General features: G+C 40.8%; 1 pseudogene; it reads left to right on the forward strand.

Annotated features, from left to right (window-relative positions):
* Positions 1–21,638: 21,638 nt before the first annotated feature.
* LOC149247856 (major pollen allergen Lol p 11-like) lies at positions 21,639–28,597 on the forward strand (annotated as a pseudogene).
* The last annotated feature ends 43,492 nt before the right edge of the window (positions 28,598–72,089 follow it).

Here is a 72,089-nt window from a genome sequence, read left to right on the forward strand (position 1 = left end):
AATAGAAAGTTTCAGTATTAATAGATCGTGGATATGCTCTAAGTTATTTTTTCATGGTAATGTGACATTGTTATTATTTTAAATATAATTTTACGGGTTGAATTTGTGTGAATGATGTGGGTACTTCGTTGATTGTCTAGTTTGATATTTTGATTAAGGGATCATATCCACAAGGAGTCAGTGAGTTGGTCAAAAGTATGATCCCCTTTTTATGCTTCTACATCAATACAACTCCATTGGTTGATTTATATGAATGACAAATGTTGGATACATTGGTTAAGGACCCATACCTGGAGGGAGTTGGCCTTGAGTTTGATCCACCTATTGTACCTATGCATTGTTACAATTCAACATACAACTCGATGTCTAAATTTCAACAAATGACACAGCTACCTTGTCAAATGCCTTGAACTAGGATTTTGGTTAAAAGGAACTATATCTTTAGCACTTAGTAATAATTTCATAGTCTTCATGCATCATTACAGCTACACATATAGCACCTAGCTTGAATTTCGAGTATAAATGTGGGTACCTTAGAAAAAGTTATAGTTTGGGATTTTAGTTAAGGAACCTTATCCTTTAGTAGTTGGTCTTACATTTTATCACTTGACAATGTTAGTGCATTGTTACAACTCCACATACAACTCCAAGAGTTATTTTAGTACAAATGATGTGGCTACCTTGCTAAATAGTATAGTTCGATAGTTTGGCTAAGAACCCATATCCATAAGTAGTTGCTCTTTAGTTTGATCACCCCCATGGTTCTTGTGCATCTCTATAAATTCAAATACAACAACATTGGCTAAATTTATATCAATGATATGGGACGCTTGTATGAATGTTTCAATGGTTAATGACCCTCATCCATGAGAAACGTTGGAGTTCAATCCCCTCATGGTACATATACATCACTAAAATACAGTATGCAACTCCGTCGGTTGAGTGTGAACTAATGACAAGGATACCTTGCTATATGCTTTATGACGCAGGAGCATCCATCTTAGGGAAGGACATGGCGAGTGTTTGTCTTGTTCAAAACTATTTAAGTTTCATTAGTTTTTTTTATTTCTAGGAATGGTTGTCTCGGCCAATGAAAATGGTTGCTTACATAATTGTTTTCTTTCTTTTAGTTTTGTTTAGAATTTGTTTTAATTTACAAAGCAAGAAAAGACAGTTATTCAGGAACTCTCTTAATGTAACCATAGTATTCAACAGCTGGAAGTTCTACTAACTGCCAAGTGTTTTCCTACAAAACAGAAGGACAAAGCAATAGATGTAATATTTTTTTTTGCCATCATAGAAGAAATATAGAGAAAACACAGAAATATTTTCTGAATACAAAGACATCTGAAACCATTCATGCTATAGTCCTAAATACATTCCTATTTATACTGTTGAAATTATTTATCTTTTCCCATCAACAAAGCTAAAAATACACAGGTGAACAACAAGCATAAAAATGAGGAGAGTTGTCGAACAAACCATAGTGCCAACAAAACAAAGATACGAAGGGGCCAAGAAAGCTATTGTTACAGAACTCAAATACATTCCAAATTTCCATTGCAGAATGTAAACAAATGAATTTCTAGTAAAAATAAAATCATAAATATATATATATATATCTATATATATATATATATATATATATATATATATATATATATATATATATATATCTGTGTGCATGTGTGTGTGTGTGTGTGTGTCAAGAAGTCGAAACATTACAGCACATTGGTCAAGGACCAGCAAACAGTGTCAAAATAACCAGATTACAAAACCCTCGCAAGGCCATTACAGGGCCATTTAAATACATGTATAGGTTATAAACAACAAAGTTGCACGCATATGGTGAAGCCACAGGCGCATTTCCTAGAACCACATAAATCAAGCCCGACTATAACCAAAACTCATAAAACCCTATGAACAGTAAACCCTCGAACAAGTAACAAACAGATATCAAGGGATGAACCTACCTGTTTTAGGTGTCGGATACTGGTGCTAGGCCATCACCCACCTACACAGGCCACCCAACAGGCCATTGGAAATTAGCACGGAGGAAGTCACAACCATAGCAACAAAAAACAACCTGTATAGAGAGCGGAGCTGTGGAAACTTACCGGGGCAGATTCAAGCTTGAGCAAACCACTAGTGGAGTCAGAGAGCCGAAGGTCGCAACTACAGAGTTTCCCATTGTTACAAAGGAGCAGAGACCGTCAGCACCTGAATGAAGTGCAGTAAAGAGAAATAGCAGAAAAGGAGAGCATACTTCCGGGAAACTGTTGAAAGAAAAATGGAAGCGGAGTGAACCCATAGCTGTAACCTGTAGAAAAGACAACAAAACCATTAACCTATGAAGACAGTGCATAGAGAAGAAACGAATGACCTAAAACTAAAACTGTGAAAACAAGCAGAGCCGAGTAGAAGTCGATAGAGGGAACTGATACTGAGGGTTTCACACCCCGTAACCAGCATAGAACGAGCACAGAACGAGCGAGGCATCGCTCACAAGCAGAGACCCACATCATACAATAGACTAGGCACAACCAAAATGAAAACGAAGATAATGATAGAGTAAACACTCACACAATAGACCCCGTAACCTCACCGACAGCATAGCAGCACAGTAAAAACAAACAACGCCAAATGAAATGAACAGGTAGTGTTTCAAGGCATAGAAGGACTGGGAAGGAGTAGAGCCCGAGACCTGGACACATGTCCTCCTCTCCACGGGCCAACAATACACCACATTAAAGTCAAACAACCACCATATAATAAAACAAATCAATCAACGCATATATCATTAACCATCATAGTTAACACTTAGCCGAAGGTTGTAGGGGTTGGTCCCATCAATTTTGGTATCAAAGCAGGAACAATTAACTGATAAAATGGAAGTTGGAAGAAGAGGTCATGGTAGAGCTATTCAGAGAGTAGTAGATGAGGGGTTGAGGGAAGAGATTAGGATCCTGAATGCCCATTTGGCGGCAGTAGAAGCAGGAAGAAGAAGGGATCCAGAAGTAGGAGATGACAGTAAGGAGGAGGTTGTAGTTACCATAGATGGATCAGATGAAAAAGGACCTGAGGTCAAATTGTTAAGGTCAGTCTTAATGGCTAGCTGGCATCCAAAGCCAGAAATTCCGAATTATGATGGCAGTTAGTCCACAGAACTGCTGTTGGACGGGATTAGTGAGCTGGACAAGTATTTTGAATGTGAGGAGGTCAATGAAGATAGGAGAGTTAAATTCGTTGCTACTAAGCTGAAAGGACACGCAACCTTATGCTGAGACAGTGTCCAAGCAGAGAGTGTTGAAAAATTTGCAACAAGAAATGTTAAATTTAGAATGTGCTAAAAGTAGACTTGCTAAAAATAGCATGTCTAAAAATAGAAGTTTGACCAGTGAGGTCATTGGGCACATTGGGTGAGAGGTGAAACTGCTAAAAATAGAAAGTTCTAAAACTAGCATTTCTGGGTCCCTTCTTATTTATAGCAGCCCCTAGTCTATCTATAGGAAGTAAAATTAATTTTGGTCTTAACAACAGTTAGAAATATTAATTAATTAATTCAGTTAAGTTAATTAGTTAAGGAAATTCGAATTTGAAGTCTTTGTGAGCATGCACAGGAGTTGTCCCACTGATTGAGGAATTTATCCTTAATTTCCTCCACTGATTGAGGGAATAAGTATGAGTTCTATAACGAGAGAATTAGTTTACTTAGTTCGAACTACTCAAGTCCAGTTAGATTATTTTAACAAGTTGTTAAAATAATAAGCTATAGTTTGTTAATGCTTGCATGCATGTGACAACTATTATTTTAGATAACTGAGAATTCACTCATGGATAACAGTTGCATGTTAGTTCTGTCAGAGACCCAATTGAGATCAGATGAGGGACAGTGTACTATCAAATGCTTGGATATTTTTAGTAAGTATTCCTTGCATGGAGAAGGATCTATTATAGGAGATTGGAGGAATTGTGGCCTATATATTGAGGCCTAGGTAGTCCATGATTTTCATCTTCTGATTGTGGATCATCAGAGTACAAAGAGAGCAGGATAGCTATTGAGCTGATTCTTTTTGTATGTTGAAGAGGATTTCCACTTGATTGATAATATAGTGTTGGGGTTTTATGTTGGTGCTTTCCCCAATGATATATTCTATGTTATGTGTGATTGATTTCTCTTGATTAGTTATGCATGTTTCTACTTGACGTTGCTCATGAATTCCATTATGCTTCTGCCCAATGTTTTGTAGAAGTAGAACAATTATTATGCTTTAGGACATTGCATATATCGGTTTGTTCTACAGGTGAAATTTGTACATGGTATCAGAGCACAGGTGATCAAGCAAGAACAATATACTGAGAGGAGATTTCAAAGTTTTGAGTTTTGGGCCGAGATTTTGCAGAGTAGATCTAAAAATTTTTGTACAAATTTTTTAGAAATAAATAGCATATTTGGATTCCTTGCGAAAAATACCGAAAATCACAAAAAAAAAAAAAAAAAAACCGCTGAATGAGAGTTTGGATGAGGGAGATATCACTGATTTAAAATCAACTCCTTTTCTAGAAAATTTCATGATGGCGAGAAAGTGGAAATAAATTGGTGTGCTAGCCAAGAACCTATATGCACTTGAAGTACAAGATGCATGCAAAGCCTTGAGGAGCAAGGCAAAGGTTAGAAACTTGGTGGTTGAGAGAGAGAGTAAATTACCTCTCAACATGCAGAGCTAGAAGAAGTCTCAGAAAATTGTGGAAGAGCCATGATTGGTGCAGCAGCTTCAGGAGGTTGTGGAGAAGCCATAATAGGGGAATCTGAGAGGAGATCAAGTAGAGACATCTACTCATGCAGAGACCTTCATTAGGGGAAAACTTTGAGGCAGGTGGGCAGAGGGATCACATGCAGCCATACCTCCAAGTAGGCGGTGGAGTGATGTGGAGTGATCTTCCCCTGGAGGAGGGGCAGGATCCTTGAGGTACCCAATCTCTTAGATGAGACCTTGCTACAGGAGCCCCGATGTGGAGTAGCAGGAACTGACTGATTCGACAGAGACAGATGCGGGTGGAGTAGTAGAGAGAGTGACAATGCAGGGAATCCCAAGATAGTGCATAGCTAGCAGGCTGGAGCAATGCGAGAGGCACAAGTGTTTTGCACAGTGCTAGGTGGCATAGAGAGGTATGCAATGGTGCGAGATGCATGGAGATGTTGTAGTAGCGCAGATGTCAAAGAGGGATCACTTGTCAGCAACAGGAAGAGCTTCAGCATCAGAGTATGTTCCTAGTCCAACAGAGTGGTTAGATGGGAGTGTTTTGTTCCAAGTGTTATTAGATCAAGTGGACTGGGTAGATGTGTTTCATGCAGAACATTCCAAAGTTACAGGATCAGGTTCAAGAGAAAGCCTTTCTTGTTGAGAGGGAGTGTTGAAATATGTGCAACAAGAAATGTTAAATTTAGAATGTGCTAATAATAGACCTACTAAAAATAACAGTTTGGCCAGTGAGGTCATTGGCCACATTGGGTGAGAGGTGAAACTGCTAAAACTAAAAAGTTCTAAAAATAGCATTTCTGGGTCCCTTCCTATTTATAATAGTCCCTAGTCTATTTATAGGAAGTAAAATTAATCTTGGTCTTAACAACAATTGGAAATATTAATTAACTAATTCATTTGAGTTAATTAGTAAAGGAAATTCGAATTTGAAGTCTTTGTGAGAATGCCCATTAGTTGTCCCACTGATTGAGGGAATAAGTATGAGTTCTATAATGAGAGAATCAGTTGACTTAGTTCTAACTACTCAAGTCGAGTTAGATTATTTTAACAAGTTGTTAAAATAATAAGATATAGTTTGTTAATGCTTGCATGCATGTGACAACTATTAATTTAGATAATTGAGAATTCACTCATGGATAACTGTTGCATGTCAGTTCTGTCAGAGACCCAGTTGAGATCAGATGAGGGACAATGTACTATCAGATGCTTGGATATTTCTAGTAAGTATTCCTTGCATGGAGAAGGATCTATTATAGGAGATTGGAGGACTTGTGGCCTATATATTGAGGCCTAGGTTGTCCATGATTTTCATCTTCTGATTGAAGATCATCAGAGTATAGAGAGAGAAGGATAGCTATTGAGATGATTCTTTTTGTATGTTGAAGAGGATTTCCACTTGATTGATAATACAGTGTTGGGGTTTTATGCTGATGCTTTCCCCAGTGATATATTCTATGTTATGTGTGATTGATTTCTCTTGATCAGTTATGCATGTTTCTACTTGATGTTGCTCATGAATTAAATTATGCTTCCGCTTAATGTTTTGTAGAAGTAGAACAAGTATTATGCTTTAGGACATTGCATATATCGGTTTGTTCTACGGGTGCAATTTCTACAGAGAGGAGAAGAATGAATAAGTTAGCAATTAAAAAGTGGACCAGAATGGTCGCCAGGATGAAGGGCTAGTTTCTGCCCAAAGATTACTAGATTGCTCTACATCGACAGGTACAAAATTTGAAACAGAGAGGAATGACGGTGAAAGAATATACCGAAGAATTTTATCTAGTGAACTTGAGAGTTGGTTATACTGAAGACACCCCAGAAAAAACAACAAGATTTGTGAATGGCCTAAGGCTAGAAATATTGGACGAAATAAGTATTCTTTCTCCGAAAACCATAGAAGAAGCATACCAGAGTGCCTTAAAGGTGGAAGAAAAGATCACAAGAAAGCAGAATTCCAGGAGAGGATGAGGAGCAGGCAGAGGAAAAGGACAATCCTTTGGCAGAGGAAGGACTGCCAATAACAGTGAAGAGGGCAGTAGTTCAAAAACCTCAGGGACAGCAGAAAAGGAGGGCAGCACTAAAGGAGGAAGGCCATACTAGAGAGGAAGGGGAAATGGCAGAGGAAGAGGAGCTGCCTACCAGTGCTACAAGTGCCGCAAGTGGGGGCACAGATCCTTTGAGTGTCCTAAAGGGGAACAGGATGGTCAAAGAGGAGCATATGTTTCTCAGACAGAAGAAGCAGAAGCACTGCCTCAGGAGGTAGAAAATGCTCTAGAGACAGGAGAGTTTTTAGTATTGAATAAGGTCTTGCTAAAACCAGCAAAAGAAACAACTGAACAAACCCAAAGAAAGGCATTATTTCGGACTGTGTGCAAGTCACATGGCAAATGTTGCAAACTAATTATAGACAGTGGAAGCACTGATAATCAAGTTGCAACAGAGATGGTGGAGAAATTGGATTTAAAGAAACTGAAGCATCCAACTCTCTATAAGTTGTCGTGGTTACATAAGGGTCACCAACTGCTTGTTGATGAGTAGTGTGAGGTGGAATTCCATATCGACAAATATAGGGACAAAGTTATTTGTGACATCATGCCCATGGATGTGTGTCATATTCTTCTAGGTAGACTATGGCAGTATGACCAAAAAGTTGTTCATGATGGGAAGATAAACTGTTACAAGTTTGTTAAGGATGGGATTAAGCATATGCTAGTGCCCATCAAGGAGGAGGAAACAACAGAGACTAGTGGAAGAAAAGTATTATTAGTGGGTGGAAAACAAATTTTAAAACAGATTGAAGATGGTGAAGTGAAATATGCTATTATAAGGAGACCAAGAACAATGCTATTACACACTGAAATTTCTGATTTACCTGTAGGAATCCAGGAAGTGTTGCAGGAATTTAACGACATTGTGGTGGATGATTTACCAGATAAATTGCCACCAAAGTGGAGTATCATTCATCACATAGATTTCATTCTTGGAGCTAGTTTATCGAACAAAGCTACTTACTAGATGAGCCCCAAAGACAATGAAGAGATTAGGAAACAGGTATAGGAATTGTTGGCTAAGGGACTGATTCGAGAGAGCTTGAGCCCATGTGCAGTTCCGACAGTTCTTTCTCCCAAGAAAGGAGGCGAATGGCGGATGTGCACGGATTTTCAAGCAATCAACAAGATTACGATTAGGTACAGGTTTCCATTGCCATGAATGAATGATATGATGGACTGTTTGAGTGGGGCAACATATTTTTTGAAGATAGATCTGAAGAGTTGATATCACCAGATTAGAATCCAGGAAGGGGATGAATGGAAAATAGATTTCAAAACTAATGAAGGGTTGTATGAATGGCTGGTGATGCCATTTGGGTTAAGTAACACACCTAGCACTTTTATACGCCTGATGAATGAAATGTTGAAGGAGTTCATTGGGAAATTTGTGATTTTGTATCTTGACGATATATTGATTTTCAGCAAAACCAGGGAGGAACATTTTCGACATGTTCGATATGTTCTGGAAAAGTTGCAGCAAAACAAGTTGCTGATAAATCTAAAGAAATGCACTTTCTTTCAGAAGGAGTTGGTCTATTTGGGTTTCATGATTGCAGAGAATGAGCTGAAAATGGACCCAGAAAAAGTTGCAGCTATACTTAGCTGGCCATCCCCTAAGAGTTTGTCCAAAGTTTGAAGTTTTCATGGGTTGGCAATTTTTTATCGTAAGTTTATAAGGGATTTTAGTGGAATCTGTGCACCTATGTTGGATACAATCAAGAAGGCAAGTCAACCTTTTTAGTGGATTGAAGCTATGGAAAAGAGTTTCCAAATATTTAAAAAGAAGATCACTGAGAGGCCAATTTTGAGGTTGCCTGACTTCAACAAACTTTTTCAAGTTCGTTGTGATGCCAGCAGTACAGCCACTGGGGCCATACTTAGCCAAGAAGACAAACCTGTTGCTTATTTTAGTGAAAAGTCGAATGAAAACAGGTAGAAGTACTCGTCTTATGACAAGGATTTCTATGTTTTCATCCAAGCAATGAAGCATTGGAGGCACTATTTGCTGGGTAATGAGTCTATTTTATTTTCTGACAATTTTTCATTGCAGTACGTTATGCAGCAGCATAAGCTGAACCACAAGCATGCAAAGTGGGTTGAATACTTATAGAGTGACATGTTTGTGTTGAAACATACTAGTGGACAGGCCAACAAGGTAGCAGTTGCATTGAGCAGGAGGATTTGGCTCTTGCAGGAGAGCATGATACAAGTGCTGGGTTTTGAACACCTGAAAGAATTGTATTAGATAGATGCAGATTTTAAGGAGGCTTATGAAGCTTGCCAAAACCCTTTGATCAGGAATAATAGTCCATGGTTGGACTATAACCTATAGGAGAAGTTGTTGTTTAAGAGAGGACAGCTATGTATTTCCGACTATTCGACAAGGGAGAACATCATCCGGGAGAAACACAATGGAGGTCTTGCCAAACATTTTGTCATTGATAAGACCTTAGATCAACACAATCACTTTTATTATTGGCCAAGGATGCGAAGGGATGTGCAACTATTTGTAACCAGGTGTAAAGTTTGTCAGTTGGCAAAAGTACACAGTCAGAATCTGGGACTCTACAAACCACTGCCTATTCTAGGTAGACCTGGGACTCAGTCAGCTTGGACTTTGTCTTGGGTTTGCCAAGAACACAACATGGTCACGACTCTGTGATGGTGGTAGTGGACTGGTTCTCAAAAATGGCACATTTCATTCCTTGTAAGAAAACCAGTGATGCCACTCATATAGCACACTTGTTTTTCACAGAGATTTTCAGGTTGCAGGGCTTACCTATGTCCATTGTCTCTGACAGGGATGTGAAATTCACAGGAAATTTCTAGTGCACCCTTGTTATAGAAATTTTTGTGCCCTACAACTCCAAGAATGAAATGTCCATAAACCAAGGGTTCCTAAGTCCCTAAAAGTGTTGTTCTAACCCCTAAAAGAACAAGGTCAACAGATTACAGCTTCTCCCGGAAGTTCTCCACCAGAAACTGCTTAGAATTGGTCAAAACAGGATCATTGCAGCTGCTCCACTGGCTAGGTGCGTTGCATCTCACCCAAATGCACTGTGAGGGTGCATTGCATTTCAAAACTCCCTTTTGTAGGGTGCGATGGGCGAGAAATGACAAATGGCAGTGTCATTCCATGAGGTGGAGAGGCAATGGAAGCTTCCAAAATCTTCTCCTGTGACACTTGCCTCACTGAATTCGACCAAGGATGAGTAAGAGGCCCTCAGTCTCCAAGTGGAAGCAAGAACTGACAGAGAGAAGACACTAATAAAATCACAAGCTGACTCATCCTCCTTACAGATATCTATATATGGATCCCTCATCACAGAGATCCAGAGGCTGGAATTTTGCATATTGTAAGGAATTGTTGTTGGTTTCTAGAGACAAACATCAGATTGTTGGGTGATTTATGCTTTGTTTGAGGTGAAGAGGAGCTTCTTTGCTGGGAGGTTGATTCTGGGTCAGAACCATTGGTTGTAACTCCTCCTGGATCTTTTATTCTTTATCAATAAAAACTATTTGAGTTCTCCTCCATGCTTTTGTATCATTGATTCTTGTTACATTTGTATGGTTAACTTAAATCTGATCCTAAGTTGTTTATGAATATAGATCCATGTCTTTGTATAGTGCTCTTCTTCTGTGATCTTACAGGTACTTTGTGAAGCTGGGCATGCAAGGGAGCAGGTAGCTGGAGACTATAAAAGAAGAGAGGGATTGGATGAAAGGATTAGCGCAAGACACAGGTTGGTTCTTTCTATTCCTCTCTATCTATAATTCATAAAGGAAATACAAAAGTATTTTTTCTCTGTTTGTTTGTAAGGTAGCTGTCACACCTTAGTGGTATAGAGCAGTTCTAAATAGACACTTTTCCCTGTAACAAAATGGCGACTCCGCTGGGGAGTGTCTAATTAGTTTTTTTGTGTATCATTCTTTGTTGTTTGTTTCATAAACTGATAAGTAGCTTTCGAACTGCATTTGCCATAACAAATGCAAAGTAGATAACTGTTGCTTCAATCAATTCACTGGATCTGTTTATGATTTAAACAGCTGATTCACAAACTATCTGATTACCCTTGTGATAGCTCTTAGATACTCCTTAGATCTACCCCTGATTGTTGCATTACTGATTGCTTTTTACTCAGCCAAAAGCCAAGGACAGAACTGCAAACTATGACCCGAAACCTGGACAGAGTCTCGTTTCTGGCCCACCGCAGGTACTGTTCAGAGATCCTGAATTTTAGCGCACTTCCCGAAGGGGCAACCTGCGCTGCATTTCAAATTCTCTGTGTTACAGGTGTGCTAATCAGACTAGCTCTGTGCATCTGTGGTTCCTGTGCTTCATTCTTTCCAGTTCTATCCCTGAATTTTGCTGCCTGTGATCAGTATATGTCTGTTTGAAACCTCTTTTCCTTGTTGTTATTCTGCCTCCTTTGTAAAAAAGAACTGTAGATGTTTTTGTGTGTTTGTTGAGTCATTTACATTTTTCCTTTGCAAAAGTAGCATAGTCGTACTGTCGTCCTTTGATTTGAATCTGCCGCAAGTGTCGATTTCAATCATAGGAGAAAGTTTGATTGTTGTTGATGGTCGATTATCCTGTTACTATTGCCTTTGGTATGAATTTGTAATTTTCTAGTGCCAAGAACAAGTGCTCATTTCAAAATCGTAAGGTGTCGTAATCATCTCTGTTTTTGATTTCGAAAAAGAGCTTGTTTGTATTTGTCGCTTGAAAAGAAATTCAGATTTGTACATCAGCTTTCTTTTTAGCATCAATACTAAGAAATTCGAAAACAAATACATGCATGTGCATTTGCATATAGACAGTCTATTTGGCTTGATTTAGGAAAGTGCATTTACAGTGTGCTCTTTGCTCTTTGTGAAAATATTTTGTCTTTCTTTTCCCCTAGTGGCTAGGATTTTCATTGCACAAAAGAGATAAACGTTTGTTTATCATCTTTAGATTGCATTTTAGGAATTACATCTACATCTCGTGGTGAACCCGAAAGGAAAACTTCATAAACAAGATCAACATAAAATAAATTCAATGAATCTAACAATGCTTTGGAACTTAACACACAACATTTAGAGGTCTAGGCTAGAGACGTATTCCGGTGTCGTAAAGCCTGGTAACTGTTGTCCTCACTGATGGTTGGGTGATTCCTCCACTTTGAGACGATAAGTGCCAGTACGGACTTGTGCTCCCACGTACCGTCGAGTATATTTTGGGAGACCCCTATAGGCTTAAATCATTTATCCATAGGAAGTCGTGTCTGCCGCCCTATCGATCGCAATGCACTGAACACAACATTCGGGAAGATTGACTGCCATAACATAAAAAGTATTTTGCAGTTTTGCGATTGGTTTGGTACTCCCTCTACCTAGATCTCCAGAGAAGTCCCTTTCGTTCCTTTTTAGACTCCTTCACGGAAAATGTCCATCTGAGCACTTGTCACTTCAGGCTCATTAAAAATCGAAGGAGACTAGAGTCATCTTTTGTTTTTTCTAGACTCTTAAAAACTGAAAAAACAAGTTGTGTCAAAGCGTCTAAAAATTTATTTTAAACGGAATATTCATTACCCCTTTCCTACGTTGGTCTTGGGTTGAGAAAATGGATTCCACCAACCAAGGAATTCCCCTTGGAGGAAATCCTAGTCCCTTCTCCTCTTGGGGAGATGTTGGTGCACCCCATATGGCCACATTGTCGCTTCCAGGACTGACAATTGGTTTGCCTGTATGGCTCTTCTCAACCTCTGTCGTTCAGAACACCACTATTCCTGAACAATCGAATCAACAATTAGAGGAGTCCAGAGTTACCCACCAACCTTCTACTTCCTCTAATTATTCCTCTCCTCCTTCGTGTTCGCTTGATGGGGCTGGTAAAGCCAAAAGTCAAGTTCCTAAGGAGAAGAAGGAAAGGAAGAAGAAAGAGAAGAAGAAGAAGGAGCCGAAAGCGAATGGGGGCAAACAAGTGTCGTCTAACGAAAATCCACACACTGCACCAACCAGGCCTAAATCGCCATGTGTCATTTGCAAAGGAGACCACTTTCACAGAGATTGTCCTTGCATCCCTTGGATCTTAAGGGACTGGTCTCCTCGTTTGCACAACCCAGTGTCGTCAACCTCTGATGATCATGTTGAAAACACACTGTCAACTAGTGAAAGTGAAGCCCAAGGACAAAAAGGAAAATATAGATTTCCTTGTAAACTGTGCGAAGGCGATCATGCCATCCACCGTTGTCCCTTCTTAGACGAAGCTAAAAGAGTTTTGGATGATCGTCTGGTTTCACCGTTACGACTTCCTCCTGGATATAAAAAACTCTTGCTCAGTCCGTCACTAGTTGAAAATTCGGCTGACCCGCTCAGGTGGTCGGCCGATGCATCTGTCATTGAAGATGAACCATATGAATCCATACCAGACGAAAGTCAAAAGGTCGAGGCGGTAGTTGACCCGGTCTTGCCTTCAGAGGTTCCATCTTTAGATGATACAATCACTGAAGAGAACAAGGATGACACCGTCCAAATTCTTTTCATAAGCACAGACTCCAACGGACATGGGGACAATTTACCCATTCCTCTACCGCAGGAAGGAAGTTCGTCAGAGTCATACCTGGCCGTCTATTCGGTCCCACCTCCAAGCAACCTAGTTGTCTCCTTTGACTGGAATCAACTAGGCAGACCCCGTTTACCAGCTAGTGTACCATTCCGAAATATTGTTCAAATATATAGAATGGTTATGGCTGGTACCATCATAGATGAGGGGGCTTCTGTGAGTATCCTTTCCTCAACTGCTTGGAAAGCGCTTGGTTCGCCATCACTTTTGCCTGAGATGAGAAATATAAAAGGCTTTGATAAAGGAACCAGTCGACCGTTAGGGATCCTTCCCGATGTGCCCATAACATTGAGAGGGAAAACCGTTCACATGAATGTAATGGTAGCTCAAGGACCCCTGGATTACAATCTACTCCTTGGACGAGACTATATTTATTGCATGGGAGCTATTGTCTCCTCACTCTTTAGAGTAATGTGTTTTCCGCACGAAGGAAGAGTGGTCAAGCTCGTGGACCAGCTTTCATTTCCTAGATCATACAGAGCAAATAGTCATATACCATCCCTGAATGGTCTTTTCACGCAAGAAATGTCTCAATCTCCAGTCCGTCCTCCCGATGAGCGGGAGTGATTCGGAGGGATATGACTGAAACCCAGGGGGCATGCACCCTAGTCTGCCTCGGCAGGAAAACTTCGGGTATAGGGTAGGTTTCCGTGGGAGAATATGACTAGTCTGTACCCCCGTCTGTGATTGGAAGAGGGGGTTATTCTAGAACAAGATTCTCTTGTCAAAATTATGTGAGTTGGTGGGCATCACCGAAGAATTGTTTTGTTTACGGCGTAAATAGAACAATCTTTGGTAACCTGTAAGAGGTAGGCCTCTCTCGGTAAAACAAATGTTTTAACGGACTAAAGAAGTGGTAACCTTGAAACTCTATTTTATACCTGGGGGCATGCAAACCTTTTGGAGTGCAAACAAAGAGCGATCATTTATCTGTTTTTTGGATTGGTCATTTCCTAACTTGCATAAAGAAAGGATGTGGGGAAAAACTCTAAAAGTTGTCGTTTTTATATGGGACATTCTTATCACAAGACTGGATTAATCGAGCAGTTTTAGCACATAGTTCAAGCTCGTTAAAAAATAAACATAAGACATGAGCAAATGTTTCCACCGGCGTTTAAGCTCATTAAAAAATGAACTATTCCTCAGTAAATAACCATCGTGAATGTAGTACTTCAGCCGTTAAAGCCTTGGTCATGTTTGCACCGTCACCTCCACTTTTCATTGGCCGATCATTCACCTCCATTTGATTGTTTACCCATTTTGAGGAACAGCTGCGAAGAGTGATTTCACTAGCCATCCTTGTGACACTACCGTGATTGGAAAATTCCAAACCTTACCTGGAATCAGCTGCTACCCGTTTTATCACTCGTTCCTCAAAAGACGAGTCTCCCTTAAGCTCTTTTCAACTGACTTGTAAAATATGAAAAGATTGTCGAGCCATTGGCCTCTCCAGCTCGTTAAAGGGACAAGAAGTGCTATCCCTCCTCTAGATTTTAATCTTTTTGGACCTCAGGGATTATTACACAAAAAGATCGAGCGCTTTTTTTGTTCGGCTCGTTAAAACTATCGAAAATTCATCCCTTCTGTATTGTTTTATACTTTTTCGGACTTAAGGGATTAGATGACGAAAAAGGAATTTTGGAGTTACCTTTACGTTCCTTTTCAGACTCTCTAAAATTGAAAAGGACCGAGTTATCTTTGTTGTTAAACTTGTTAAAAATATTAATAGCGACAAACTTGTCTTTAGACGAGAACGAGTTTCACTATCGCTAGGCTCGTTAAAACATAGCGATGGGTTTGCCTGAAGGGAAAATTATAGAACAAGCATATGTTATCCTCCTCAAGCTTCACAAAAATAAAGAGGTACTGGTCAGCAATGACTAGGGAAAAATTGGGAAGAAAACTCAAAGAAACTTTGTTGGTACCAACTCGCTCTTGAACATGACACTTCCACTCCGTGTCCGAGTCGGGTTGGGTTGTTTCATTCACCGGTCACATCACCATGGTCACGCCATACCATCCACATTTGGGATTAATGCTACCAATCCATCACATCAGTGTCGCCGATATGTTCAAGAGAAGTCATCCAGAGAAGTCACCTGTGTCTCACCCACTACCATACATTATACTCCATTCTTTCATGACTGCCACCCTGAACCTTATATCACCAGATCGTTTTCACCTCCATCAAAATCATTTGCTCCGTTCTGTGTCATTGATGTGGGATTCATTAAGGCCCTCCTGTGATGGATCACTTCTTGTCGACATCAGCTCATTATCCAAGAAGTTGATCTAGGAACACCCCATTCAGTACTTTGAAGCTTGCATGCCTCAATGGCAAGTTTCTCACTTCCGGCGACAGGTTTACATCAATGGCCTTCGACCGAAAGATTTTGCGTGGTGTTCAACGCCAAGTCCTTTATTCACACCACATGAATTGTACTGCAGTACCTTGAGGGTCATTATCATTATCGGCGATTCCTCTCGCGCTTGTTAACAGTTTACATCATTGACTGATAATCAAGCGATGTCTTTCCATGTTCGACTTTAGAACATTTCTCACATGGATCGACTTGTACTTCGAGTGAAGATTGGATGAGATTGAAGACCCCGAATCTAGTTTCATCCATCCAGGCTGCGATATATATTTAGGGGAATAAAGACATTAAATGTATAGCATTGCAGCACAGATAATCATCCTACCAAAAGGATGATGGCTCTATCAGAATCATCAGTCTACACTCAGACGATTGTCTCTCCTATGTACATCAGAATGAATTTATAAAGCTGAGCATGGGAATGCCCACCTCAGCTAGATCATGAAAATAGTATGAAGATAATGTATTGTATTGTATCTTATTACAGGTCTCCTCCCAGCATTGAAAGAACTTCGGATCCTCATAATAAAGCATTTCACCCGACACCAAAAGGTTAACGGCCTCATACTTTAGGGGGCAACCGTTATAGACATTTTTGTGCCCTACAACTCCAAGCATGAAATGTCCATAAACCAAGGGCTCCTAAGTCCCTAAAAGTGTTGTTCTAACCCCTAAAAGAACAAGTTCAACAGATTACATCTTCTCTCAGAAGTTCTCCACCAGGCACTACTCAGAATTGGTCAAAACAGGATCATTGCAGTTGCTCCACTGGCTAGGTGCGTTGCATCTCACCCAAATGCACTGTGAGGGTGCGTTTCATTTCAAAACTCCCTTCTGTAGGGTGCGATGGGAGAGAAATGACAAATGGCAGTGTCATTCCGCGAGGTGGAGAGGCAATGGAAGCTTCCAGAATCTTCTCCTGTGACACTTGCCTCACTGAATTCGACCAAGGATGAGTAAGAGGCCCTCAGTCTCCAAGTGGAAGCAATAACTGACAGAGAGAAGACACTAATCAAATCACAAGCTGACTCATCCTCCTTACAGATATCTATATATGGATCCCTCATCCCAGAGATCCAGAGGCTGGAATTTTGCATATTGTAAGGAATTGCTGTTGGTTTCTAGAGACAAACATCAGATTGTTGGGTGATTTATGCTTTGTTTTAGGTGAAGAGGGGCTTCTTTGCTGGGAGGTTGATGCTGGGTCGGAACCACTGGTTGTAACTCCTCTTGGATCTTTTCTTGTTTATCAATAAAAACTATTTGAGTTCTCCTCCATGCTTTTGTATCATTGATGCTTGTTACATTTGTATGGTTAACTTAAATCTAATCCTAAGCTGTTTATGAATATAGATCCATGTCTTTGTATAGTGGTCTTCTTCTGTGATCTTACAGGTACTTTGTGAAGCTGGGCATGCAAAGGAGGCTGGAGACTATCAAAGAAGAGAGGGATTGGATCAAAGGATTAGCGAAAGACACAGGTTGGTTCTTTCTATTCCTCTCTAACTATAATTCATAAAGGAAATACAAAAGTAGTTTTTCTCTGTTTGTTTCTAAGGCAGATGTCACACCTTAGTGGGATAGAGCAGTTCTAAATAAACACTTTTCCCTGTAACAACCCTGTGGAAGAAGATGGACACACAGTTGAACTTCAACTTCGCTTATCATCCACAAATGGATGGACAAACAGAGGTGGTGAACAGAAGTTTCGGAAATTATAAGGAGTCTAGTGGGAGAAAATTCATGTATGTTGGATCGGGTACTTGTCCAAGTAGAATTCTCTTACAATGACTCACCAAACTGAAGCATAGGAAGCAGTCCTTTTCATATTGTGTACATAATGCAACCCCGAGGAGTGCATGAACTGCAAGACTTGGGACAGCTAGAGAAAAGAAGTGTTGATGGGGAAGACTTTGCAAGGGCAATTAACAACCTACATGAGCAGGTGAAAATGAAATTACAGGACAACAGTCAAAGGTACAAGCAAAAAGCAGATCTGAAGCGACGTGAGGTAAAATTTAATGTTGGAGATCATGTTATATCGCATCTGCATAGGGAAATATTTCCTAAGGGCACATACAATAAGCTGAAATTCAAAAAAATTGGACCTTGTAAAATTCTGCGCAAATTTTCTGCCAATGCTTATGAATTGCAATTACCTCCAGGTATAGGAATATCGCCCATTTTTAATGTGGCAGATTTATTCCCATACACTGCCAGTCTGGAAGAGTATAGTTCAACATAGCCAAAGTGGGACACCCAAGAAGGAATTGGTTCATGGATAAGACAAATGCCTACGGCTCAACCACTTGAAATCGAAAAAATTCTTGACACACAAGTGGCTAGGTGGAATCGGAGAAAGGAGTACCTACAATACTTCGTCAAGTGGAAGAACCGCCCTATTGAGGACAGTTTGTGGCTTAATGCCGAATAGATACAACGTGCAGGGTATTCTATCAAGGAGCTCATGGACTGGAGCCATGATTTTTCACCTACCCCGGGAGTGTGATGCATGAGCATCCAACTCAAGGAAGGACATGGCAGGAGTTTGTCTTGTTCAAAATAGTTTGAGTTTCATTAGTTTTATTATTGTTTAGGAATGGCTATCTCAGCCAATGACAATGGTTTCTTACATAATTGTTTTCTTTCTTTTAGTTTTATTTAGAATTTGTTTTAATTTACAAAGCAAGAAAAGACAGTTATTCAGGAACTATTTTAATGTAACCATATTATTTAACCACTGGCAGTTCTGCTAACTGCCAAGTGTTCTCTACAAAACAGAAGGACAAAGCAATGGATGTAATCTTCTTTTTTTTCCATCATAGAAGAAATATAGAGAAAACACAAAAAACTTTTCTGGATACAAAGACATCTGAAACCATTCATGCTGCAATACTAAATTCATTCCTATTTTATATTGTTGAAATTATTTCTCTTTTCCCATCAACAAAGCTAAAAATACACAAGTGAACAACAAGCATAAAGGCGAGGAGAGCTGTTGGACAAACCATAGTGCCAACAGAACGAAGATACGAAGGGGCCGAGCAAGCTATTGTTACAGAGACAAGCTTCAGGTACCGAAATCAAACACATTCCAAATTTCCATTGCAGAATGTAAACAAATGAATTTCCAGTAAAAATACAATCATAAATATATATATTTGTCAAGAAGTCAAAACATTACAGCGCATTGGTCAAGGACCAGCAAACAATGTCAAAATAACCAGATTACAAAACCCTCGCAAGGTCATTACAGGGCCATTTAAATACATGTATAAGTTATAAACAACAGAGTTGCACACATACGGTGAAGCCACAGGTGCATTGCCGAGAACTGCAGAAATCAAGCCTGACTATAACCATAACTCATAAAACCCCATGAACAATCATCCCTTGAAGAAAAAATAAATAGATATCAAGGGACAACCCTACCTATTTGAGGTGTAGGAGACTGGCACAAGGACCATGAGTAGGCCATCGTCCACCTGCATAGGCCACCCAACAGGGCATTGGAAATTAGCACGAAGGAAGTCACAACCATAGCAACAGAAAACAACCTGAATAGAGAGGGGAGCTGTGGAAACTTACGAGGGCAGCGTCAATCTTGAGCAAGCCACCAGTGGAACCACGGAGCCGGAGGTCGCAACTACAGAGTTTCCCGTTGCTACAGTAGAGCACAGGAAGTCAACTCCTAAATGAAGTGCAGTAAAGAGAAATAGCAGAGAAGGAGAGCATACCTTCAGGAAATTGTTGAAAGGAAACCGGAAGTGGAGCGACCCCATAGTTGCAACCTGTAGCAAAAACACACAACCATTAACTTGTGAAGACAGTGCACGGAGAAGAAACGAATGACCTGAAACTGAAACTGTGAAAACAAGCAGAGCTGAGTAGAAGTCGACAGAGGGAACCGATACCGAGGGTTTCACACCCCGTAACCAGCATAGAACGAGCACAGAACGAGCGAGGCATCGCTCACAAGTAGAGACCCACATCATATAGCAGACCAGGCATAGCCAGAATGAAAACGAAGACAATGACAGAGTAAACCCTCGCACAACAGACCCCGGAACCTCACCAGCAGCATAGCAGCACAGGAAAAACAAACAATGCCAAATGAAATGAACAGCTAGTGTTTCGAGGCATAGAAGGAGCGGGAAGGAGCAGAGCCCAAGACTTGGACACATGTCCTCATCTCCACACACCAACAGTACACCGCATTAAAGTCAACCAACCACCATATAATAAAACAAATCAATCAACGCATATATCATTAACCATCATAGTTAACACTTAGCTGAAGGTCGTAGGGGCTGGTCCCATCACTTTAATTTAGCATTTTTTATCAATATCCACAGTGGCAAGTAGTTGTATTTGAGTTCCATGCCCCTCAGTGGTGCTCATGTTTGCTACTACATTCATGCATACAACTTCGTCGGTTGAATTTCCACTAATGGAATCAATACCTTGTTGAATCCCTTTGTTTAAAATTGTGTTATTTGCTAATATTCGCGTGTATTTTTCTGTAAATTCAATCTAACTCATAGTGCCAATGCATTGTTATAACTCCACAAGTTGAATTTATACAAATGATGTGAGTACATTTTTTAATGTGTTAGACTCAGATTTTGGCTAAAGACGCATATCTACAAGTAGCCAAAATTGAGTTTAATTACCTCATTGAATTTCTGAAAATTCTATATTTGAGATCATGATGAAATACTCCATTGTACAAAGGTTAATTCAATCCATCAAATTATCCAATAGTACCATGGAAACTTTTATTTGGTTACCTTATGTCCTAAATACTTTCACCTTCCTTTTCTCACCATCAATGATCAAATTTGAAGCACATGTTTAATTTAAATTAAAAGGTTAGATCCATCCATCTCTTTATGATGAAAAATTAAAAAAAAAATGTATTTTAATTAATGTGTCAACAAATACACACTTCATTTCCCTAATCATTTCCCTAATGAGAGTGTTAATGGTCTCAATAAGGATGCCTTAGAGTTGAGCCCACCACCCTTAAACATGATAGATATTTATGTTAAGAGGGCATAACTCACCCCCAACATGCAAGAACATGCATGCCACCATATGGCTTATAGGATCCAAAAATATGAGTTTATGGCTCCGAAAAAAGATGTTTATAGCCCAGCTCAAGCGGACCACCCTTAGACATGATGGACATGCAAGGGCATGCATGCCACCATATGACTGGTATGTTCCAAAAATTCAAGTTTATGGCTCAGAAAAAAGATATTTACAGCGAGGCTCACGCAGAGCAGGTAACCATACGACTTGTAAGATCCAAAAATTTATGTTTATGACTCTGAAAAGAGATGTTTATAGCCAGGCTCACGCGGAGCAGGGACACTCTAATCGTTATATCTTACTCGGAAAATATGTTCATAATCACCGGCTTACATGTTCGGGCCAAAACCAATAAACAAATAAATAAATATATATATATATATATATATATATATATATATATATATATATATTATATATATATATATATATATATATATATATATATATATATATATATATATATATATATATATATATATAGATATATATATATATATATATATATATATATATCTATATATCTATATATATATATATATATATATATATATATATATATATATATATATATATATATATATATATATATATTACACCATTCTCTTCGCTCTTCCACACTCAGACTAGGAATCATTCATACATACATATATAGGTGCTTTGTGTTGTTGCTTCTTTCATTCCTAATCCAACCAGTATTTTAATCTTTGTTGCTTCTTTAGGCGAGGTGGGTATCCGAACAATGGCCAAACTATCTGCTCTCTGTGGCTTGATCGCCCTTTTTGCCTTGTTGGGTGTTGCCAATGCTCATGCTAGCCATAACTTTTATGTTACGGGCAAGGTTTACTGCGATAACTGTGCTGCTAGATTCCCCACCATGATTTAACCTGCCATCTCTGGTAAGCCAGCAACCACCCATCTTGCATATTTTTTCAATTTGTTTTGCAGTTTTTGTAGATTGTATTCATTTGGGAACCCATATTTTCTTATTGAAAAGATATGAAATAATAGATCTAGTTTTAAGATCCTCCATGTGGAATGCTATTTGTAATTTTCTGAATAGATCCATTCTTCCCTTTCGCTATTGTTTGGTTTTGATATTTTGAGTATGTGTGCTGCACAGGTGCCACTGTAGCCGTTGAGTGCAAGGATCCTGCGGGTAAGAGATTGTTATATAATGAACAACACACCGACAACGATGGGCTTTTCAGTATCGCTATTAAGGGTGAGCACAAGCACGAAGCGTGTGAGGAATTTATAGTGAGAAGCCCAACCTCATGCAACCTTAAAACTGATAACAGCCGAGGTCTAGTTTACCTAACTCACAACAATGGGATTGTTGAAACTATACTTTCAACTGTCGTACAACAGCATTAAAACAGCAACCGTAAAACTACTCCAGAAAACTGCTGAGCCTTATCGCACCGTCTTTCACAAGTTAGTGGTTTTCCTCTGAGGGGCTCCGATACTGTACACCATTCGACGTGTGTCCACGGTACTTTTTGCAAAACAGCTTTTTATCGGGACGTAACGTTTGTTTTCTTTGGGTAAGCGATATTCGTCTGATTGCAAGGATGGATGATGTCTGTTGATTAAACCAAAGTTAATGTACATGATTGCAGCAAATGAATATTGCGTGAAGTGAATGTTTTTGACCTCCAGTAAAACAATAAGTAAAATTAATTGATGGTCGTAAATGTAGGTAAAAGATTTATGTTATTTTGTATGGGAGTATGGGTGTAGTTTTTTTTACGGAAAAAGTAAAAACATATATGTAAGTTTTTTTTTATTGTTGCATGAGTAATGTAATATGTTTTTTTTTTAGTTGACTATTGTAATGCAAGGAAAAAAAAAGGCACAGCAGTGCGAAACAAAACCAGAGCAGAGGGCGAATGTAATTTTGTTAAAAAAGGGAAATGCAATGTAAACGCAGTAGCGTGAGGGAAATATATGCAGCAGCGCATATGTATTTTTTGTTGATTGAAATGTAATGTGAAGAATGGATATGCAAGAATTTTTTTTATTTTATAGCAACAAATGTAAATGAAAAATTTACACACAGCAGTGTAAATATTTTCAAAAGGAGACAGAGTAATTTTTGTTGAAATGTTCTTGGTGTAATCCCTCAGCCAGAGGAAGAATATTTTTGTAACAACAGTTGTCTTTGATTAATGAATACAAAGCTTTTGTGGGTGTGTGTAATACTCTGTTCTTAGAAAATAATTTGTTTATAGCTTCCCCGTGTTAAGATCCTATGGCAAAAACAGAGCATTGTTCTCTGTTCTGTTATTTTGTTTTGGAATTTACCAGAAAATTCCCAACAGTGGTATCAGAGCTTGTCCAGGGTCTTTGAAGGTGTCAAAGAAGCTAAAGGAAGGTTCTTTTGCTGCAGCAGCCTCTCCAGCAGAGTGAAGACTTAGTCAAGGTATTTCTCAAAGTTTTTTTTTGTGATACTGCTAAAGAAACAGTCAGTTATTTTAAATACACAGTCAAATACTTGAAGCATAGCTGAGAGTGCAAGGATGGCCGGAACCAACACTAGCATGGGTATTTTTAATACTCAGCTCCCATAGTTTAATGGGAAAAACTATGACTATTGGGCAATAACCATGAGAGCCCTGTTTGCTTCTCAAGATTTATGGGAATTAGTTGAGGATGGTTTTGAAGAACAAGGAGATGAAGATGAGTTTAATAGATTAACTCAGGTAGGGAAAGATCTATTGAAGAGAAATAAGAAAAAGGATTCCAAAACCCTCGTATTTTTATATCAAGAAGTGCATGAGAGTGTGTTTCCAAGGATAGCAGAAGCCAAGAGATCCAAAGAAACATGTAAAACTCTCAAGACAACCTATCAAGGCATGGAGAAAGTGAAGACAACAAAACTACAGTTGCTGAGGAGAGATTTTGAGAACCTGTGCATGAAGGAGTCAGATAATATTGACTCATTCTTCACACATGTGATTGGTCTAGTCACACAGATAAGGTCTCATGGAGAAACTCTTGAAGAAAGGAGGATTGTGGAGAAACTGTTGAGGTTCCTACCCTCAAAGTTTGATGTGATTGTCATCACCATAGAATAGACAAAGGATCTCACAAAATTTTCAGTTGATGAACTTCATGCATCACTGATAACACATGAGCAGAGATTGAATAGAAATGAAAACTCATCTCTAGAGTAAGCCTTCAAGACCCAGATGTCTTTTGGAAGAGGAAGAGGTCAAGGCAGAGGGAACACGAGAGGAAGAGGCAGAAGCCAAAATAGAGGTGGAAGGAACAGTCCAGCAAATGCTCAAGGAAGAGGCAGCAATCCAAATCAGAACCAAGGCCAAGGCAACAACCAACAAAGTGGACATCATCATGCTGAAGGACAAAGGTATGAAAAATCCAATGTCCAATGTTATTATTGTAAAAAATATGGGCATTATTCAAATGAATGTAGGAAGAAGCAGCATGATATGAGTAACAGATCAAGTGCAAATATCACTAGAGAAAATATCAGCCAAGATAATGTGTTGTTAGCTTGTAATATGGCTGAAACAAACAGTGATGATATATGGTTTCTAGACTCCGGTTGCAGCAACCATATGACAGGAAACATAGCCCTGTTTTATGCTTTAGATCAAAATGTGAAATCACAAGTCACACTTGGGACTGATAGTAAAATTTATGTTATGGGAAAAGGAGAAGTAAAAATATTGACAAATAAAGGTGAAAAGAAACCATAGCAGATGTCTATTATGTTCCTGGAATGAAGTGTTACCTCTTAAGTATTGGATAGCTTGTTCAAAAGGGATATAATGTTTTCTTTGTGAATGATGTATGCACCATCATGGATAGAGCACCCAGCAAACGATGTATTGCTGAAGTGAAGATGACGAGGAACAGGATGTTCCCTCTCAGAATAAAGGCAGATTTAAAAAATAAAGAAGTAATTGCAACAATTACACAAGAGGCTTTCCAAAGTGAACCAAAGGATGAAAATTGGTTGTGGCACTTGAGATTTGGACATCTAAACTTTGGAGGTCTTAACTTGTTGAGTAGAAAAGGAATGGTAAGAGGATTACCATTGATAGAGAAACTAGACAGCCTTTGTGAAGGTTGTATCTTGGGGAAACAACACAGAGAAAGTTTTCCATCTGGGAAAAGCATAAGGGCAAAAGCACCCTTAGAGATTGTCCACCCAGACTTATGTGGACCGATGCAAACTCCATCACTAGCAAGCAGCCAATATTTTGTAACATTCATTGATGATTTCACCATAAAGACTTGGGTTTATTTCATGAAGAACAAAAGTGAAGTGTTTGAAAAATTTTGAAATTTCAAAGCACTTGTAGAAAACCAAAGCAGGCTGCATATCAAAGTTTTAAGAACTGACAGAGGAGGTGAGTATATCTCCAATGAATTTCTGTGTTTTTTTAGAGAAAAAGGAATCCATAAGCAGTTTACAACTAGGTACACCCCGCAGCAAAATGGAGTTGCTGAAAGGAAGAACAGGACAATCATGGATATGGCAAGGAGTATGTTAAAGGCAAAGAATTTTCCAAATGATTATTGGGGTGAAGTTGTACATTGTGCAGTATATATTTTGAATAGATGCCCAACAAAAGCTGTCATGAATAGAGTGCCAGAAGAAGCATGGACTGGGAGAAAGCAAGGAGTCACCCACATGAAAGTTTTTGGTTGTGTGGCTTATGCACACATTCCAGATCAGCTAAGGAAGAAGTTGGACAGCAAAGGGGAGAAATGTATTTTCATTGGTACAGTGAGGAATCCAAAGCTTACAGGTTGTATATCCCATCTACCAAGAAGATTTTTGTGAGCAGAGATGTTCAATTGTTAAAAATTGAACATAGAGAAAACAATGAATGTTAAAAATTGTTGGTCTCATGATGAAGATGATGAGGAGATGGCTGAAATACATCCCCAAATAGCAGCGCCAACACAAGAACAACAAGGGACACCCTTGAGAAGAAATGAAAGTGCTTCTACAAGCACACCACAAGGAGGAAATTCAAGTGATTCTTCAAGAACTTGTACACCAAATGAAAGAGGTAAAAAATTCAGAAATTTAAGTGACATTTATGATGAAGGTATGAATTCTTTGTTTGCTTTATATTTTCATGTTGATGATCCTATTCATTTCGAAGATGCAATTAAGGATAGGAAATGGATAGAAGCTATGGATGAGGAGATCAATGCCATAGAAAGAAACAAGACATGGGATTTGGTTGAACTACCAAAAGGAAAAGAAGTCATTGGAGTCAAATGGGTTTACAAGACCAAGAGTAATGCTGAAGGCAAAATAGAAAGGCACAAGGCAAGACTACTTGTCAAAGGATATAAGTAGCAGTATGGGATAGACTATGAGGAAACTTTTGCACCGGTTGATAGAATGGAAACCGTGAGAGCAGTGTTGTCCATAGCAGCACAAAACAAGTGGAAAGTTTACCAAATGGATGTGAAGTCAGCATTCCTAAATGGAGTGTTAATGGAGGAGGTTTACATAGAACAACCTCTAGGCTATGAAAAGAAAGGGCAAGAACACAAATTTTGCAGATTGAAGAAAGCTCTTTATGGGCTGAAGCAAGTACCAAGAGCATGTTACAGTAGGATAGATTCCTATGTACTGGAAAATGGATTTGAGAAGTTTGAGGGAGAACCCACCCTCTACATCAAAGAAAAGGGTGGTAAAATATTAATTGTTGTGTTATATGTTGATGATGTTATTTTCACAGGTAATGATGATTACCTTATTGAAAATCTCAAAACAGTCATGAAAGAAGAATTTGAAATGACTGACATGGGTTTGCTGAGATACTTCTTAGGAATAAAAGTAGATCAAAATGAAAATGGGATTTTTATCTCACAAGAAAAATATGTTAATGATGTATTGGAGAGATTCAATATGCAGGACATCAAGGCAGCAATCACTCCCACAGTTATGGTTAAAACTCAGCAAAGAAGACAACAACAAGGATTTTGATCCTAGTTTGTACAAGAGCATAGTTGGCAGCCTAATGTATTTGACTGCAACTAGGCCAGATATAATGTTTGTTGTTAGTTTAATTTCCAAATTCATGGAGAGGCCAAAAGAAGCACATTGGCAGGCAACAAAAAGAATTTTGAGGTATGTTAAAGGTACAAAAAGGTTTGGCATTTTATATACTACTTTAGAATGTTCATATTTAATTCGATACACTGATAGTGATTGGGATAGAAGTGTAGATGATTAGAAAAGCACATCCGGTTATGTTTTTCATATGGGTTCAGGAGCCATTTCATGGGCTTCTAAGAAACAACCTATTGTAGCACTGTCTACAACAGAGGCTGAATATGTGGCAGCTACAATAGCAGCATGTCAAGCAATTTGGATGAGAAGAATGTTAAGGAGCTTAAGCCAAGAGTAGGCAAAAGGAATGGTGATTTTTTGTGGCAATAGCTCAGCTATTGCATTATCAAAGAATTTGGTGTTTCATAAGAGAACGAAACACATTGACATAAGGTTTCATTACATCAGGGAATTGGTAAACAATGGAGAAATTGTTTTAAAACATTGCAGGACTCAGGAACGAGTTGCAGACATTCTGACAAAGCCATTAGACCAAAAAAAAATTGAATTTTTGAGGAAGTGTTTGGGTATGACTGATAACCCAACAGTTGAAATTAAAGGGGAGTGTTGAAATTATACTTTCAACTACCGTACAACAGCATTAAAACAGCGACCATAAAACTACTCTAGAAAATCGTTGAGCCTTATCGCACTGCTTTTCACGAGTTAGTGGTTTTCCTCTGAGGGGCTCTGATACTGTACACCTTTCGACGCGTGTCCACAGTAATTTTTTCAAAACAACTTTTTATCGGGACGTAACGTTCGTTTTCTTTGGGCAAGTGATATTCATCCAATTGCAAGGATGAATAATGTATGTTGATTAAACCAAAGTTAATGTACATGCCTGCAGTATGTAGGTAAAAGATTTATGTTATTTTGTACGAGAGTATGGGTGTAGTTTTTTTTATGGAAAATGTAAAAACATATATGTAAGTTTTTTTTTATTGTTACATAAGTAATGTAATATGTTTTTTTTTTAGTTGACTATTGTAATACAAGGAAAAAAAAGGCATAGCAGTGCGGAACAAAACCAGAGCAGAGGGCGAATGTAATTTTGTTTAAAAAAAGGGAAATGCAATGTAAACGCAGCAGTGTGAGGGAAATATATGCAGCAGCGCATATGTATTTTTGTTGATTGAAATGTAATGTGAAGAATGGATATGTAACAATTTTTTTTATTTTACAGCAGTAAATGTAAATGAAAAATTTACACACAGCAGTGTAAATCTTTTCAAAAGGAGACAGAGTAATTTTTGTTGAAATGTTCTTGGTGTAATCCCTTAGGTAGAGGAAAAATATTTTTGTTACGGCAGTTGCCTTTGATTAATGAATACAAATCTTTTGTGGGTGTGTGTAATACTCTGTTCCCAGAAAACAATTTGTTTATAGCTTCCCTGTGTTAAGATCCTGTGGCAAAAACAAAGCATTGTTCTTTGTTCAGTCATTTTGTTTTGGAATTTACCAGAAAATTCCCAACAGGGATCAATTCGTACGAAAGAAAGATTGGGCCTTTTGCCTTCAGATCTACAACAAACGACCCTCCTTGTCAGGCTCTGTTGGTAGAATATAACATATATAATGACTCTGACTAGCTTTTATTGCCTCCCCATGTGTTTGTGTCAGTTTTCGTGTTTTCATCGCCTCTTTCTGTTGCTGAGTCTTGATACATGGAGTTGTCTAACCAAGCAGAGGAATTGCTCGAATGGTCAAAACTGGTTGGAATCTGGGTAAAAAAATTTCAAAAAATCTTGTAGAGACAATGTTTGAATCATGTTTTTATGGTGAAAATAAATTCAGCGCCATCAAAAATGTATAGGACACCTAAAATTTTTAAGTTTAGCAATTATAACTTGGATTTACAAAACAATTTGCTGGATTTTCTCCAAATATAACCAAAATTTCCATAACTTTCCGGACAATTCCCCTGACTAGTTAGACTATGGCGTTTCTCATGGGTTCTCCTACCTGAGAATCTGTGCCACCAGTGAATATAAATATAAAATGTTTTAGTGCTTAGGTGGACTATTTATCTATTGTGATGGTATTCATGAATACCTGGATTCATTTGTGATGGTATTCATGAATACCTGGATTCGTTTGTGGCTAAGACTGAGAAGTTGGGAATAATTTCAATTTCATATTCTATATATTTATATGTTTCATTGCCTTTGTCTTTGTCTAAAAATGTGAAAGCTTTCTCTCAATTTGTTGCGTTTTGGATTTTCTGTGGTACAATAAACATAAAAGAATAGCAAACAATGCAAGAAATAGCATGTTATAAGACGAATATATACATTATGCATTTCTATCTACTACTTTGCAAACTGCAGAGAAGAGCCCCATATGCATTGAGCTTCTATGTATTGAATCTAATGGTGTCTTATTTTCGCATATCTTTCTCGAAATTTATGCATTTGTGGTCACTGTCACGAATATCAATCACTAATGTGGGAGAGAATCTAAAGTGTGTTCAACGTGGTGGGATCCCTTATTCTTGATTAGATTTTGCAGAAATAGAGATAAGCCATTTTATTTTTTGGAAATAATAATCCCAACCACCGCAATAAACAACCTGAGAGTAGCCATACATGTCAGACACATTTGCAACCATACCTATCAGACACTTTTGCAGGTTGCATCTCTACTTGAAGACATTTTTGCAAGTTGCGTCTCAGCTTGAAGATACAAGGTTTGAAGTCAAACGCGAACCATTCAGAAACCCAGCAAAGGCATTTAAAGGATTTATGTACTTAGGTAAACAGATATGAGAAAACATTAATTCAACAACCTTGCCCACACTCCAGAAACACCTGCGCGGCTCTCATCACACTCAACAACAACATCAATATTAATTTTTCTCTGTCATGAATTAAATGTAAAATTGTATGTTGAGTTATATATGAATGTAAAAGTTATTTTGTAGTGTTACACTGTGTAGAGAGGTCAGAGAGTAAGAAGTAAGAAAATAGCACAAGTCTATGTGGAGAAAATGGTGGAGCAATTTTTGGTGGGCGCGTGAAAACCATTGTTACTCTGTCTTATTGTGTGTTACTCCGCATAAGTTTAAATCTCTGTAAAATTTTATTTTTCTTGGTGAATGAGCCGCAGTCTCATGTAAATGTAATTTTCATATTTAAGAAATGAATACTAAGTTTTAGTGTGTTGCCCCAAACCTGTATTGTTATTTTTGTTGTGAGTATTCATTAAGTCTCTGGAATAGTTCCTAGGTGCGCAAAATTCAAGTCTGGGAAATTATCCTCACCGTGCGCGAAGGTAGCTCCACGAAATCTGCTTCATGGTGTGTGAACTTAGTTTTGCAAAAGTAGCTTGGTGAAAGACATAACTATTTGCCTCTCCCCTCCACGAAAATGAAAATTAACATAACTCTCTGCCTCTCCTCTCCGCAAAAACGAAAATCAAATTCGCCAAATATTTCTAACATGGTATCAGAGCAGGTTAAACATTGTTAGTGTAAAAACAAGTGTTTTCACTAACAATGAAAATTGTTTTTGAGTGCGCATTGTTTTTTAACATATTTACCACTAGGTAGAATGTTTTTTTTTATGCTCATAAATGGCAACATCAAGCACAAACTTGAATAATACTCAAACACCTCAGTTTAATGGCAAAAAATATGATTATTGTGCTATTACAATGAAGGCCCTGTTTTCTTCTCAAGACAGTTGGGATTTGGAGGAGAATGGTTTTCAAGAAACAGTATATGCAGCAGCATACAATGCCTTATCTCAACCAGAAGGAGATGAGCTAGGGGACAATAGGAAGAAGGATTCAAAAGCTCTGTTTTATACCTTTCAAGAAGTTCATGAAAGTATTTTCCCAAGGGTTGCAGCAACGATGACATCCAAGCAAGCATGGGACATCCTCCAAACAACCTATCAAGGCATGGCAAAAGTCAAGACAACAAAGCTGCAAATGTTGAGGAGAGATTTTGAAACACTTTGTATGAAAGAGACTGATAATATAGACTCGTTTTTTACACATGTAAGCGAGCTGGTTACTCAAATCAGGTCTCATGGTGAGACATTGGAGGAAAGAAGAATAGTTGAGAAAGTTTTGAGAAGTTTGTCAGCAATATTTGAGGCCATTGTCGTGGCCATAGAAGAGATAAAGGATCTCTCATAGTTCACATTGGATGAGCTTAATGCATCACTAATTTCTCATGAACATAGACTGAATAGAGCAACAAGCTTCTCATTGGAGCATGCCTTCAAGACACAAGTATCATTTGGTCAAGGTCAAGGCAAAGGAAGATCATATGCTAGAGGAAGAGGAAGAAGCCCACACAGAGGTGGAAGAAGTAGTCCTTCAAGCTCAAATGGAAGAGGCAGCAATCAAAATCTAAGTCAAGGCCCAAGCCAAAATCAAGCACACGGTCAGAGGTATGATAAATCTCAAGTTCAATGTCATTACTGTAAGAAGTATGGTCATTCTGCAAATAAATGTAGAAAGAAAGAATATGACATCAATAACAAAACAAGTGTAAATTTCACAAGAGAAAATCAGAACCATGATAACATTTTTCTAGCTTGTAATGTAGCACAAGAAAAACAGAGTGATATATGGTATCTAGATTCAGGGTGTAGCAACCACATGTCAGGAAACACATAAATGTTTTCTAATCTAGATGAAAGTGTGAAATCAGAAGTGACATTAGGGACAAATAGAAAAGTCTCTGTCATGGGAAAAGGAAGAGTTAATATCCTAACAAAGAAGGGGGAGAAGAAATACATCTCTAATGTTTACTTTGTCCCCAGCCTGAAACATAATCTCATGAGCGTTGGACAACTCATTTAGAAAGGCTGCAATGTCTTCTTCAAAAATGATGTGTGCGCAATTTTGGATAGGTCTCCAAGCAGACAGTTGATAGAAAAGGTTCATATGACAGACAATAGAATGTTTCCCTGTTATAGACATTTTTGTGCCTAACAGCATGAAGCATGAAATGTCAATAATCTGAGGGATCCAAAGTCCCTAAACATGTTGTTCTTACCCCTAGAGGAACAAGGTCAGCAAACCATAGCACTAAAAATTAGTTCTCCACCTGAAAACACTAAAAAACAAGCAGTTTCTGGATCATGTCAGCTGCTCCACTGAGCATCTGCGCTGAATGTCAACTGCTCCACTCTGTACCTGCACTGAATGTCAAAACTAATGAAGGCTACCTGCGCTAGGCGAGATTGGCCAAGTGGCACAGTCATTCTGCAAGGTGTCAACTGCCCAGGAAGCTTCCAAACTGACGCTTGGGTCAAGGAATTCGCCTTGTGATGAGTAAGAGGGTCTTGATCTCCAAGTGGAGGCAAGAATCTCCAAGTGGACTCAAGAACTGAAGATTAACTAAAGTGGGAGAGGACACTAGTCAGCTTCATGCCAGTCTCAAGATGACTCATCCTTTCTCCAAATCTCCTATATATAGAGCTCTCTCATGAGGTCTAGGGAGGCTAGAATTTTGTGCAAGTAAGGAAGTGCTGTTGGTTTGTGTATAGAACTATTGGGTGATTGCTTGAAGGAGGTGAAGAGGATATTTCTTTCTGCTGGGAGGTGTTGCTGGATTGGGCCTATTATGGTTGTAACTCTCTCAGAACTTTACTTCTTCCATTAATAAAGTATTTGAGGTTCTTCTATATGCATGTGTCTTTATGGTGAATAGATGCTTGTATATTTGATTTATGCTAATCCCTGAATCGATTATGGATGTATGCTTCTTGTAGTTTCCTTTTCTTGTGCTTTTACAGGATCTTTGTGTAGCTGGGCCGGTGAAAGAGCAAGGAGCTAGGAGCAAGCAGCAAGGAGTGGGGACTGGATCAACTATTAAGCGCAAGATAACGGTTAGTAGATCATCCTTCTCTTCTCTCTCTCATCTCATAAAGAAGTAATCTTGAATAGCTTTGCATTCAGTTGTTGCTGAGGTACTATCACCCTTAGAGTGGGATAGGGTCATTCCGTATTGGATACTTTTCCCAACAACAAATTGGCGACTCCACTGGGGATCGTATCTTGTTGGTTACTTGTGTTTTTTGCTATTCATTTTATAAACAAAGGGAGTACCGAATCGAACTGTATTTGAATCTTTCGAATACAAAGTAGAGGGCAGCTACTCTAGCTCAGTTTCTGGGCAAGTTTATAATTTGAAGAGCTGATCCACAAGGAATCTAATAAGCTCTTAGTGATAGCTTTTCATCCTCCTTGTCATTCCTTAGTGTGTCCTTGACTGAGAGCTTCTGATTTGAGCAAAAACTGTGAATTTTTGAGCAATCTGTGACCCGGAAACCACCAGAAACGAAAGTTTCGTTCTTCAGTGCAGGCTGTACAAAGGTTGTTTGCATTTCAGCACAGTTCCCGAAGGGGCTACCTGCGCTGAAGGTCAAACAGGCAGTGTTCCACCTGCGCTGGACCAGTCCTGCCTTGTGCTGCTGGGGTTTCCTGCTGGTTCTTGCCTTGTTTTCACTCATGTTTTTTGTTGTTTGTTACTAGTCAGTAGGCCTATCTGACACCAACTTTCCTTGTCACTATTCCGCCTCGGTTGTATAAAGAAACTGTGTTTGTTCTTTGTGTATTTCTTCTACATTTACAGTTTCCCATAACGAAAGTGAACTAGTCTTGCTGTGACCTCTTAGATCTAGACCTGTGATAATGTGTCGTTTTGATCTTAAGAGTTAGTTTGTTTGCTGTTCATAGCTGACTTAGCTTTTGATTTCGTCATATGGTTTGAATTCACATATTTCTAGTGTCGAAACGAGTAAATCTTAAGGTGTCTTTTGATTTTGGACAAGCTTGTTTGCTTTCACTTGAAATTGAATTCAAAATTATACAACAGCTTTCTTTTTGCATTTCACCAACATTAAGGAAGAGAAAAGAAATACGTGCATCTTTGCATTTTGCATATAAGTTTGTATGTTGATTTAGGGAGAAAGTGCATTAGCGAGTGCTCTTTGATCTGTGTGAAAAGATTTTATCTCTCTTTTCCCTCAGTAGTTAAGATTTTCATAAGTCGAAAAGATTGAAAAAGCTTGCTTCTCATCTTAGACTGCATTTAGGAATTTGTATCAATACATCTCGTGGTGAACCTTGAAAGGCAAACTTTAAAAAGATCAACTTAAAATATATTGAATGAACCTAACAACACTTTGAAACATAACGCAAACATCTAGAGGTCTAAGCTAGAGACGTGTTCCAGCGTCGTTAAACGTAGTGACTGTCGATCTCGACGAAGGTGGGTGATTCCTCCTGAGAGTCGGTGGCAATAATACGGACTTGTGCTCCCACGTACCGTCGCTTATATATTGGGAGACCCCTATGGGAATAAAGCCTTTATCCATAGGAAACCGTGTCGGTCGCCCTACTGATCGCAATGCAGTGAACACAGCATTCACGGAGATCGACCACTCGTACCGTAAAACGTATTCTGTGGTTTTGCGAAAGGTTTGGCACACCCTCTGCCTAGATCTCCAGAGCAGTTTCTTTTGGCCTTTTTCAAACTCTATAACGGAAAAAGTCCAACCGAGCATTTGTCACTTCGGGCTCGTTAATACATCGAAGGAGACTAGAGTCATCTTTAGCTTTTTCTCGACTCTTAAAAAGTGAAAAAGCAAGTTGTGTCTAAAAGCGTCTAATAAAATTCATTCAATTCGGAAACATAAATTTCCCCTTTTAATATTTTAGTTGATCGAGTAATCCGCAATCGTGGAAGAAAGTCAATTGAAACCCTGTCATTCGCGGAGGCTTACGAGTCAACCGTCTTTGTCCCCAGAATCGAAAACAGTACGGGCAAAGCGAACTTGTTTAACCGGTTCAAAATCTCCTTTGAAAGTTAGAACAAGTGTTCCAGCTACATCTGAGGTTCCGGTTACTCCTAACATTTCTGGAAACCGTACCTCTATAGAAGAAGTTCAACAGCCACAGAAGGACAGTAATACTGATCCTGGTCTGGGGGCAAATACTTATGTAACTGAACCAATTCCATCTGTAACCGGTCCAGAAAGTTTTGTTCCCGAAACAACTGTCGTTGTCGAAACAACCACTTCTTCGGCACCAGAAATATTTTACGGACCTGACGGTCTTCCTCTTCCACCGGGTTTGATTGCGATAGAGGAAATCGCAGAGGATCCGCAAGGAAGTACTCCAACTCATTTTGGAGTAGGGGTCACTCTCTTTCCTTCATCAGAGGTTAATCCATCACAAGTGGAAGTCCCTGTAGAATCGCTAGGCAATCTATTGGATAGATTTAAAATGTCTAAACAAACGTCATCATCTAGGACTGTGTCAAATGACACAGCGACAGCAGAAGCCCCTGCCGTCACTCCAACAATGTTTGCCGGCATACCAGCTGTCCCAACTAGCTCTCAACAGCTACAAGGAGTCCACCAAGGGACTATTTCGACAGTATGGTCTGTTCCATTTTGTTCATCCGGAGTAATACCCGGTAATTCTTATGTTGAAACTCGACAGATTGATCCTCATGGAGGTCAGTTTGGGCCATCTAGTCCTCAAGGACTAACAATCCCTCTGAGTTCCGGATTGCTACCATATGGGGGGAAGTATGCCCTTTCATTACCTCCTCCGGGAGGATATCCATATGGCAGTTCTCAACAGTATTCTGGTTATACTAGAATTGCATCAAGTAGTTGGGTACCTATGCTACCTCAACAACCAAGGATTGTATATTCTATGCAACAGTGTGTACCTGTGACGAACATCCCAACCACCCCGGCTATTGTAACCGTGTCGCAAGTTCAAGCGATACCTGTTACATGTCCACCTGAGGTTGTAATGCAACAGTCGCTTGACCATGGGTCACAACCACAATCGCCAACTGGTGGGACGACACAAGTACAAACGGGTACAATTACCCCACACCTTGGTCCAATGGTTAGCATGGCGCAATAGAACATGGCGTCACAACCATGGCTTGTACAATACCAACAACCGCAGTTCCAGCAAGTGTACCAAGGTTCTGAGCAGCAGATCTTTGCGAATAGTGGACAGCCGTATATCCAAAACGGTCAAAACCAACCACTTTACAGTGGTCAAGTCCACCAACCGTATCAATCATACCAACATCAATTACATTATGCTGGTATGCAAAGACCCACTGCTCAAACGATTCCATCGTACCCTGGCTACGCTTCGCCTAACCTGAATCAAAAGTTACCATTCGTGGCAACTTTAGAGTTACCTGATTTACACCGTTTAACCAACGATCCGATTGCTTATGCCCCTTGGTGGCCAGCGATTCCTCATAAACTTCCATCTGACATTCCTAAATTCAATGGAAATCCAGGTGAAGACCCGTCGAATCACGTGATGACTTTTCATCTGTGGTGTTCGTCGAACACCCTTAACGACAATTCGATAAGACTTCGCCTCTTTCAGAGGACATTGACAAGTCCAGCAGCTAAATGGTATATTGAATTGCCAAGAGCCTCTTTCGACAACTTTAGTTCCCTAGCCACGACTTTCTTAACCCACTTTCAATTACCGATAAGGTATGAAACGGGAACAGAAATATTAACCAACTTCAAGCAGACAACTGCTACGCATATATCTGATCATATACATGAGTGGCGTCATCGTCGTAGGATGGTGAAAACATATGTTCCCGATCAGCTATTAGCTGAATGGTTCATAAAGTCGTTACTTCCGGCTATTACGGAAGATGTGGCCAAGGGGGGAGTCGTAACATAGGAGCAAGTGATTGCTCGTGCACAATATTTGGACTTAGTTTATACTCAGTCCGGCACACTCTATGACAAAATACCTGACGCCCCTAGACCAGAGTTTTCAATTCCTCCCGCTCCTAAATCAAATAGTGACTCTCATGTCGGTGATGGCGTGATTGGCACAGCAAACGCGAAATCGATAAAGGCTTCGTCAAAGAAAGCCCGTAAGAATTCGGATCAAAATGCAAAAGAAGAAATTCTTGCTTCGGAAGTAAATGCCGTATCGGAAGATAAAGGCAAAGAAACCAATCAACCAGGAAGCAAGAAGAAACAAAACGAAGGGAATAAGAAGAAACAAGGTGAGTCATCCCCTGGAAAAAATTCTTCAAACCCTCCTGGCAAAGGGAAACAAAATTATCCATGTCTAATATGTGATGATAAGGATCATAACACAAAGAATTGCCCATTCAAAGTTGAGTTAAAAAGGTTCTTTAAAAGTTCTCAAACATCAGCTGTGTTAACTAATCCGTTTCCCAACCCAGGTCAAAATCTGGTTGATAGTGGAAATGCTTCCCCGTCGCAAGTCCTTATGTTGTCGGTTTCGAAACAGCAGAATGATGCTTTGATTTCGACAAGGAAAAAGATTATGGGAATCCTCAGGTATCGAACGAAAAAGGTAAAGATCAACCAAGTAGTTCGACAACAACTTCGACGGAAGTTGTAACGCCCACCATCCCTGAATTAACAATAAAACCGCCAAAGGGTGTAGTACATAAGTCGACATTTAATCCTCGCGCCAGAGCAGCGCAGCATTATAATATAGTCGAAGATTTGGCCCAATCGCCATCCGCTATGTCGACTCTTGAAGTGCTACAAAATTGTCCAACCCAAAGGCAGGCATTGTTATCAGCGATTGGTGGGATTGATCCTAAGGATTCCAATCTTGTATCCTTTGATCACAAGGGATATGATCCTCAGTTACCAGCTCAGCTAGCTTTCCTTATTCAAGTGAAAGCACTCAACAAAATTGTTCATAGAACGATAATTGATGAGGGAGCCTCGACATGTATTATGTCAATGAGTTGCTGGAAAAATTTAGGATCTCCAACCTTGTCGCGATCTTCGACGACATTAAAAGCCTTCGACGGAAGGACTTATACCCCTTACGGTATCCTTAATAACTTGAAAGTTGAACTAGGAGGAAAAACAGTAGAAATTGATGTAGAATTCATTGATGGCAATCTTGACTATAACATCCTACTGGGTAGACCATGGATTTATGCCATGGCAGCTGTCGTGTCGACTTATTTTAGGAAGATCACATTCCCGTTTGAAGGAGGGATTACGATCGTCGACCAACAGAACTTCCTCCCTAATGGTTCACAAGTTACAGGAAGCATTCCCATGATCCATGAGAGTAACCATTCAATTCAAGATATCGGAGTAGGATTATTGAAAGACCCCACCTTGATGGGAACTTTCACGCTACCACCTCCTATTTATATAGGAAATGTACCGTTTGTAGCAACCTGCAACATGATATCTTCCACGAAGGTCAACATGGATCATTCAATGGTTTTGCCCCCAAGCCCTTTAGAAATATTGTAGCAATCAATGTTTCAAGCATGGGAGGTGAGCCCAAATCAACGCTCGTCAAGCGTTTGGGTAGATAGATCTGGAGAATATGGAACCCCATTAGATCCTTGGTCGAAAGTACATGGGACTGACGAAGGAATCTTACAATCAATGATGATTGAGGGGGCACCATGGAATGATCACCACCATCGTTCCCTTCTTCCAGAATATGAAGAAGATACTCAAAATGACCTTTATCACCCTTCAGTATTTGAATTCCTAACGAATACTGTAAATACGGTGGATTCCGAGCGAAACCTATCCAATATTGAAGAGACTATCTCGACCAAAACAGATGTTGTAGAGAATATTTATGTTGGCAAAGGTTGTTCCCCTTCAGAACTGGAAATATATAACGCTCTTTTTCGCGAATTTAGAGATGTCTTTGCTTGGTCATATGATGAAATGCCAGGCATTGACTCGAGTATCGTTGAACATGAAATTAAAATGTATCCTGATGTCAAACCAGTAAGACAACGACTTCGGCAAGTGCACCCGAAGAAAGCCGCTGCCATTAAGGCGGAAGTTGAAAAGCTCCTCCATGCTGGATTCATCTACCCGGTTCCTCTAACCGATTGGGTATCGAATACTGTCCCTGTTATGAAAAAACAAGGGACGATTAGAGTGTGTGTTGATTATAGGGATGTAAACCAAGCTTGTCCGAAGGACAACTACCCTACACCCTTTATCGACCAGATAATTGATGAATGCGCTGGATGTGAAATCTTTTCATTTATGGATGGATTTTCCGGGTATAATCAAATAAATATCCGCCCACAGGACCAGTCAAAGACTGCATTTATTTGTCCGTGGGGCACATTCGCTTATCGAAAATTACCCTTTGGTTTAAAGAACGCAGGGGCGACGTTTCAGAGGGCGATGAATTATGCCTTCCATGACATCAAGAACATTGTTCAACCTTATCTCGACGATATTCCGGCTCATTCACGAAAGCGGACTGATCATCCGCAGCATTTAAGAGCGATATTTCTACGTTGTCGACACTACAAGATAAGACTCAATCCGCACAAATGTGTGTTTTGCGTCGGTTCTGGTCGTTTACTTGGCTTTGTAGTCTCTAAAGATGGGATTCGTCTCGACCCCTGTAAGGTTCAGGCAATCATTAATTTGCCTCCACCTTCAAATTTGCTTCAGATTCAGAAACTCCAAGGGAAAGCAATCTTTCTGAGGAGGTTCATTCCAAATTACGCAGAACTTGCTAAAGGTTATACTCGTCTATTGAAAAAGGATGTACCTTTTGTCTGGGACCAAGTGGCACAAGCTTCTTTTGATGCTCTGAAAGATTGTCTAGTAAAAGCATCATTAATATACACCCCGGACTATCAAAGAGATTTTAACCTGTATCTGGCTGCAGCGGATACGACCATTGCGATGGTTTTAGTTCAAGAAGTCGATGGAATTGAACATCCTATCTATTATTTAAGTAAAAACTTAAACGATACAGAAAGTAAATATTCTTATGTTGAAAAACTAGCGCTTGCAGCTGTTCAAGCGATTCAAAGGTTTCGACATTATGTCCTCTTTCGGAAAACTACCATACTGTCAGATTGCAACCCCATGACTTATATACTGTCGCGACAGTTGCTGGGGGGAAAATATTCAAAATGGATAGTGATCCTTCAAGAGTTTGATCTAGAATTTGTAAAATCCAAATCAAAGAAAGCTCTAGTTTTCACGGAATTGTTATGCGATCTCCCATCGTTATCCAACGATGAAACATCGAAAGAGTCAATCGTGAACGAAAGTTTGTTTCTGATATCTGTAGGCGATGAGTGGTATGGAGATATCATAGTTTATCTCCAAACCCAAAAATTCAGGTCTAACACCTCTCGCTCCGAACAAAAACGTATACGATACCAAGCAAAAGACTACATGATCGTCGGTGATACACTTTACCGTCGTGGTGTCGTAGTTCTGAGGAGGTGCCTTACCCATGAGGAGGCCGAAAAAGCCCTGAATGATTGTCATTCAGGCGCGTGTGGAGGGCATCAGTCTGGATATGCAACAGCACAAAGAATCTTACGAGCAGGATACTTCTGGCCAACCATGTTCAAAGATTGCATAACCGCAGTCAGAAGTTGCCATGCTTGTCAAATCCTTGATAGCAAAACCAGATGACCACCCGCACCTTTACAGCGAATAGTTGCTATTGGGCCCTTCGCCAAGTTGGGCATCGATTTCATGCAATGTAACCCCACCTCGACTGGGGGGCATGGGTATATTATAGTCGCTGTTGACTATTTTACCAAATGGGCCGAGGCGATGCCTACATTGGATAACACTGGTGAAACAACTGCCCTTTTCTTTTTCAATCATGTAGTCGCCAGGTTCGGCATACCATAGGCTATAGTTAGAGATCATGGGTCGCATTTTCGCAACCACATGATGGTCGAATTAGCTGCCAAGCTAGGGCTATCTCAGGATAGCTCTACCCCATATTATCCGCAAGCCAACGGACAAGTTGAGGCGATCAACAAGGTCCTGAAGCGTATGTTGCAAAGGATGATCGGGGTTCATAAAAGAAGATGGCATCTAATCCTGTACTCATCTTTGTGGGCTTACTAGACCTCGGTAAAGAATGCAACCGGGTTCACGCCTTTTCAATTGGTATATGGCCTGGAAGCAGTCTTGCCGATCCAGTGCGAAATTTCATCGCTTAAACTCGCGATCGACCTCCTCCCCGGAAATTCAGAGGAAGAGGCTCGTTTCTTGGAATTAATCCAGTTGGATGAAACCCGTCGTGATGCCGCTTTGGCTAACGAGGCCCATAAGAAACGAGTCAAGGCTCAGTTCGACAAAAATGTCAAACCCCGTGTCTTCTCAGAAGGTGATTTGGTCTTGCTTTATGATCAAGAATCCGATAAATTGGGAGCAGGTAAATTCAAGTCCTTATGGATGGGCCCCTATATTGTTAAAAGGGTGTTAGCAAAAGGAGCCTACGAGTTAATGGATTACGATGGAATTCCACTGGCGCAGCCCCGCAACGGGTTGTACCTCAAGCGTTACTATGCTTAAATAGTAACCTGTATGCTTTTGTTGTATTTTGTTTTCGCTAAAGTGTTTGTTCTGGTCGAGTGATCCGCCTTTTTCGTTCGTTGCAGATGTCAAACCTTATGGAGACATGTGTTGGGTATGCCGACGGAGCGAGTCGTAGTTCGTGGAACCTGTCCTCCGCGACCTGGGCCATTTTTGATCCAAGCAGCGAGTTAGTAAGTTTCAGAGGTGTATGTATTGGGCAATCAACGAATAACATCGCTGAGTATAGCGCGTTGATAGAACTACTCTCTGATGCCATCACACGTGGCATACGCTGACTAATTGTCAGGCTAGACTCACGGCTCGTAATACTACAACTCAATGGCATATATTCTGTTCGCAATCCAGCTATTTATCGCGTGTTCCTAAGGGTTAAGATCTTGGAAAGACGATTTGATTCAATTCAATATCAACATATTTCAAGAAACTTAAACACATTAACTGACTCATTAGCAAACTATGTGTTAGATAGACATTTGCAACATTTATAAAAAGGACACATCATCAAAAATTGTACATATGGATCACGTAAATCAACCAGAATAAAGCCCGAAAATCAAAATATATAAGCTGTTTATATAAGTTCATACATAATGTTCTGTAACCAAGACAAAATTGGTCATATGACCTAAAAACTCAAAAAGATGCTAGGGGGCACCCTAGCCTAGTGTTGCTCATGATAGTACGTCACGGCTTGTGCAATCATGCGCAAGAGACGAGTCCATCGTCTAGGCACACCAATAGTATGTCGCTGCATCTGTAAAGGTAACTCGTCAATCTGTACATCCGGAAGGCCACAAGTAAGGCTCTCAACCTGCTCCTGCACAGCTGCAAGGGTCTCAGTGTCGTCAAGATCGCGAATAACAACTCTCCTAGTAGGCTCCCTTGCCGGGGCAGCAGCGGGCGATCTCGGACGAAATGCTGGACGAACAGGACCAATATCTGCATACACCCAAGAGTACAATTAAAAGTATTGATAGAATAAAGCACAACAACATTATGAATAAGAACAATAAACAGTAATATGGTCGAAGAGTTTACCAATGGCACCCCACTGTTCGCCGTCCGGTAGCACCAAATCCGGATCACCTCGGAAATCCATACCCACATATGGATACTCAGAAAACGCCATCTCCTGGCGCTCGAACCACCTAAAGAAGGCCTCAGTAAAATTGATCTGAGGTTGACCTGCATGCCTAGACATGTGGTCAACCCACCTCTACATGCGTGGCTCGGTCGGAGAAGGCAACTCAAGTATGATATACTGAGGCTGCATCAGTGGGATTTTCTCCAAGGCGAAGGCAGTCAGAATAGAACCAAATCCAAAGTTCTTCAGCTTCCCGTCCTTTACCTTGGTCAATTGACTTTTCATCTGAACAAGTACTGCATCACACCAGTTGAATATTTTCGGTTGGAGACACTCCAAGGCGTGTTGCATATAAGACCTGTTGGCAACATGTAGAGCTGCGCTACCGGCCATCCTACCAATAGCAAACAGAATGGACCTGAGAACCCAATCAGTGATCTCACGGATAACAATCTTGCCGTCTCTGCTCGGTTGAGAACCTTCCCTGCAATACTGGCGGACATAATCTCTGGTGGAATCAGTCCCCCGGGCCGTGCCTGATAAGGAAATGGGGGCACCTCGTCTTGACAACCCAGTCAAGAAGTACATGTCCTCTATGGTCAAGGGGATGGTCTTCCCCCTAATCTGGAACACTTGGTTAACAAGATCCCAAGCGTCAAGCATATACTGCAGTAAAGAAATCTGTGCTCTCATGCTAGAGATACGGAAGAACTTCAGCAGGCCACAGTTCCGCAGCGCGTTCACTGTGACCGGGTCATTGAGGGAAATCATGTCCTCCTCTTCATGTTCTCGTTCTCGCCATGTAAGGGACATTTTTCTCAAAGTTCCCTGCAAAACAAACAAGAGAAAGAGTGAATTGCTGATTTGATGAAAAACTGGCGAAAAAATCATCAAAAATAACCTTAAAGCTCAGTCTTTTTGAGCCCAGCGCAGGCAGGGAGTCTCCCACTTGCGCTGAGGGTCAGGCTGCCTTAAGGCAGCTTGACCTTCAGCGCAGGTTTCGAAAGGGAAACCTGTGTTGATCCTAGGGCGCCCTGGAAAAACCCCAGGGGCTCAGAAAGACCGGAAAACAGACAATAAACAGGAAAAAGAAACCATGAAAAGAAAGAGCTAGGGTTTAGCTCCTACCTGGTCCAGACGGCACCGAAAATCGTCCGCAGAATCTCCCGGAATCAGCTGGTGAAAATCAAGGGGGAAGAGGCACCTCCAGAGCTCCAACAAACCAAATGCAAATGAAATGGTAAATGAGAGGTAAAGATACCTTTTAATGGCTTTTCACACCGTTTAAAGTGAAATATTAGGGTTATGATCTCATTTTCATGCAAATATTGTTCATTTCTAACAAAGTTTGTTGCAGCAATTGAAAAAGCAGTACTATATTTGAAAAGAGAAAAGCTAGTAATGGTAAAAAATCAAAATGTGACCATATAATCGAGCAGTTTTACCGCGGAATTTATGCTCGTTAAAAAATAGAAAAGCGAGATCCGAGCAGTTTTAGCGTCATAGTTCATGCTCGTTAAAAAATAAACATAAGCTTTTGCGCAGTGTTTTGGCGCATTCAAGCTCTTTAAAAAATGAACCCAGTACTGGTAAATAACCATTGTGATCGTAAATTTATTAGCCATAAAAACCTTGGTCGTGTTTGCACCCGCCACCTCCATTTCATTTGGCCAATCGTTCACCTCCATATGATTGTTTACCCATTTTGAGGAACAGCTGCGAAGAGTGATTTCACTTAGCCATCCTTGTGACACTGCCGTGATTGGAAAATTCCAACCTGTACCTGGAATCCGCTGCTATCCCTGTTTATCACTCGTTCCTCAAAAGACGAGTCTTCTTTGAGCTCTTTTCTCCTGACTCGTAAAATATGAAAATTTTGCCGAGTTTTGGCCTTCCAGCTCGCTAAAGTGACCGGAAGAGCTATCCCTCCTCTAGATTTTAATCTTTTTGGACCTGAGGGATTATTACACAAAAAGGTCGAGCGCTTGTTTTATTCGGCTCGTTAAAGTAATCGAAACTCATCCCTTCTATATTGTTTTATACTTTTTCGGACTTAAGGGATTAGATGACGAAAAAGGAATTTTGGAGTTAACTTTATGTACCTTTTTAGACTCTCTAAAAATGAAAAGGACTGAGTTTTCCTTGCCGTTAGACTCGTTAAAATGATTAAATAGCGACAAAATTGTCTTTAGATGAGAACGAGTTTCCCTATCGCTAAGCTCGTTAAAACATAGCGATGGGCTTGCCCGAAGGGCAGGTTATAGAACAAGCATATGTTATCCTCCTCAAGATTGACAAAAATAAAGAGGTACTGGTCAGAAATGACTGGGGAAAAATTGGGAGAACCTCAAAGTTTTAATGGTAGCAAGTCACTCTTGAACATGACACTCTGTCCTCCGTATCACATCGGGTTGGGTTGTTTCATTCACCGGTCTCATCACCATGGTCCTCGCCAAACCATCCACATTTGGGGTAATGCTACCGATCCATCACATTAGTGTCGTTATATGTTCAAGAGATGTGTTCAGAAAGAGTCAACCGTGTCCCATCCACTGCCATACGTTATCCTTCATCCACCCATGATCGCCACCCTGAATCATATTTCACAGATTGTTTTCACCTCCACTAAAATCATTAGCTCTGTTCCGTGTCATTGATGTGGGATTCATTAAGGCCCTCCTTTGACGGATCACTTCTTGTCGACTTCAGCTCATTATCCAAGAAGTTGATCTAGGAACAAAACCCCCAGTACTTTGAAGCTTGCATGCCTCAATGGCAAGTTTCTCACTTCCGGCGACAGGTATACATCAATGAACTTCGACCAAAAGATTTTGCATGGTGTTCGACGCCAAGTCCTTTATTCACACCACGTGAATTGTACTACAGTACCTTGAGGGTCATTGTCATTATTGGTGATTTCTCTCGCGCTTGTTAACGGTTTACATTATTGACCGGTAATCAAGCGATGTCTTTCCATGTTCGACTTCAGCGCAATTCTCACATGGATCGACTTGTACTTAGAGTGAAGATCGAACGAGTTTGAAGATCCCGGATCTAGTTCCATCCATCCGGGCTACGATATATATTCAGGAAATATAAAGACATTTGTTATGTACATCATCGCAGCAGATGATCATCCTACTCCAAGGATGATAATTTCAGCAGAGAATTATCAGTCTACCATCAGACGATCGTCTGTTCTATGTACCAAAATGAATTTATAAAGCTAAGCATGGGAATGCCCGCTTCAGCTAGATCATGAAAGCAGAATGAAAAATAATGTATTGTATTGTATCTTATTACAGGGCACCTCTCAGCGATTGAATGAACTTCGGATCCTCCTGATAAAGCATTTCACCCGATAAACGACCTCATACTTTAGGGGGCAACTGTTATAGACATTTTTGTGCCTAACAGCATGAAGCATGAAATGTCAATAATCTGAGGGATCCAAAGTCCCTAAACATGTTGTTCTTACCCCTAGAGGAACAAGGTCAGCAAACCACAGCACTGAAAATCAGTTCTCCACCTGAAAACACTCAAAAACAAGCAGTTTCTGGATCATGTCAGCTGCTCCACTGAGCATCTGCGCTGAATGTCAACTCCTCCACTCTGTACCGGCGCTGAATGTCAAAACTAATGAAGGCTACCTGCGCTGGGTGAGATTGGCCAAGTGGCACAGTCATTCTGCAAGGTGTCAACTGCCCAGGAAGCTTCCAAACTGACACTTGGGTCAAGGAATTCGCCTTGTGATGAGTAAGAGGGTCTTGATCTCCAAGTGGAAGCAAGAATCTCCAAGTGGACTCAAGAACTGAAGATTAACTAAAGTGGGAAAGGACACTAGTCAGCTTCATGCCAGTCTCAAGATGACTCATCCTTTCTCCAAATCTCCTATATATAGAGCTCTCTCATGAGGTCTAGGGAGGCTGGAATTTTGTGCAAGTAAGGAAGTGTTGTTGGTTTGTGTATAGAACTATTGGGTGATTGCTTGAATGAGGTGAAGAGGAGATTTCTTTCTGCTGGGAGGTGTTGCTGGATTGGGCCTATTATGGTTGTAACTCTCTCAGAACTTTACTTCTTCCATTAATAAAGTATTTGAGGTTCTTCTATATGCATGTGTCTTTATGGTGAATAGATGCTTGTATATTTGATTTATGCTAATCCCTGAATCGATTATGGATGTATGCTTCTTGTAGTTTCCTTTTCTTGTGCTTTTACATGATCTTTGTGTAGCTGGGCCGGTGAAAGAGCAAGGATCTAGGAGCAAGCAGTAAGGAGTGGGGACTGGATCGACTATTAAGCGCAAGATAACGGTTAGTAGATCATCATTCTCTTCTCTCTCTCATCTCATAAAGAAGTAACCTTGAATAGCTTTGCATTCAGTTGTTGCTGAGGTACTATCACCCTTAGAGTGGGATAGGGTCATTCTGTATTGGATACTTTTCCCAACAACATTCCCCTAAAAATAATCAGATTTGCAGAAAGAAGGTGCACAAGCACAACTATCTATGAAGTCATAAGAAAATCGAAGAAAAGGGGCAGCTGTCACACAAGTAAACTTTCAAGTAGAGGTAAAAGATGAAGACTAGTTATGGCACTTGAGATTTGGACATCTCAACTTTGGAGGTTTGAATTTGCTACATAGGAAAGGCATGGTGAAGGGTTTACCACTCATAGAAAAACTAGATAGCATATGTGAAGGATGTATCTTGGGAAAGCAACAAAGAGATACATTTCCAGCAGTAAACTCAGTGAGGGCAAAGGCACCTTTGGAGATTGTCCACTTAGATTTATGTGGACCAATGTAGACACCATCAATTGGTGGCAGTCACTATGTATTGACCTTCATAGATGACTACACAAGGAAGACATGGGTCTTTCTCCTAAAACAGAAAAGTGAAGTGTTTGAGCACTTTCGCCAATACAAGGCTCTTGTTGAAAATCAAAGTGGACACTATATCAAAGTCCTTAGGACAAACATAGGTGGAGAATACATCTCAAATAACTTCCTTAAATTTTGTAGGGAGCATGGAATTCACAAGCAATTTACAACAAGATATACACCGCAGCAAAATGGTGTGGCAGAAAGGAAGAATAGGACGATTATGGAGATGGCAAGGAGTATGTTGAACGCAAAGAATTTTCCAAATGACTATTGGGCTGGAGCTGTCGCTTGTGCAGCATATATCTTGAATATATGTCCAAACAAAGTCATCTAGAACATTTTTCCTAAAGAGGCATTGAGTGGAAGAAAACAAAATTTCACTCACATGAGAGTTTTTGGATGTGTGGCTTATGCACATGTCCCGGATGAGTTGAGAAAGAAGTTGGACAACAAGGGGGAGAAATGCATATTTGTTGGATACAGTGATGAATCCAAAGCATACAAACTCTACAATCCATCAACCAAGAAGGTTATAAGCAGCAAAGATGTGTAGTTCATAGAAAAGGAAGCATGGGATGGAAGTTTAGAAAAGACAATCAATGTCAAATCATGCATACCACATGAGGATATAGAGGAATTAACAGCAGAAAGTAATTCCTCAATAGTGACTCCCTCTACTCCTTTTCAAGCATAACAAAGTAGGAAGCAAGAAAAACCATCAACAAATAATAGGACAATGTCGCACAGCCAAGCAAGTTCTTCTCCAAGCACACCGCAGAGTGCGACACCAAGTGACATGTCAAGCCCATCTTCAACAAGCACAAGAAGGCCAAAGTTCAGAAAATTAAATGAAATTTATGAGCAAGATGAAGTTGATAGTAACACAGGTCTAAATTCCTTATTTGTATTATTTTGTCATGTAGATGACCCAATCCACTTTGAAGATGCAGTCAAAGAAGAAAAATGAGTTGTGGCAATGGAGGAAGAAATAGAAGTAATAGAAAGGAATGACAAATGGGAGTTAGTGAGCCTTCCAAAAGGAAAACATTTTATTGGGGTAAAGTGGTTCTATAAGACCAAAAGAAACATTGAGGGAAAGATTGAAAGGCACAAAGAAAGGCTAGTTGTCAAAGGATACAAGCAGCATCATGGAAGAGATTACGCGGAAAAATTCGTGCCAATCGCGCGGATGGAAACAGTGCGCGTAGTTGTGGCAATTGTCGCGCAGCATAAATGGACATTGTATCAGGTGGATGTAAAGTTAGCATTCTTGAATGGAGTGCTAAAAGAGGAAGTGTATGTTGCGCAACTGTGGTTATGAGATTGAAGGACAAGAAGACAAAGTATATTGGTTGAGGTAAGCCCTTTATGGATTGAAGCAAGCACTGCGCGCATGGTACAACAAAATAGATGCTTACTTGTTGAACAATGGTTTCGACAAATGTGATGGTGAACCTACTCTCTACATCAAAGAGAGCGAAGGTAAGATTCTCGTTATCGTCTTATATATAGATGATTTTATATTTACAGGTAGTGATGATTTCCCCATCACTGATTTTAAACAAGTAATGAAAAGTGAGTTTGAAATCACTGAATTGGGATTGTTAAGATATTTTTTGGGCATAGAAGTGAAGCAAACAAAAAATGGATTTTTTATCTCTCAAGCAAAGTATATGGTAGAAATTTTGGAGAGGTTTAAAATGCAGAACAACAAGTCCACCCCAACTCCAACTATAATAGGGTTGAAGTTGAGCAAAGAATATTGCAACAGCAATGTCAATCCGACATTATACAAAATTATGATAGGTATCCTAATGTATTTGACCGCCACTAGGCCAGATATAATGTATGCAGTAAGTTTGGTGTCAAGGTTCATGGAGACACCCAAGGAGACACATTGGCAAGCATCGAAAAGGATTTTGAGGTATGTCAATGGGACAAAATAGTATGGCGTTTTGTACAGAACAACCAGTGATTCCAGGCTGGTTGGTTACACTGACAGTTATTGGGCAGGCAGTGTTCCTGACAGAAAGACCATGTCACGATATTTTTTTCATTTGGGTTCCGGAGCCATTTCATGGGCCTCCAAGAAGCAACCAATAATGTCACTATCAATAGCAGAAATTGAATATGTCGGAGGAACAACAACAGCGTGTCAGGCAATTTGGATGAGAAGGATGTTGAGGGATCTTTGTCATGACAAAGAGGTCGCAACAACTATTTTTTGCGACAACACCTCAGCAATTGCATTGTCAAAGAATTTTGTCTTCCACAAAATGAGAAAGCATATTTATGCTAAATATCATTTTATTAGAGTGTTGATTAACAATGATGAAATTGTGTTGCAGCAGTGTAGCTCACAGGAACATGTTGGATAGCGGAAGCCCTACGCAATAGTTAGGGGGCTCAGAGCCCGCAATTTTGAGTAAAATTAAGGTAAAGACTCTGAGAGATGCATGGAGAGTGATTTGTAATAAGTCAAAGTCAAAAGGGTAGTCCACCAGATATAATGTAAAGAAATGTAAGAAGATTCGGTCCGCCCTTGGATTGTGGGCCAAAGAAATGTATAAATAGAGCGAGGCTCTATGGGTAGAGAAGCTAAGTTCTTTTTGGGATATGATTTTGGATCTGAAATGCAATGGGTTGTTGAGGGGAATAGCGAGAAAGTGTTTGTAAGTCCATGTCGAGGGTTTGGGTAGGGGAAAGAGGCTCTGCAGTTATGTGCACAGAGACCTGGAAGAGTCCGCAGCTGTGTGTGTGGACCCCTACAGCTAAGTGCATAGGGAAGATCTGGATGTATTGGTGATAAGTGAAAATAAAGATAAGTTCTTCTGCAAATTCTGTGTTACAATCTGAGTTATTGTGAATCTGACTGTATGAATGATTAATATATCTTTTTAATCTATTCACATATGCTTATGTTGAAAATACAAGTGGACTTAAGTTTATTTTAAGTGTGCGAACTAGTTAGACCTATTAAATGTTTGCTTAAAGTCCCTTCTAAGTAGATATGAGTTACATAGATTAGATTTGTAACCCCGCAATCATAGAGGGTCAACATCTTTCTAGGTCTGGATCTACGGGAATATAGAGCGGCATGAAGCTGTAGAACGGCACACAATACCTACAGACCACATCCAGACATCCCAAGGGTGCAGAAACCTACTTCCAGAACCCTCCCCTGCTACCTTGGGTGAGACCTCTGTCCACGCTCCACAGATTGTTGCCGAAAGGGCAGGTAGCTACAGGATTTGCTTGGCTAAATAATTCTTCTGAACCTAGGTCAAGCCCATATAATCTACAAATGGTTCCGTTGCTGGGTCCGGGATCTACCTAAGGGGTGTCTAATGTGAGAACATTGGAATCCTACAAAGAAAGAGCTGGAAGACTAGTGGGATTAGAAACTTCACGAGTTCGTAGTTCAGGAAAACAGAAATCCGCAAATATCAGAGGAAGATTGGTTGGACCACTACATATTCACAGATATACACGAGATCTTCTTCGCGACATTTCCGATAGAACTATACGAGTGGCTCGCAAAGTTAGCTGATAGTGTGGGGAGGTACAGATTAGACCAGCCTATTGTGTGGACTCTGGAACTGGTACGCAAGCTAGAAGTCACCGAAGATAGACTCGCGTGCACAGCAGATCACTGGTTGGATTGGATCATAGGAGGGTTTATCACTGGATTCACGATAGATACAACCATGAGTCACAATGCAGCGGAAAGGTGATTTCTTCAAGGACCGCAGGTCAAGTATATCAAATCATTGAATACTTAGATTAAGATGTTGTTGTGTGAAAAACAGATTATGCGCGTATATTAATGTTTAGAGCAACGCGGAGGGGAAGGGTCTATCGAGGGACAAGGGAAGTACAGGACAACCCTCCGATTTCTATCTCACGGGAGAGTGAGGAGGATTCTACGAGGTTCTCACCAAGAAGTGCGGTCTGATTGATTAAGGAGCGCTTTCCACTAATATCACCTCCATCCACACCACCCCCACTTGCGTCACCTACCTCAACCCCATCCACACTGACACCACTCCCCCCCTCCTCCACCACCAAAAGTTGGGATGGGAACTGCGGTCAAGCTACCAATATTCAAGGGTGTAGGGGATGAGGAGCCAGGCTGGTTCTGGTTCGTCATAAAGTTTGTATGAGATGTGCAAGGAATAATAGACGAGAAGATCAAGAAGGCCACCTTATTTAGTGCCCTACAGGACCGCGCGCTGACGTGGTACATAAAATACTTGACCGACCACCCGAATTAGGGAATAGTGGCAATTCAGGATGTGCTAAATAAAGAGTTTGGCCAACCAAAGTCAGAGACCCAGTTGGTCATTGGGTTCAAAGAGATCGCAATGTTGCCTAGAAAAACTCTGTGGGACTTAGACCAAAGGTTAAAGACCACTATCCAAGAAGCTAACATGACCTTGACAGATGCGCAACATTGCATGTGGTTTGTGGCGTCATTGACACGACCTCTGAGGACAACTCTGTCACAACAAAATATCTCAACCCAAGCCGAGGCACTAGAAACTACTATGAGGCTACACGAAACTCCAATACCAGATCCATGGTTGGGAGTTCAGCAAATCCACGTGCAACTTCAAAACTTGAGTTTAGAAATGCAAATCTTGAAGCAAGAAAGAGTTTCTCGACTAGAGGTACGTATGGAGGTAGGTTGTATAAAATGCAAGAGCCAAGGACACAACAAGGACCATTACCCGGTATTCACAAATTACTTGGCAGGAGGAGGCTTGATGCCATTAAAATTGGAGGTACAAATAGGACGAAGTGTCCCACACGCGCTCTGGCGTGCGATTCGTCAAGTAGGAGGGAAGCACACAACAGATAACTGCCACCTATTACAGAAGTATACCCAGACTCCAGAGTAATTGTACTGCAATTTTTGTCCATCGGTAGGTCACGATGAGCGAACATGCTGGAGCTACGATTTAATGATGGAAAGAACCCCGACCTATAGGGTACAGGCTGAAGTATGAGGGTTTGATCTAGCTATAGTGGCGCGCAGAGGATTTCAAGGATGTGGATGAGGAAGAGGTATGGGGCCCAGGTGGGGCCGCAGACAGCTGATTGCTATAATTATGGAGGACCAGGGCACTACATGCATGACTGTACTAACCAAAACAGAGTCTCTTGCCCATATTACGAGCAGTTTGATCACGAAATGGTCAATTGTCCAAAATTGATTGCACAAGTGCATGAGAAGGGAGTACTACCCCCTACACCAACTCAAAATGTCCAAATGATGTGATCTGAACCACGCGAAGAGGACCCCAGGATAAATATGGTATTATGTAGTGGTGCAACCATAGGAGGCGATATGTGGATAGGGTGTGCCAAAGACAGGATGGAGCGCGACACCACTCTAAGAAAATCAAGGGTTGAGCAGAAGCAAGGGAAGGGGGCACTTGAGGAGGCTCAGAAGACCTTCCCGAACAAGTCCGCTTTAGATCAGGGGAACCATATGGAACAAGGTATGGACCCTTCCATGATAACTACCTTTCTCGAGACTTGTTGCACGATAGCAAAGCTGTTAAGGGACTACAGGAGTTGATCACTAGGTGGGCCGAAGCGGGTGAGCTGCATACTGTTCGGAGAATAGGAAGGCATGCTCTACGCACTGGACAGGAGATCAGACTGATAGCGCAAATCAGAGACTATGAAATGGATCAGGTCATCTTGGACTTAGGCTCAAACGCGAACGTATTGCATAAAAAAACATGGGAGCACATGGTTAAGCCTACACTACAGTGGTCACCGATTCAGTTACAAATGGCCAACCAACAAAAGATCTTACCAATGGGCTAATTGTGAGGAGTAAATATAGACATCGACTGTGTAAGCACCCAAACCGATTTTGAATTCATAGAGATTGTTGATGACGGTAACCCTTACCCTACCTTACTCGACATTGATTGGGAAATTGATATGAAAGGGGTCATTAATCTAAAAAAGCAAAATATGATGTTTGAAAAGAAGTCCCTACGGGTCCTAGTCTCGTTAGATCCAGTAGAAGGAGACCGTTACACCAAACCCGTATGCGATGAGGAAAGTGACGACAAACTGGATTCCATTTATTAGATAACAGCACAAGACCAGGATCGTGTGCATCCCGTAGACAATAAAAGGATCTCATGGGAAAGTGATAGCACATGCACAAAAGATTCCGATGAGGAGACCGAGTGCTGGCAGAACCAATTGTAGACAACTACGACACTAAATTGTAACATGATGGTTCGGTCATTACGACATGTAACCACAAAAGGAAGACAATAGCCAACAACGAGCAATGCGACAACTGAAGGACAACTTATCTAATAGGGCATGGTATATGTAGCACAGGAACAAGACAAGGTGTCGTAAGACGTAGGGTGTGCACCAAAGGGGCAGCTGCAGAAGCTGCAACATAGGCGGCGGGTCCAGCTTTGGCTTCGAGGGCGTGCACAACAGCCGCGGTGGCATAAAGCAGTCATTCATCAACAAATGGTGCGGAGTAGGCATGTAGTAACCCAATCGAACCTACACGAACCACAGGAGTGCGTGGCCAGGAAGAAACGTCTCTCTACAACCAAACATACCACAGATACAACTCACCCCACCAGAGACAACCCTCATGAAAGGATTCAGCAGCTCTGGGTAGCCGTTTTGCATGGTAGAATGCAACTTGCTAATTAGAAGAAACAGGGGCTAGACTCCAAGTGCAAAGCACGAAGATAGATGAAGTAATTAAGAAGTTGTAGTTAGAAGTCACCTATATGGATTACATGAAGAAAAACGAAGGGACCAAACCTGGCTAACTTCCCTACTCCACTACAAGCAGCAACCCCGCTACCATGGCTACAACTACACCAAGGAGGATCGAGCCACACACACTGCTCAACGTTAGTGGAATCAAGGGAACACGAAGGGTGCTCGCAGCCCAGACTAGCTGGGAACCGGAAGGCCCACATGAGGGATTCGCCTCGTGACTATGCGTAGAAGGACCAGTCCCATCATCCCATGCACAGTTGGAAGAGGGTGCAAGACTATAAAACAGGCTACTGCGAAGTTGCATGACATGACCACCGCATACATAAAAAAACTGCATTTGTGTCCCTGGGGATTCCCTGCCGCGAAGAAAAGATGGAAAGAAACTGTTTCAAGTACTATTCAAGATCTGATGACCCATTAAAGCACCATGGAGTGGGCGGCGGGCAATTAAGGCAAAAGAATAACCGCCAAAATCACATTTATGAGGTACTCCAAGGGTAAGCAGCCAATTTTGAATTCCGAATCATATATACTCATAGTAAGGGTTAAACCACCACATCTCACCCTCTTGCAATTAAAACGCCTTGCGTCAAAAATATGATGAGTGATGAGCAGTTCGAAAACAGTCCATGGTTTCAGGACTTACCAAGGAAATACCGAGAAGCATTCCTTGAAACACAAAAGCCTACCACCGATAGTCGACAACAAGCTTCCCTGCAAGCAGCCTAGCTCCCTAAATCACCTTAGACACCGATGACCGGGAAGGACCCTCAGATTCTAGATTCAGTGAGAAGGTCGTCGCGACACTTGTATTTTGGCAAGTTCACAATGGAGGAAAAGGGTAAAACTGTTATCATTGACAGCGATGAGGAAATATAAGCATCTCCTACACAATTCGAAGAAGAAAACCTTGAGGAGGATCCTATACAGCCTATGTGATGACCAAAGTATATGCCTCCAAGCAAGGGGAAGGCAAAGGTACCTAGAAACCTAGATGAAGTTGACACTATCATCACTACCCCAGTGTTGGCTTGTTTGGGCCTGACCCAGGTTCAGAAGAGTTATTTAGCCAAACAAATCACGCAGCTACCAAACCTTCCAGCAACAGCTCGTGGAGCCCGGACTAAGGTCACACCTGAGGTAGTAGGGTAGGGTGCTGGAACCAGGCTTCCATACCATAGGGATGTCTAGATGTGTACTGGAGGTTTCACGTGTTGTTTTGTAACTCCACGCTGCTTGATCTTCATGCTGATCTAGGATGATTATAATTCTCTTGTTGATGTGCTATTCTACTTGAAGGAAGTAGTCATGATTCATAACTATTCAGTAGGATCTTTAAGCAAACATTTATCCAACAAAATTTAATTGCACATAAAATGAACCTACATTCACATACATTCATCCCATTTGCATCAACCAGATATAGAAAGGTAAACCATAAAGATAGATGCGTGATAAGATAGAATTATAGAATCAAACTTATCTTTATTATTATTCTTCACCAATACATCAATACATTCAGATCTACCCTGCGCACTCAACTGCATGGGTCCGCGCACATAGCTGTGGACTTTCTAGGCCTCTGCGCACACAGCTGTAGAGCCTCTACCTCCTACCTAACCCTCGACTCGGACTTACAGATGCTTTCAGACTATCTTCTTTTAGGAACCCTGTTGGCATTATGATTCAAGTGTCGTCCTTGATGGCAACTCACTCAGAGGTTGGTAGAGGTGCTCAGAGGTTGGTACAGGTGCTCAGAGGTTGGTACAAGTAATCAGAGGACAGATCTTAGTACAGCATGCCAAGAAAGTTCATATACGCAGGTTCTCTATATATCAAGTGGTGTGTACACGCTGGTTGGCTTTAGTAAAAGCACGTGTATGTGGAAAACTTCTCTTTGGTCCACGGCGGTTATTCCTTGGAAGTTGTGCCTATGATTTTGGACCTTGATGTCTCGACGAACGTGTTGATCCCTAGTTTTGAAGATGATGGTATTGGATTTCTATGGTTTTGGCTCTTGGTATTGAACAAGGCCTAAGGCTATATAAGGAGAAGGAAATCATTAGGCAAGTGCATCTGAAAAAGTCTTGAATATCTGATGAAGTATTAAATCCAGTATGCATGTTATTGGTTAATGAGGTATTGCTTGATCTGAGCTAAGGAGAGATCTCACCGGTTGATGGAGAACTAGATCTAAGGAGAGATCGGGATCAAATGGTTTGAAATGAACTATCTTTATATGGTTGGTTATGCGTATTTCTAGATCTGCATACTGACGCAATGTTATGTTCTGGGTATAACTGAAATCTGGTACAGCTGCAAGTTATGAAAAATTATTTTTAGATCTGTACGCAGGTTGTCTTTGGTAAAACCACGTGTATACGCGGGTTGCCTTCATTATAGTAGCGTATATCTTTTGGAGCTTGATTTTTGGGTTGCAGCTGGATCTGACTGTTATTGCAGAGTTCTGTAGTCTGCTCTGTGTTCTGGTGACTGGGTTTGACAGGGTTTCAGTGGTTCAGTAATTCAAAGATTGATGATGCTAGTATTGGTTGTTTCATGATTTGTGAATGAATCATGGTCTTCAGATTGTAATGTTGTGCTTCAGGAGTATCCAGTCTGAAAATTGATGAAAAGTGGTACCTGAAGGAAAGAAGATTGTAGGCCAGCACCTACGTACTATTATCTTAGCTAGTACAAGAGCAAAGGGGGTTGGAGCTCCTTTCCAAGGAAGTTTGGAGAACGAGAGAAGGTTGAAGCCTTCTGCAGGTTGTAGCCTACGTACTGGTATAAGGCTACACCAATACAAAATATTGTAAACTGAAGTTCTTATTAAAGAAAGATAGAGACGACTTGCAGCAGGTGGTTTTCACCCACATTGGGTTTCCACCTTATATCATGGTGTTCATGTGTGTGGCTTTTGTGTGATGATCTGTTCTGCTATACTGCATCTGTTTACTCTTAATATGATGAATAATGTCCTGATGCATTTAACTGGAGATAAACTAACTGAATTATAAGATTTATGGTTATACGCTGGTTTCTTTAGACACAGTAGCGTGTACATGCTAGTTCACTTAACTGAAGTAGCGTATATGTTTCTGAGCATTGAAAAAGTTTTATTGATATGATAATACTGATTCACCCCCCCCCCCCCCCCTCTCAGTATTATTTCCAACAATTGGTATCAGAGCAGGTCCTTCAGAGAAGCTTGATCGCTTGAAGGTAGATCGTTCATCATGAGCAACTACGAGAGAGAAGCATCAATCAGGCCACCGGTTTTTGATGGGACAAACTTCAATTATTGGAAGGTAAGAGTTACTGCCTATCTTCAATCCCTTGGTACAGAAGTCTGGGACATTGTAGAGACAGGCTACACTTTTCCTTCAGCTACTCCTACAGATGCAGCCGAGAAAAAGAAATATGAAACAAATTTGAAAGCAGTCAATACTCTATTGGGATGTATATCTCAATCAGAATTCATGAAGGTAATGCACTATAAATCTGCAAAAGAAATATGGGACAAAATTGTCACGAGCTATGAAGGAGACGAACAGGTAAAGCGTGCTAAACTTCAAACTCTCAGGATTAAGTATGAGACTCTCAAAATGTATAATGATGAAAGTGTGGCTAACTATTTCCTTAGGGTTGATGAGATTGTTAATTGCATGAAAAACTTGGGTGAAGAAATAAAAGAGGTTATTGTGGTTGAAAAGGTTCTAAGATCTTTGTCCCCCAAGTTTGAATCTAAAGTGTCTGCCATAGAAGAAAAGGAAAATCTGCAAATTCTTACTATGTCTCAGCTTCACGGGATTCTAACCGCTTATGAAATGAGAAAGGGAGGTCCATCAGACAGAAGAGAAGCTGCCTTCAAGGCTTCAGGCAAAGGAGAGTATTATGAAGCAAGTCACGTGCCAGAAGATGAAGAAGAGGAATCAAATTTTGTCAGAAATCTTCAAAGGGGTTCTGGAAGGTTCAGAGGTAAGTTACCTTTTAAATGCTTTACTTGTGGAAGAGTAGGTCATTATGCTGCCAGATGTCCTCACAAAAACAAGAATGACAAGGGAAAGGAACCTGTTAAATGGAACAAGAAACAAAATGAAAAGAAGAAAAGCTATTACACTCATGAAGATAGTGATGGTCTTTCAAATAGTGATGAAGATGAACAAGGTAATAGATATAAATTGTTAATGGCTTTTGAAGATGATGACTATATGGATGCTATAGATGTAGAAGGCTTTTATGAAGAGATGAAAGATCTCAAAGTTTGCTTAGAAGAGAAGAGTGCTATTATTGATTCTCTACAATGTCAACTAGCTGAAAAGGAAAAACATCTTGAAAAATTGGAATGTGAGATTGTCTGTCTTAGAAAGGAGATTGAGAAAACAAAAGCGATTAATCTTAAATTTGTTAAAGGATCTGAAACCTTGGATGAGATTATCAATGTGCAGCGATCTCCTCTGATCAAGACAGGTCTTGGATATAATGGAGAAACATCTCAAGCCTCTACCTCTAAAAGCTATCTTGATGCAGCAAGGAGAAGCGAGCAAAGGCCAAATAAAAGTCATCAGGTGAATCAGGGACAGTTTACCTCAAGAACAAATAAAGACCATCAAGAAATTCGGGGACAAACTGCCTTAAGGACAAACAAAAGCTACAATCAGCCCCAGGTAAAATCTTCCCAATTTGCTCCAAGAATGAATGTGAATAGAAGCTACAATCGGTTGGATGATAGATCTGATTATCGCAGAAGTTTCTTTAATGGCCAATGCTTTTCTTGCCATAACTTCGGTCACAAAGCAGCTCAATGTGTTGCCTACAAGACAATCATGACTAGAGAAGCTCAAAAGCAAGGCAGAATGACTGGAACCATGAAAAGGACTTATAACAACTTTTCGGTTCTTGAAAATGAAGTTGAATGCTCTATTTGTAATAACTTTGGTCATGAAGACTCTGAATGCAGGAGCAGGTTCCGGAAGACAACTTAGAAGGAACAAACCTCAAATGTCAGAACATGGAGAATAAAGGAACCGCAACTAGAAAGATGTGGGATAGCCTTTTATGCAGAAGGTCAAGAAAGTCTATGGTACATTGACAGCGGATGTTCGAAGCATATGACAGGGGACAAAGAAAAGCTTGAGTCATATACCGCATTAGAAAAGGGGAAGAAAGTTTCTTTTGGAAACGATATCTCTGCAGCTATAAAAGGAAAAGGTGTTGCTCCATTGAAAGGGAAGGTCAAAGCTGGAAATGTTTTGTATGTTGATGGATTGAAGCATAATCTTCTGAGTGTCAGTCAGATGTGCGATCAAGGAACATAAGTAATATTTAGATCAAACGGATGTTGTGTTCGTGATCTTGATACAGGTAAAATGATCAAAGGAAGAAGGACTCCAAATAATCTATACATACTTGAAGAAGGACCACAACAATGCTATTTGAGCAAGGATGATGAACACTAGCTATGGCATCAAAGGTTGGGGCATCTAAGCTTTTCACAAATAAGGAAAGCATGCAAATATCAGGCTGTTCGTGGTCTTCCAGATATCAAAATTCCAGACAACACTATATGCAAATCTTGTCAGTTTGGAAAGCAAACCAGAACTAACTTTCCAGAGAAGGAAGGATCAGCCAGCATACCTCTTGAGCTAGTCCATACAGATGTATGTGGTCCATTTAGGAAAAGGACACCTCGAGGAGAAGAATATTTGATATTATTCATTGACGATTTCTCTAGGTTTGTCTGGTTAGGGCTTATGAAGCACAAGGATGAAGCATTCGAAAAATTCAAATCCTTCAAAGCCTTGGTTGAAAATGAATCAGGACACAAAATTAAGTGCCTCAGATCTGACAGAGGTGGGGAGTTTACCTCAAACGAATTTTTCGATTTCTGTGAAGAACATGGGATAAGAAGAGAATTCTCTACAGCTAGAACTCCTCAGCAAAATGGGGTTGTGGAAAGAATGAACAGAACAATACAACAAATGGCTCGTGCTATGCTTGATGAATCAGGTACTCCCGCAACCTTTTGGGGTGAGGCTGCACATGCTGCGGTTATTATTCTTACCAAAACAAATGTCCGAGTAAACAGCACTCAAACACCTCATGAGCTCTGGAGTGGTGAGACTCCTTCGGTGAAGCATTTCAAAATCTTTGGGAGCAAGTGTTATATTAAGAATATTGATGAGCAACTTGGAAAACTTGAACCAAGAGCAGATGAAGGCATTCTTCTTGGTTATTCTCCACATAGCAAAGCATACAAGTGCTACAACAAAAGACTTGGCAGAATTGTTGACAGCATTGATGTAGTGGTTGATGAGAAGGGACATATTCCTAGGAAAGTTCATCATGAAGACATTGAAGAAGATGAAGGCTACCCTCAAAGGCAGAATGATGAAGAAGAAGAATCTCAAGAAGAAGAAGAACCTCAAGAAGAACCAGAGGAGCAGACAAGAATAGAAGAGAAGAATCCATCCAGATATGTTCAAAAGAATCATCCAGAATCTCAAATTGTGGGGCAGAAAGAAGCAGGAATACAAACAAGAAGAAGAATTGCAGAAGCTTCAAGCTATCTGGCATTACTCTCTTCTACTGAACCACAAAATTTGAAAGAGGCATGCAAAGATGAATGTTGGGTCAAAGCAATGGATGAAGAACTTGAGCAGATCGACAAGAACAATACTTTGGAATTGGTTCCTAGACCAAAAGACAAAATTGTCATAGGGACTAAATGGGTCTTCAAAAAAAAATTGAATGAAAATGGAGAAGTAATTAGAAACAAGGCCAGACTTGTTTGTAAAGGGTATGCGTAGCAAGAAGGAATAGATTTTGAAGAGACCTTTGCTCCTGTTGCAAGACTTGAGGCCATCCGAATGTTCCTTGCTCTCTCAAGCTTTCAAAACTTCAAGGTATTTCAAATGGACGTGAAATCAGCCTTTCTGAATGGATACTTAGAAGAAGAAGTATATATTGAACAGCCAGATGGTTTCATTCTTGGGAATGATCCAAACCTGGTATGCATATTGAAAAAGGCTCTCTATGGTCTCAAACAAGCTCCAAGGGCTTGGTACTATCGGTTGGACAAATATCTTCACCAACAAGGCTTTTCAAAAGGATCAGCAGATAGCAACCTCTATATAAAAGTTGAAAATAACAAATTGCTAATACTTGTTGTTTATGTAGATGATATTATCTTTAGCAGCAATGAAGAGACTATGAGTCAAAACTTTGCCTTGGTTATGCAGAAAGAATTCGAAATGTCATTACTTGGAGAATTGACATACTTCCTTGGATTGCAAATCCAACAAAATGAAGGAGGCATCTTCTTGTCTCAAACCAAGTACCTCAAGCAGATCTTGAAGAAGTATGGCATGGAAGAGTCAAAGCCAGTATGTACACCCATGGTTACAGGATGCAACCTCAGTGCAAATGATGAATCAGCAGCAGTTCATCAACCAAATTATAGATCCATGATTGGGAGTTTGCTTTATTTGACAGGTACTCGACCAGATATTATGCATGCAGTAGGAATTGTTGGAAGATTTCAAGCCAACCCAAAGGAATCTCATCTTCAGGCAGTCAAAAGAATCTTCAAGTATCTTCAAGGGACCCAAAACTATGGCTTATGGTATCCTAGAGATACAGATCTCACTCTTCATGCTTACACAGATGCAGATTGGGCCGGAAGTGTGGATGATAGGAAAAGCACAAGTGGTGGTGCTTTCTTCATGGGTTCCAGATTAGTATCTTGGTTCAGCAAGAAACAGAGTTCGATTGCCTTATCTACAGCTGAAGCAGAATATGTGGTTGCGGCATCTTGTTGCACACAACTTCTTTGGATGATGCAGACCTTGCAGGATTTTCAAATCACTTGCACTCCACCAGTCTCTATCCTATGTGATAATACAAGTGCAATCAGCATTTCAAAGAATCCAGTCATGCACTCAAAGACCAAGCACATACCAATCAAGTACCATTTTCTTCGGGAACAAGTGCCTGAGCAAAAGATCAAACTGGAGTATGTTCCTTCTAAGGAACAAGTTGCTGATATTCTCACAAAACCACTGCCCAGGGAAACTTTTGAATATCTCAGACAAAAGCTGGGAGTATTTGATGCTTCATCCTGCTGTTGAAGCTTATCTGTTCTATAGAAAAGTTGGTATACGCAAGTTACGTAAGGGATATACGCGTATATATGCCGAATTATGCTGGGAAAGTCGCGTATATGGTGTACGCGTGTTGCAGAAAGCATATCCGCGTGCATACGCCATTTTCTGCAGAGGAAGTCGTGTATATGGAGTTCTGAACAGCAAGGGCAGACTCCGGTCGGAGAAGGTTTGAGATGGGTATGCCAGAATTCTTAAGGCACATGTTCAGGGGGAGCAGCAGGCACAGGTTCAAGGGGAGCAGATTAAAGTCTCATAAAGCATTGTTGGCATTTAGATGCTTTTGGTTCTAGTACACAACTGTTGTTGGTTTCAGGAGAAGGAGCTCAGAAGAAAATCGTGGTTGCTGATCTAAAAGATGTGTATCAGATGCTGCTTGTGACTTTCATAAGTCTTGGTCTAGATTTGTTGTCTCTATGTCATGTATCTCTTCTGTGATATCTCTTTTATGGTGTCAAGGTCATGTAACGGCCTATGTTGGTTTCCCCACTATGCCTGGGATGAATGATGTAATATAATTGGTTGTTTCTGATGTATCCCCTCTTGGTTGGGAGTATGGATGTATGTATTGAGTCTTTTGGTAATAGGAAGGTCCCTTATGGTGTATAAGTCTTGGTTCCTTTGAAGAACATCTTTTGCAGATCTTGCCTACAGTCAGAGGAAGCATGTTTCAGCACAGCCCTTTGCCCTTGATGTCAAAGGGGGAGAGTGACTTGGTGTGGTGGTTGCCATCAAGTCCAAAGGGGGAGATTGTTGGCATTATGATTCAAGTGTTGTCCTTGATGGCAACTCACTCAGAGGTTGGTACAGGTGCTCAGAGGTTGGTACAAGTAATCAGAGGACAAATCTTAGTACAGCATGCCAAGAAAGTTCATATACACAGGTTCTCTATATATCAAGTCGCGTGTACACGCTGGTTGGCTTCAGTATAAGCGCGTGTATGTGGAAAACTTCTCTTTGGTCCACGACGATTATTGCTTGGAAGTTGTGCCTATGATTTTGGACCTTGATGTCTCGACGAACGTGTTGATCCCTAGTTTTGAAGATGATGGTATTGGATTTCTATGGTTTTGGCTCTTGGTATTGAACAAGGCCTAAGGCTATATAAGGAGAAGGAAATCATTAGGCAAGTGCATCTGAAAAAGTCTTGAATATTTGATGAAGTATTAGATCCAGTATGCAGGTTATTGGTTAATGAGGTATTGCTTGATCTGAGCTAAGGAGAGATCTCACCGGTTGATGGAGAACTAGATCTAAGGAGAGATCGGGATCAAATGGTTTGAAATGAACTATCTTTATATGGTTGGTTATGCGTATTTCTAGATCTGCATACTGACGCAATGTTATGTTCTGGGTATAACTGAAATCTGGTACAACTGCAAGTTATGAAAAATTATTTTTAGATCTGTACGCAGGTTGTCTTTGGTAAAACCACGTGTATACGCGGGTTGCCTTCATTATAGTAGCGTATATCTTTTGGAGCTTGATTTTTGGGTTGCAGCTGGATCTGACTGTTATTGCAGAGTTCTGTAGTCTACTCTGTGTTCTGGTGACTGTGTTTTACAGGGTTTCAGTGGTTCAGTAATTCAAAGATTGATGATGCTAGTATTGGTTGTTTCATGATTTGTGAATGAATCATGGTCTTTAGATTGTAATGTTGTGCTTCAAGAGTATCCAGTTTGAAAATTGATGAAAAGTGGTACCTGAAGGAAAGAAGATTGTAGGCCAGCACCTACGTACTAGTATCTTAGCTAGTACAAGAGCAAAGGGGGTTGGAGCTCCCTTCCAAGGAAGTTTGGAGAACGAGAGAAGGTTGAAGCCTTATGCAGGTTGTAGCCTGCGTACTGGTATAAGGTTGCACCAGTACAAAATATTGTAAACTGAAGTTCTTATTAAAGAAAGATAGAGATGACTTGCAGCAGGTGGTTTTCACCCACATTGGGTTTCCACCTTATATCATGGTGTTCATGTGTGTGGCTTTTGTGTGATGATCTGTTCTGCTATACTGCATCTTTTTACTCTTAATATGATGAATAATGTCCTGATGCATTTAACTGGAGATAAACTAACTGAATTATAAGATCTATGGTTATACGCTAGTTTCTTTAGACACAGTAGCGTGTACACGCTGGTTCACTTAACTGAAGTAGCGTATATGTTTCTGAGCATTGAAAAATTTTTATTGATCTGATAATACTGATTCACCCCCCCCCCTCTCAGTATTATTTCCAACAAACCCATTACATTTCATGCCAAAAAGAACTGCCCTACCCTCATAGAGCCACGCTCTATTTATACGCTTCCCTGGCCCACGATTCCTGCGTGGGCCAACTCTATTTACATTACTTTTTATTATTTTTGGGCAGACTACCCTTTGACTCAACCTATTACAATGCGCACTTCGCATGTTCAGGGAGTCCTTATCCTAACTTTACCCGAAATGTCTAGCTTCGCGCCCTGTAACCATTGCGCGGGGCTTCCGCTACCCAATAGTCCCCCAACACAATCATCGTGACTTGTCTTGATTCACTCATCGATGTGCCTAGATGCTTTGCCTGGGTTTCCTGTTTTACCTCCTTGTGAGTGACAGTCAGCATCCTGCTACTCCTTCCCTGTCTCCTGCAATGCTTCATCCATCTCCTGCTTCAGTGTTTCTACCACATCCCGCAACTGATCATGCTAATTCTACATTTCTTGGTTAACACAGAACACCCCCTCTGAAGAGTCTAGCACGAGCAAGGGAGCTGCCTCCTAGTACCACCGCAGCTTCTTCCGATCTTCGTACCTGCCCCTCGCACCATCCGCTGCAGCTTGTGTTGCAATTTTTCAAGACCCTGGCTACTGTCCATAAGATCTCAATCTTCAAGGGACATCATGGGTGACTTAATAACTGCATGTCTACCTGTGGTTGCCATCTATTCACCCTTTCGTTGTTCTATTGTAGTGCATCGACCAGCCCCTAGGTGAGGCGATGACCTCTGGACCAAGTCTACTTCGTGTTCCCTATTTTTTGGCACATCTCCTATTGGTGATGCTGCAGCCTGTAGGATGCCTGCATCGATCACCCACAGACTCCTCAGAGAGTCTAGCCTCTCTATCGGCCAGATTCCTACCTTCAGGCTCATACCCTATGCATAGACAATGAACAACTCCATCCGTGTTTCCGAAACGTAGGCCACGGAGTGGAGTTCCATTGGTAATTTATAAGCCTTGTGAAATTCAAATGTAGTGATTACCACTCATTCGCGTTCGTGTAACCTTTCCGTGTGGAATCTGTAGTCTTCCGTTCCATATCTGACTCGTACTGTTTCTCGTAATTGCCCGCCCCCTGCTCCGTTTTGCCATGTTGCCGACATCTTGTCATGAATAGTGATATCAACGGTCATCATTGTGATCGGCGCATCCACGTGAGCCTCCTCGGGCCCCCGTGACCTTCATGTTTGGTCGAATGCTTTTGCATCATGGTACTCGTGCATTTTTCCCCCAGGCTGCTTTATCATTCGACACTCTCTTTCAACTGGTTGGAGCAGTGAGACTATCTTCTCCTTGGCTAGTCAGGCGGTCGGCCCGCCCATATAGAGCTTTAGGAAACCGTCGTTCACTCTTCTGGGAAAGGGGTCTCCATTGAGTTTAGCCAGCTGAATCGACCTCTGTTCGTAACTTCTTTAATGACATAGGGTCCCAACCAGTGCATGCGGAGTTTTCCTGGGAATTTTTCGAACTTAATGTCATACAACAAGACTAGACCATTCTCCTTGAAGGTGCCCACCTCGATATGGCGATCATGCCATGCTTTCTCACGCTGTTTTTTTACTTGATGATGGAAGCCAGCCAAAAATCATTCCTCCTCCAATTCTTCTAGCTGTACGAGCCACTCTTCCAGGGCCCCACGGTCTGCCATACCTCTGGTCGCTGCGATCCGCAGACTAGGCACAATATATTCCATAGGCATAACAACCTCTTTTCCATAAACGAATCGAAATGGTGTTTGGCCTATTAGCTTCTTGCATGTATTTACAAGAGATTTTTCAGCGTAAATCACAATATCTATCATATGTCGACGCGTTTCCTGCATGTAGTTTTGTATGCCCATAGCACGACCGGAATGCGCAAATCCTAGTCATTTCGTTGTGCATTACAGACCTTTGTCAGCGCAGTCTCCAGAATTTTGTTAAATGCCTCCATAGTCCCATTTGCTTGCGGATGATAGGGCGTACTCTATTGGTGATAGATCTAGAATTCCTTCATGAGTTGCACTGATTGTTTCATTCAAAAAATGTGTCCCCTATCACTCATGAGAATTTTGGGGCAGCCGAACCTAGTTAGTACCTTCTCGAACAAGAATTTGCAGCTGTCACCACCGTAAAATCTTTAACTGACTGTGCGTCGGCCCATCAGGTCAAATATTTAGTCGCAGTGATGATATAGGGCGCACCCATCTTTTCTTGCGGTTCAATAGGCCCGACGAAGTCAATCGCCCATTTCTCAAATGGTTGTAGCATCATCTGTGGCTGAAGTGGTATTTCGTCCCTTCGCGATGGCTTGCCCATCTGTTTACACACATCGCAGGCACAACAGTATGCCCTCGAATCTTGATTTAGAGTGGGCCACCATAATCCGGCGCGAAGAATCTTCTAAGCTGTGGCACGGCCCGCATAATGTCCGCCAGCAACCCCTCCATGTGCTTCAGCTAGGATCTGCCCACGCTCGAATTCAGGTACGTATCTGTGGAATATTTCATCGTTACCCATCTTGTAGAGGTGGATCGCAATTACAGTAAAATCTATTGCGCGTATAATTCCTTCTTTTGCTGGACAGAATACCCTTGTGGTGCGATACCCGTAGTTAAAAAGTGGATTATATCTTCAAAGTGAACATCTGCAATAAGCACAACATATAATTGAGTGTTCGAAAGTCCTTCTTCTAGATTTGTTGGTTCTTCACCAATCTCAATTCGGGATAGATGATTTGGGCCTGCATTTAGACGTCCCGGCTTTACAACAACCTAAAAATCATATTCTTGAAACAACAACAACTATCAACAAATGTGCCCCCCCCAACACAGGCTTATTCACTAGGTACTTGAGCGCAAAGTGATCCGTGTACATCTTAAAATGTCCTTCGAGTAGATAGTGATGAAATTTTTGGAGCATGTATACCATCGCTAATCCCTCTCGCTCAGTAGTGGAATAATACTTCTCTGCCTTGGACAACCTGCAACTTGCGAATGCAATCGGATGGTCCAGTCCCTCCGCTCCTGGTTGAGTGAGTACCGCTCCCAGTGCGATACAAGATGCGTCCACATGCACATGAAACTCGACGTCCCATTTCGGAAAGACCAATATAGGAGCGGAAGCCATTTTCTCCTTAAGCGTCTCTAGGATTTTGTTGCATTCCTAATTCCAATAATAAGTAGCATCCTTTTTCAACAATTGCTCCATCGGAGCCGTAATCTAGGCGTAGCTTTTGATGAACTTCCAATAGTAGCTAGTGTGTCCTAACATAGCGCGTAGCTGCTTGACACTGTGCGATGCTTACAGATTCAATATGACAACGATTTTTGCCGGATCCACCATCAGTCCTTGCTTACAAACCACATGACCCATCAAGTTTCCAAAAGGGACAAGAAAAGTACACTTCTTTAAGTTGAGTGCAATTTGGTGTCATTGGTAGGTATCCAGCATTAATCGTAAGCTCACGACATACTTCTTGACTAGGCAAAAGACGGTCTAGTCATCCAAGTAGACTTCTAAGAACTTGTGGATAAACTCCTTGAATGCGGCTCCCACAATACGAGAAAATATTGTGGGCGCATTCTTCAGTCCAAAGGGCATTATTGTATACTGAAAACAACACCATTCAGTAGCAAATGTTGTCTTTCTCCAATATTCGGGCATGATCTTAATCTGATGGTACCTGGAGAACCCATCTATGAAGGAGTATGCTTCCTGCCCGCCCACATTTTCTAGTACCTCGTCTATAAAGGGTGTTGGGAACGGATCATTAACACAAGCATCATTGAGCTTTCGCAAATCCACACAGATGCAGATCTCCCACCTTTGTTTCTTCTCCTGTATTACCATAGGGCTTACCCAATCGGACTCCTCAACCAGTTCAATAATTCTTGTTGCCAACATCTTATCCAATTCCTCGCAGACTTTTTCTTTATATTTTGGATTCAATTGATAGGGTTGCTTCTTCACTCACTTCACATCTAGGTTCAAATTTATCTTCATCATCTCTAGGTCTCCTAAAATCCCTTTTAACTCCATCATTTTTGTAGGAAATAAGTCGCAGTATTCGTAGAGTAGTTCGACGAACGTTTCCACCGTTGTGTCACCCCAGTAGTCCCCAAGTGTGGCATACTTCCTCTTTTCCGATATTTACTTACCTTGTTTTCAACGTCGCCATGATGTCTGGATCTTCTATCTCAGGGTCATGCACCTCACGATTCCCTTTAGATTCTGGTATATTGATGTTATGCGGGTCATCCTCATCATCTTCTGCTTGTACATTATAACATGCTAAGGCTTGGTTCAACTGTCGCGACCAATCTGATGGCCCAACTTCTTCTGGTTCCGGCGGTGTTCTGAATATGGTGGCCTTTACTAGCTATAATGTGTCATCCACAATATCCATCCATTGCTCTTCAAAGAGAAAAGTTGACGAAAACCCTCCGCACAGGATATCCCATTCGCCAGTGCCATGAGGAGCTCTGTTTCCATATACCAATTTCTTCGAATGAGATCCAAGGTATGATAAAATAAGTGCACCCATTCTGGTTGAGGCTCCGTACCATAAGCTCGGGTCCAATTGATTAGGTGAATGTATGGATCATCTCGTCCATTGTATTTCACCGTTATTCATAGCTCAGGCTTCCCAAATTTTATCTGCATAATGTGCCTCAGTTTCACCAATCTTCGAAGGTTCATACATGGGTATCCCACTATCACGTCGGTGTCGCATGCAATGCCCATTTGAGTGCATCGAACCATTGGTACTCTAGTACCGTGCTTTCGATATTATCCAAGAAGTCCTCTACTACTGTCAGCCCATCATACGTTGGCAATTGATGGTTCTGAACTTTAACGCAATACAGGGATTTCGTCATCATATTATAGTGCAATTTTGTTGCCTCGCTAACCCTATTGTGCCATTGTTTTTCCTCCTCATCTGAATCACTGGCATAACCCCACGAGAATCTCCGCTCCTCTGTTGTAGCAAGTTTGTAGATACTATCTAATACATCGCCCCTCTCTTTGCTACGTGCCAGTTCTATGTAGCACGGCCCATCTATTGGGTCCAGCGGAACAATGACCCGAAGCGACTTCTTCTCGAATATCATCTTCCTTTGTTTGAGGTTAATAACCCCATTCATATCAATGGCCCAATCTATTCCCAGGAACACCGGATATGGACTATGTTCGTCCATAATTTCAATAACTTCAAAATCCATCTGGGTACTTACCTCATCAATGTCTTCTATAACCCCTTGCAGCCTTCCCATGGAAAGATCTTTTGTTGGTTAGCTAGCCACAATTGAAGAGGATACCATTGTAGTGTAGGCTTACCCATGCGCTCGCAAGTCTGTTTAGGCAATACGTTTGCATCAAAACCGAGGTACAGAATGACCTGATGCATCTCGTAGTCACCAATTTGCACTGTTAGCTACATTTCTTGACCCGTCCATGATGCATGTCTTCCTATTTTCCGGACTGCTTAAGGTTCACCCCACCCTGTGCATCTATTAATTACTTCCTGTAACCCTCCAACTACCCGGTTGTCGCGAAGAAGTTTTAGACATGTCTCTAAGAAGGTAGTCATCATCGAGGGATCCTGATTTGGCTCAGGCGGACCCTTACTACCTCGAGTAGAGACGCCCATGAAGCTTTCCCTAGCTTCCATATTAGTCTTCCCATCAACCTTTCCTATAGCTGCGCCATGTCGCAATATCCTGTTGACCATGGGTTCATAGTCATGGGGTTTGGATCTCATCATATACATGTTTTGCGTTGTTTTAGGAGATGCTACCTTCCTTTCCCAAATCTGTGATATCAACATGGGGAAATCTAGCAGCTCATGATCAAATTGCTCACAATAAAAACATGATATTTGGGTTGGATTGGTACAATCTCGTGCATAATGTCCCGGTCCTCCATAGTTGTAACATATTAGCTACCCATGATCCCTTCCTAGTCCCATTCCGCCCCGTCCTTGACCCCATCCTGGGAACCCACCATGCCCAATAGTCGTGGCTGGATCCTGACCTCGCCCCTCAGTCTGCATTCTGTAAGCAGGTGCCTAGTCCATTAACATTTGATAACTATGGAAATCCATTTCCTCGTGATCCACTAATCTACAAAAGTTGCAAAAGAGCTGGTGGGCGGTGTGGTGGGGTTTTGGTAATAGATGAAAATTATCTGTGTTGTGCTTTCCTCCTACCTGACAGATTACAAACCAGAGCAGGGTGACCGTGCTCGACCCTATTTGTCCCTATGGTTGCAATGGTGTCAGTCCCCCTCTGACCCCAAATTTCACTGATACCGGACAATGATCCTTATCATGTCCCTGGCCTCTACACTTGATGCCCCATACTTCCTCCCAGATTTTTGAACACAGCGTCTGATCGTGTTTTAACTTTTGTATCTCCAGACACAAATTTTGGACTTGCGCTTGGATTTGTTGAACTCCCAACCCTGGGTCCTGTACCGGGTTTTATGCAGCCGCATTGCCGCTTCTAGTGCTTCTTCTTGGGTTGAGATCTTTTGTTGTGACAAAGTCGTCTTTAAATATGGCTTTAACGATGTGACGAACCAAGCGCAGTGTTGTGCATCCGTCAGGGTCATGTTGGCCTCGCGAATGGTGCTTTTCAACCTCTGATCCAGATCCCATAGAGTCTCGCCAGGCATCATCGTGATCTCTTTGAATCCTATGACCGACTGTGCTTCTTCCTTTGGCCGGCTAAACTCATTTTTCAATTCAGTATTGATGTCTGCTATCCCCGCCATTGGTTTGGTGCTTGAATACTTCATGTACCATGTTAATGCCCGATCCTGCAGTGCGCTGACTAAGATGGCTTTCTTGATGTTATCATATGTGACTTGCCACACATTCCATACTAATGTTAGCACAAACCAAAATTGTTCTGGGTCTTTGCCTCCGGCTACCTTGAATACAGGTAATTGAATTTCATTTGCAATTGCTACTCTTAATATATCGCCATCCCTGGTTCTCTCTATTTTTTTAACGGTCTTTCTCTATTGGGTCCTCGAGTTCCACACCTAAACACCCTTTAGGCAAATCCCAGTCTCAGCAATGGAACCACTTGTTGCCTTGTTTGGGCCTGACCCAGGTTCAAAAGAGTTATTTAGCTGAACAAATCTCATACCTACTCGCGCTTTCGGCAACAGCTCGTGGAGCGTGGACAAAGGTCTCACTCAAGGTAGCAAGGGAGGGTGCTAGAACTAGGATTCCGCACCCTAGGGATGTCTAGACGTGTACCGGAGGTTTGGTGCACTGTTCTCTAACTCCGCGCTGCCTGACCTTGACGCTGATCCAGGATGATTATAATTTTCTTATTCATGAGCTATTCTACTTGAAGGAAGAAATCATGATTCAGAACTATTCAACAGGGTCTTTAAGCAAACATTTATCCAACATAATTTAATTGCACATAAAATGAACCGAGATTTGCATACATTCATCCCATTTGCATTAACTAGATACAAAAAGGTAAACCATAAAGACAGATGCACGATAAGATAGAATTACATAAGCAAACTTATCTTTAGTATTATT

Source organism: Pinus tabuliformis, chromosome 7 (assembly GCF_031772625.1).
Source record: "Pinus tabuliformis cultivar Carrire ecotype Pingquan chromosome 7, CPIR1, whole genome shotgun sequence".
NCBI classification, from domain to species: Eukaryota; Viridiplantae; Streptophyta; class Pinopsida; order Pinales; family Pinaceae; genus Pinus; species Pinus tabuliformis.